The following is a 63,239-nucleotide window of genomic DNA, read 5'->3' as shown; positions in this document are numbered from 1 at the left end:
ATTTCATATAAATATGTTGAAGAAATAGTTAAAATGCTTAAATTTTCATTATGATGTATTAAAAAGTAGAAAAAAATACATTTTCATTGTAATGGGAGTGCTTCAAAAAAGCATTGAAAAATGTACAAGGGTTAAAAGATTGTGTTGGGTTGGTTAAAAAGGTGGTTGGGAAGTTTTAAACCACCAAAACTACTTTAAAATCATTTTATTGGTCATTCCAAAGAGAGAGGGGTGAATGAGAACAAAAAAAAGTCATTTTGAAGCAATTGGTTTTTAAGAATTTGCCATTTTGATTGGTTTTAACTATTTTAGTGCTGGTTCCAGGGCTTGTACGGCCATGTATATCCTGGAAACCTTCTATTTTATATATATTTGACTAGTAGTATGAATAATATTCTCTCTCCTTTTGGTTTGAAACAATTTTATTAAGTTTTGAAGAAGTTATGCTAGTTTTGGTAAAAGTGGTTATTTGCAGATTTGATGGTGCCCAGCTACAGTCGGATTTATATGTTTGGTACGGGCATATTTGGATGAAATAGAAGTTCTAGTTATATTCATTGGAAAGATATATGAATCATATTTTATTTTAAATTTGTTTGAGTCATTTTCATTCAGATATGTGTCAGTTATGGTCATTTTAATGAAGACTGGTTTTTAAAGATTTGTTTTAAAGTTACAGGCAATGATTGGTGCTTGTAGAACAATTTATGAATTGGAAAATTTAATAGCTTATATATTCAGAAGCCAAACTCATATAAGGTTTCTTTAAAATTGGTTTGGTTTTATTTGGAGTCGTTTAGAGAAAGTTATTAGGCTCCCAAGGAAGGGTTACTGGTTTTACATCTGATTTATGACAGAGAAAATGGGTCTACATGTAGAGACTATAACGTCTAATGGATTGAGTTATTTTGACTCATATTTTGATATTTTTTAGAATTTCTAATTTAGAACAAATAATCCAAAGGGTTTTTCAAGAAAATGTAAGGATTGAAAGTTATGATTAATGTACGCGGGTATAGCAGTCAGACCATGTGAATGAAAAAGTATTGTAAACCAATGTTGGAAAGAGTTTTGTTTTGCCTCATGAGATATCTAAAAATGGAATTTATTTCATGGATTTTCAATGAATATAACTAGAACTTTTTTTTCATCCAAATATGCCCGTACTAAACATATAAATTCGACTATAGCTGGGCATCCTCAAATCTGCAAATGACCACTTTTACCAAAACTAGCATAATTTCTTCAAAACTTAATAAAATTGTTTCAAACCAAAAGGAGAGAGAATATTATTCATCCTAATAGTAAAATATATAGAAAATAGAAGGGTTCCAAGCTGTACATGGCTGTACAAGACCTGGAACCAACACTAAAATAGTTAAAACCAATCAAAATGGCAAATTCTTGAAAACCAATTGCTTCAAAATGACTTTTTTTTGTTCTCATTCACCCCTCTCTCTTTGGAATGACCAATACAATTATTTTAAAGTAGTTTTGGTAGATTAAAACTTTTCAACCACCTTTTTAACCAACCCAACACAATCTTTTAACCCTTGTACATTTTTCAATGCTTTTTTGAAGCACTCCCATTACAATGAAAATGTATTTTTTTCTACTTTTTAATACATCACAATGCAAAGTTAAGAATTTTAACCATTTCTTCAACATGGTTATATGAAATCTAAATGACTTAAATATTACAATATTATGCAATTCATCATAATGTATGAAGGGTCAAGATGCTCCCCTCCCGCATCATATATGATGCGGGAGCATCTTGACCCTTCATACATTATGATGAATTGCATAATATTGTAATATTTAAGTCATTTAGATTTCATATAACCATGTTGAAGAAATGATTAAAATGCTTAACTTTGCATTGTGATGTATTAAAAAGTAGAAAAAAATACATTTTCATTGTAATGGGAGTGTGATGCGGGAGCATCTTGACCCTTCATACATTATGATGAATTGCATAATATTTTAATATTTAAGTCATTTAGATTTCATATAAGCATGTTGAAGAAATGGTTAAAATGCTTAACTTTGCATTGTGATGTATTAAAAAGTAGAAAAAAATACATTTTCATTGTAATGGGAGTGCTTCAAAAAAGTATTGAAAAATGTACAAGGGTTAAAAGATTGTGTTGGGTTGGTTAAAAAGGTGGTTGGGAAGTTTTAAACCACCAAAAATACTTTAAAATCATTGTATTGGTCGTCCCAAAGAGAGAGGGGTGAATGAGAACAAAAAAAAGTCATTTTGATGCAATTGGTTTTCAAGAAATTGCCATTTTGATTGGTTTTAACTATTTTAGTGCTGGTTCCAAGTCTTGTACGGCCATGTACAGCCTGAAACCCTTGTATTTTCTATATATTTGACTAGTAGGATGAATAATATTCTCTCTCCCTTTGGTTTGAAACAATTTTATTAAGTTTTGAATAAGTTATGCTAGTTTTGGTAAAAGTGGTCATTTGCAGATTTGAGGATGCCCAGCTACAGTCGGATTTATATGTTTGGTACGGGCATATTTGGATGAAATAGAAGTTCTAGTTATATTCATTGGAAATATATATGAATCAAATTTTATTTTCAATTTGTTTGAGTCGTTTTCATTCAGATATGTGTCAGTTATGGTCATTTTAATGAAGACTGGTTTTTAAAGATTTTTTTTGAAGTTACAGGCAATGATTGGTGCTTGTAGAACAATTTATGAATTGAAAAATTTAATAGCTTATATATTCAGAAGATAAACTCATATAAGGTTTCTTTAAAATTGGTTTGGTTTTATTTGGAGTCGTTTAGAGAAAGTTATTAGGCTCCCAAGGAAGGGTTACTAGTTTTACTTCTGATTTATGACAGAGAAAATGGGTCTACATGCAGAGACTATAACGTCTAATGGATTGAGTTATTTTGGCTCATCTTTTGATATGTTTTAGAATTTCTAATTTAGAAAAAATAATCCAAAGGGTTTTTCAAGAAAATGTAAGGATTGAAAGTTATGATTAATGTACTCGGGTATAGCAGTCAGACCATGTGAATGACAAAGTATTGTAAACCAATGTTGGAAAGAGTTTTGTTTTGCCTCATGAGATGTCTAAAAATGGAATTTATTTCATGGATTTTTAAAGTATACTCATGTATCCCAACATGTGGTTTACGACATTGCTTCTATTTACATCAGATTGGTATCAGAGCCAGCGAAAGGTCTGGTGTTTTTGTGGGTAGAGATAACTGGTGGTATGTGGATCCATCATAGTTGCAAGAAGGATGCATTTGCAATTGTGCATGTGAAGATCTCAAGTTGGGATCTTGGTATTGTCTCCATCAGAGATATGTCTGGAGTAGGATGTTGAGAGCAACCACTGAGCGAGAGTGGGAAGTGCATCACCGGACCGAGTCTCTTGTTGGGTAAGATGACAATAAGGTGGTATGAAGAAGCAACATGAAGCATGATGGCTAGCAACCAGTCTTTACTCCATTGATGGGAGTCATTTGAAAAAGATAGAGTATGTAGAAGAAGCATGGACCTAGTGATAAAGACAAGGAAGTGAAAGATTTGTTTGCAAAACTCTCCACTGCAAATTTCCATGGGACATGGAAATCTTTTAAGCCTGGGAGTATGATGCGGTAGCATCTTGACCCTTCATACATTATGATGAATTGCATAATATTGTAATATTTAAGTCATTTAGATTTCATATAACCATGTTGAAGAAATGGTTAAAATTCTTAACTTTGCATTGTGATGTATTAAAAAGTAGAAAAAAATACATTTTCATTGTAATGGGAGTGCTTCAAAAAAGCATTGAAAAATGTACAAGGGTTAAAAGATTGTGTTGGGTTGGCTAAAAAGGGTGGTTGGGAAGTTCTAAACCACCAAAAATACTTTAAAATAATTGTGTTGGTTGTTCCAAAGAGAGAGGGGTGAATGAGAACAAAAAAAAGTCATTTTGAAGCAATTGGTTTTCAAGAATTTGCCATTTTGATTGGTTTTAACTGTTTTAGTGCTGGTTCCAGGTCTTGTATGGCCATGTACAGCCTAGAACCCTTCTATTTTGTATATATTTGACTAGTAGGATGAATAATATTCTCTCTGCTTTTGGTTTGAAACAATTTTATTAAGTTTTGAAGAAGTTATGCTAGTTTTGGTAAAAGTGGTCATTTGCAGATTTGAGGATGCCCAGCTACAGTCGGATTTATATGTTTGGTACGGGCATATTTGGATGAAACAGAAGTTCTAGTTATATTCATTGGAAAGACATACTAGTTATATTCATTGGAAAGACATATGAATCAGCTTTTATTTCCAATTTTTTTGAGTTGTTTTCATTCAGATATGTGTCAGTTATGGTAATTTTAATGAAGACTGGTTTTTAAAGATTTGTTTTGAAGTTATAGGCAATGATTGGTGCTTGTAGAAAAATTTATGAATTGGAAAATTTAATAGCTTATATATTCAGAAGCCAAACTCATATAAGGTTTCTTTAAAATTGGTTTGGTTTTTATTTGGAGTCGTTTAGAGAAAGTTATTAGGCTCCCAAGGAAGGGTTACTGGTTTTACTTCTGATTTATGACAGAGAAAATGGGTCTACATGCAGAGACTATAACGTCTAATGGATTGAGTTATTTTGGCTCATCTTTTGATATGTTTTAGAATTTAGAATTTAGAAAAAATATTCCAAAGGGTTTTTCAAGAAAATGTAAGGATTGAAAGTTATGATTAATGTACTCGGGTATAGCAGTCAGACCATGTGAATGACAAAGTATTGTAAACCAATGTTGGAAAGAGTTTTGTTTTGCCTCATGAGATGTCTAAAAATGGAATTTATTTCATGGATTTTTAAAGGATACTCATGTATCCCAACATGTGGTTTACTACATTGCTTCTATTTACATCAAAAGCCCAGTGGCAACAACCAGGTCCAGTTGTATTGTAAAACCTTGTTGTCAGGTCGATAATTAACAAAGTGTATTCCATGTTGGACTATTTTGATTTGCTTCAAATATGTTCCCTGTATCACAACAAAACCTTCACCACAAATTTTAATATTTTAAAATTTGATCGATATAAAGTTACCTCTATATATATGTGTGTGTGTGTGTGTGTGTGTGTGTGTGTGTGTGTGTGTGCACATGCATGTGTAATACCTATGGGGAAAAAAATTTCATCACTTTCTTGAGGATCATATAGCTTTGTCCTCTTTGCAGTACATCACAATAAATAATAAGTGACACCTTCATGATATCCAGGCCCAACAATCATTGCAAATACATCTCCTGCAAAACAAGTATATACATGTACATTATATAAGACAGTTCATTGATAATTAAATAACAAGTTGAGATTAATTTTTATGATACTTACCCACTTTCATGAATCCAAAGATATGATTATAATCATCAAAAATTAATGCAATGTCATCAAAATTTTCATCTTCATCTTTATCAAATGTATTGGTAACATCAAGTGGTACCAAAATCCATGCACCTGTATATCCACGTGTTTGATTGGTGCATTGTTGATAGTCTTCATCAATGCAACTATAAAAAATATGAATATTCTCTTCTTCAATGTCCAATTGCAATTATCTATACTCATGACCGAATGTAAAGAACATGTCTTTTCTATCCTCTTGCAACCATGCATGTTTTTTTCTATTAACTCTTGAAAGTTCATTACAAAAATATGGACAAATTAAATTTAAACTTCAATGAATCAAAATAAAACTTAAAAATTAAATTTTAAAACTTAATTGCATAAAATTTAAACAAATGTACACATCCATACTCATATCTCCCAAAATACTCTATATGGTACATGTCGACTCATTCTTGATGATGTCTCAACCTCGTCTAATGTAAAATGTGTCTTACACCATTCAACAACATCATGTGCATTACTTATACGAACTCCCTTATAATTCATTTGATACTTTAGCACAATATGTTTGATGCAAGCTCCAACACCATCACGTTTACCTTTTCCATGTCCACTCTCAAAGAAACTCCATATGTGCTTTATATTTTCATTACAATGATACCTACATAATGCATAAAATGGTCTAGATGATTTGAATTGTGTGACACATCTATCAGACCGAACATAATGTTTATCAATATTTATGTCTCTTTCTTTCAAATAAGAAAAAATATATTGAAGCAATGTTCTACATAGTGAATGTCATGTTCTTTATCATCACTTACATAAAAGTTATATTTCTTTTTAATGACTCGTGCTTCAAGTGTACTCTGAACACCATCCAAATTTAACTGTGCATGTCTATAAAAAACATGTACCATAATAGTGACTTTCTTAGAAAAGAAACAATCTGATTGAATTTCTTTCTGATAAACAAAGGAATAGCTCTCTACAAAATCAACGACTGATAGAATCATTCTAAGAAGGGAAATTATCTCTGAAAGTTCAAAATTATTGTGCTTGCCACTTTGTAAAAAATGCTTGATGAATATAAGGTTAAATCAAATTCTTAAATCTGTCGTTAAATGTTACAATAGGTAACTTCTCTTCAACATATTCCAACCTTTTTTTCTCTTTCCCCAACTTTGTTTCATTCTTTACATGTTTGTAACTTTTGCAATTCACCTTTTTGTAACATCAATATTTTGATTTTTCAAAGGAAAAAGAGCCAATTCACCACATGTTTCACATATTCCTTTGATGCAATTTATTTGACCAACTGGGTCATCTGTTTTGTCACATAAAATGGATGATATAAACTCACTTTGCCTACTAGGAGGAGTAGCGTAAAAACCATATGTGTCTTCTACAAACTTTTGAAATACCCAATAGTGGAGATCAAATTCAATATGATAATGACAACAAGTTTTAAACACTTTGTTTGACCGCACGAAGTATGCCTTCAATCTTTCAAAAAAATGTTTGCCCAATTTTTATATTAGGATGTTCACTACAAAATGACACATATAACTCATGTTGTGTTGTGTCTAACCAATATTTTGTATGATGTTCATATTGACTAGATGCAATACTATGTTTGATAACATCTTTACTGTTTGATGAAGGACGAGTGTTATCAATCCAAAGTGATATAACTAAATTTTTGAATCCCTCATCAATCCTATCAGAATAAGTTGCTCTACACATGATTTCTCAATTGCCTTCCATAGTACTATCATCCAAAATTAATCTTCTCTTAACATATTCTCTCATTGTTTTCCTACTAAAACCCATTTAAGATGAAATTGAAGATATTTGTCTATTTTGGGTCATATTCTTATTTACAACAAACATCAATATCACTTTTCTTGCCATTGACCTATCTTTAGTTCGAGACCACTTTTCTATGTTTCTCAAACCTTGTTTAATATTTTCAATCACATTAGTTTGCATGTTAGAAAATCTTCTCTTCTTTTATGGTGAGTCTACACCTAAAAATTTCAATGCCTCTTACAACTTTTGTGTAAGCAAAAGTGAAAGCAATTGAGCTTGTTCAAGTATTTCAATGTTATCAAATTTAGTCATTATTTCTCTTATCATCTCATTCATTGAAAAATTCTTAGATAGACTTAAGGGTTGAATAGTAGTTGCAAGTGTTCTCAATTTATCCGCATCCATTTTAAGTAAATAATCTAAATTTTTATGAGAAATTCCATTCTTTACAGTTTGAGCAATATTTATGAGTTAGTCCATACCAGTAGGAGCACCTGATTCTAACCCTTCTCTGACTTCTATTACTTGAATTTCTATAGGGAGTGATCTTGAGCTTTCTCCAACATTCATTGTTTGAGATTATGTAGGGAACGATCTTGAGTCTTCTCCAACATTCATTGTTTGATATTCTACATGGAGCGATCTTGACCCTTCTCCCATATGTACTTCTTCTACATGTGTTGAGCCTCCTTCAACATTTTCTTCACCTTCACCTTGTTGATTGTCTACAACACGTTTATAAATAAATCAAATTAGACAAAAAATAATATTGATACATAATTAAATTCAAGACCATGGAAATAAATAAACGTAAGATATATGTATAATTACATACCTTATTTATTTTTATGATAACGTGCCAAAGTTTTGTGAAAATTTCTTTATTTTGCTTCATGAGATCTCTTCCTTACATGTTTGCTTTGTCTTCCTTTCTTGTCTCCCATCAAAAAATCAAAAAATTAAAAAATTGTCCCTGCCTTGAAAAATTTGCATTTACTTTATAAAATTTTCCTTTTATTTCAAAAAATTGTCCTCATTGTGAAAGTGACCTATTTATATTTTCGGGCAAACACAAGCTTTTTGTACATGTTCGGGCGAACACATAAAAAAAAAAATGACAACCAGATCTTTTTGGTAGGTATGTTCGTGCGAACACTTTAAATATGTTCATGCGAACACTATGTCCGTGCAAACATACGTTTCAAAAAACTCTGCTATTTTTTAGAAAAAAATAAAAAAATAAGTTTTTTGATTCTCGAAACTAGGATCAAATGATTTCCTACTGTAAATAAAAAAAGTCAAATTGTGCTGCTCGGAGCAAGTTTTCCAAGGATTATAATTTTAATATGTATTATATTCATTAAGACTTTCAAATATGAGTTTAACTCATTGTTGGTTGATTAACGATTGAACATCAACTAACTTCGACACTTCAGGATAAATTATAAATTAGGTCAATTTTTTTTTGAAAAATCTCTAGGAAATAGGTTATTGAGTTAGCTTTCTATTGAAAAAATAAAATTTTATTTATGATATATTGAGTTCAAGTTAACCTTGTTAAAATGAATGTATGTCTGAATTATGATTGATGTTACTTCAAAACTTTATAAACTACATAATATTCAACCAAATTGAATCAAACCAAATGGTTCCTCTAGATATTGATGTTACAAATCCAACATCAAAAGATTTACCTCATTATTATTTATAGAAAAAAAAGTTATGCTTGTCAACTAGACTATCACTCTTAAAATTTTTTGATTTTCATATGTACCAATTTTTGGGGGAGAAGAAAAATTTGACTTATATGGTTACAAAGTAGGAACAAAGTATTAAAAATCACTAGTTTATGTCATATTCAAATTATTCATAGTTTTAGAGATATAGTCACTCAAATGTGAGGTTTGTTTCAAAAATGTTGAGTTCAGTGTCAAAATTGGTCAAAAAGTGGTACTCACTATTGTGGGATCACCTGTTTTCATCAATTCCAAAGGGGGATATGTCTAGGAATTGAGGCATTTGTTAGCACTTGGATGAGTTGCATAGATGTTGTATCAATTGATGACAAGTTTTGTCATTGACGACAACATGTGTTCTTATGTTCATAACAAATACAAATTTTGTATATTGCAGGTTTTGTATTAGTGTTTTACAAACCACCATATTTTCTCTTTTGTGCACCAAATATTGAAGTATGATTTCTAGAAAAATACCTTGCGATGTGCCCATCTTAATGACCATATGCCCTTCTAAATTGCACCAATCCATCATTTTTGTGATTCATTTCATTATGCAAATGACTCTTCATAGACAAAAACTAGAAATTATATTGTTTTATGTTGAGCATGTACTTTGAATGTTTCATTTTAGAGGAAATTTAGTTTAGATGCATTTTTCTTAATTAGAAAAATTGTTTGTCAAAATTATTATAATAGCCAATACATCATATACCTTCATTTTTGAAGTCATCAATCTTTTCTATTAAAATTTCTGAAAGGGTAGTTTGTTCATCTCATATCCCATTTTTTTTTTGCAAAATGATTTTTTCATCTTTATCCTCATCAAAGATAGATTAGAATAGACGATTTTCAAAATTAACATCTTTATTTAATATATTTTAACCTTCACCTTTTAGAGTGCACTCTCATTGTTCTTCCTCATTGATCTTTCTAGTCTATTTTGGTCATAAAGTCATGATATTCATGTCATGAAACAACTATTCAAAAAAAAAGCTAATTGAAAAAACTAAAATAAAAAGCTAATCAAACTTTCATAGTAGTGCCCCACATTCAAATCACTAGACAATATTCACGTGCAAAATTCTAATAATATAACATGCTAATATTGATGAGGCCAGATCCAAGTACTAGTTTCTATATTTTATGATTTTAATACTAGCCTTTATAAAGGTAATGATAATATATATATTACTTTGTCTCATCTTTCATATAGTTGTTAAAATTTCAATTTTAAGGAAAAAAATTCAAATCTCTCACTGATTGTTTCAAAAAAGATCGGCACAACCATTGAAACAATCGCCATATCGGAATCTTTGACAATTGCTACAGACACATCGAGCAGGTAAGGAAAAACACTTGAGCCACAGAGAAAAAAAGCCTCTTCCATATATTATCCTAGTCTATTTCTTCCTGAATCTCGACAGATACGATTCTTATATTTCCTCAGTTTGGTTATCAATACACATCCTGGAAGGCTACAAAGTCTTTGCTGCTTCCATAGTCTCTCGGAGGTTATCATACTTATGTATCTCAGCAAATAACGTAACCAGTAAAGAAAGTAGCGTCTGATGATTACCACGATAGAGAAGAACTCCAACTACAATTTGTTCACGAACTGTCAATTTACCATCAGATGTCACTCTCAGCCGCCTACAAAACAGGACTTAAAAAAGAACTGAGTTCGTGGAGGTATGAAAGTCCCGGACGAAACTCTTTCATTCTCTGAATTAGCAATAATGCTTCTCTTCCACAGCCCAAGGCCGAGCCTGGTTCCCATATGTTCACTACTCTTTTTACTGCGTTTTGTGTGCGGAGCCCAAACGGATGAGGCTCTTCATCTGCCCACCACTTTCGTCTTCAACCGCTTCAACCGAACGGGCGTGCTCATCCTGTTGGGAGCTGCAGAAATGAAGTACAAATCGGTTCTGATGCTCACGAATGACACGCCATTCCAAATTGGCCGCGCGTTGTATTCGGAGCCCGTACAGATGAAATCGGTGGGAAGCAACGGCAGCGTTGTGCTCTCCTCGTTCAGCAGCACCTTCGTTTTCTCCATCGTTTCGCCGCCATCAAACGGAGGCGGCCACGGCCTCGCGTTTCTCATGACGCCCTCGCCCACACTCTCTGCTGCCCTCCCCTCGGAGTACATGGGCCTCTTCAACATGACCAGCAACGCCCACGACTACAACCATCTCTTCGCAGTCGAGTTCGACACCAGAATGGACGTCGAGTTCCACGACCCGGACGACAACCACGTCGGCATCGACATCAATAGTCTCGACTCGGTGGAAGCGAAATTCGCCGGTTATTGGGACGGGAATGATCTCAGAGAGGTCGGCCTGAAAAGCGGCCGGAATATCCAGGCCTGGATAGACTACGATCACCGGGAAAGAAAGCTTAATGTGAGCATCACATTCGCGGGTCTCCCCAAACCGCAGAGACCCCTCATCTCTATCGACATAGACCTGTCGACTGTCATCGAAGAGGCTATGTACGTTGGGTTTTCTGCAGGGACGGGGAACTATGTAGAAGACAATTATATTTTGGCCTGGAGCTTTACCACCAACGGAACCGCGCCGTCTCTGGACGTAACCGTTCTCCCTTCTTTAGCAAAGGATAATTCGAGCCGCCTCTCAAACGGATTCATTGCGGGCGTCACCGTCGCCTCTGCGGTTCTGGTTATTTTAACCGCGACTGGGATTGTGAAGTGGGCGAGAGCAATGAAAGAGAGAGAAGAAAAAGTGGAGGAATGGGAGCTGGAGTACTGGCCCCACAGATTCAGCTACCGTGATCTCAGCGTTGCTACGAATGGCTTCGATGAAGAACAACTGTTGGGCCACGGTGGATTCACTACTACATGATGATAAGTTTTACTACATTTGTTAAAGACGAAATTCATCTTTTGTCTTTAACTTTCCTTTTGCCTTTTTAACCTTTTTTAATTTTTAAAATAATATATTCACTTTGTCGATATACGACAAAACTTAAAAGTCAATAAAATAATTAGGCGGGAAAGAAAATTTGCTCGGTTAACAATAAATTAATAAACGAAAGGTATTTTGGAACATAGACGCTAGGGTTTTAACCGAGAGAAGAGCATGCAATTGGCAGAGTGCGATGAAGAGAACCAGGGAGGGAGATTATTGTAAATATATTCTACGAATTCAACCAGCATGGGCATGGCAGGGGAATTGATGCCAATAAGAAGCAACATCACCTGATAGAGGATGTGTTAATTGCCATTATGTATATAAGCCAAGTTCTCTACGATTTCCTCTACATGCTTCCACTTGACAGGACGGAAAAACAAAATTTGCAGGGAGGATGGGAATATGAAGAAATATGGAAGAAGCTTCGTCGAGTGGCGGCGGAAGAGGTAACACTAAAGCCCATCCTCGTAAGGTAACTCATCTCCCCAATTCTCACCCACAACACATTTGAGAGCGCGCTAGCGTTTCATCTGGTGAACGAGCTTCCAATCATCTCTGTGCTACCTATCACAGACCTCTGCAAACTATTAATCGATGCCTTTAAAAAAAACCCTCAAATACGCCACGCTCAGCTTCAAGGTTTTCTTCGCCTGCCAAGCACACCACGTGGCACATTCCTTCTAATCTCGGAGTCAATTCTCAGTCGCTCTGGTTATCCAGAATAGGGTTTCTGGAATGTTCGCTATGGGCATCCACCCTATCACTCGGATTAGGGAGGGTGTGCTTTTTGACCATGGAAGGGAATTGTCATCGGAGAGACTGACGTTATTGGTGACAACGTCACTATTCTGCTCAATGTTACACTCCCTTTCGATTGCAACACTTCATGAAGCCGCTGACACATTCAGCAACAGGGTAATGCTATTCTTTTCTTTCCTAACATTCAAATTCAAGAAGAGTTCCTTTTATCCTTTTTTCATTGTTCTTCCTTTATTCCCATTTGTATAGTTAAGTTTAAATTATATAACAAATATTTGAGATTTTTCCCTATTTGTGCCTTTATCGAAAAAATAAGCACGAGATCTGCTATTTAAACAATTGTAGGAAGCAGAACAAACCCCTACCACATTAGACTATGAATAAAAAGCAATGGCAAAAATGCAAAAAGAAAACCATGATTAGGCTACACTCTCTAAATGACCTAGATTCACTGAGCACAAACCTTGCTTCTACAATAGCATCCACTTGATGCCTGTTTTGTGATATTTTAACAAACAGTTCGTGTGCATTGTCCCCACCTTCAGCTCTTTTAGTATTATGCCAAATAACTCATGTCTGTCATAAATGACAATTGGGCTAATGTCAATTTCTATAGACAGTAATGTACTAATAGAACTGTAAGAAGATTAATGCCCTTTTTCGAAGTTCAAGAGTATATGGTGGTGATCTCTTAACTCTCTTCTATGTTGCTATGTTCACCTTCAAATTGCTCCTTTAATTTTCTAGTTCTTTTTTTCTGATAATGGACAACCAATTATCCAGATTCGTGATCTCTATGTTTAAGTAGATGATTATAACTTGCTGAGGAAGTGCACAACTATACTAGAGACAGCCTTCACTTGAGTTGTTGTGATTAGGAGGATTCATTCTCTCAGTCACTTGAAAATGAACCTGGCCCTCACTTTTCCTCAATGAATTTGCACCTTGAGAGATGAAACATCATCTTCACCGAATGGGTTACAACCTCTGGGATGAAACTTTCTTCCCTATCTCTTAATTTATCTCATGTTCTGATTACACCTCAATTCTCCCAATAGTATCTTCTGCTCTTTTATTGTTCAAACATATTTAAATTCCAGTTGGATAGGAGTCAATACTTAACATTGTGAACCAATGTGTAGTTTGAGTGGGGTAAATCTTTTCTTGGTTTTGTAAGGGATGGATACTATTGGCAGCACTGGTTACTTTCTCCAAGACTAGGTATAATCTCAAACTTGCTAAGACTGCCTAGGTTAACTGTTATGTGTATATGGAGATTTTTAACTAGTGAGCCCATATTTGGCATCTTAATAAGTGAGAGTCATCTAGTGAAAGTGTATATATTTTGAACCCTTGAATTACAGGTTGATTCAAAGAAATATGATAGAATAACCAACACCTCTCTACTTAGAAGTGATATCGATTTATGCTTTTCACATGTGAAAAAACTAACCCCCTAGTGTTATTTGGTGATTGGGACTTCATGGGTAGAACATGCAAATCCTAACATTGACACTGAAGATGATCAGGTCACGGTAAATCACGATGATGGAAGTGATACACTAGCAAGCTTTCTTATTTTATCATTTAACCAAAGTGAATGATTCACATTTTATCCATTTCACATACAAAGCTTGGGGTGTATGGTCTGCACGTTATACTCATGTGCCTGATGTGTAAGAGAACATTGAACTCCTGATATTGACACTGAAGATAATAACTTTATGATTAATCATAAAAATGGAAGTGATACACTACCAAGCTCTCTTATTTTGTCATTTCAACAAAATTTCACAATTCATGTTTTATGTCTTTCGCTAGAATCTTAAGTCTACTTACCATTCTCTACTCAAGAACTTGGTGTATGATGCATAGGTTCTAGCTACTGCAATTCATTATGAACTCAATTCTAATTCTAGACTAAACTGTAGTAGTGTATTTGAAGTTCCATTAATTGATATTTTTTGTGCACTAGCAGTTGTTGCATGTCCTTTCATTTATTTATTGAAAGGTTGGTCAGTTACATTAACGCTCACCAAATATACTAGTAGATATTCACAATTGTATAGGTTTTGTAAGTGCTTTGAAAAGTGAAATCTTTCTTTGTATTAGATTATTAATTCATGGAATTTTAGTTCCAGGTAATCTCAAACTCTTTAATAGTTTATTTACATCTGAAAAGTTGTAAATTATAAATTTGCTTGCATTTATACATGCATTATATACGTGAAAGAATTTTTATGAATTCATTTTTGACTATATGTCCAAGTTTCTAGCATGAGGCTTGGACTTATTCTTACAAACTACACAGAGTGTCTTTTAACCATAACAAAATCAACCAACCGTTTTTCTTTCTCATATGGGTTCCTCATAATGAAAATTGTAATAAAATCGAGCTGATATGCAAAAACGAGAACATAAGTGACATATGTAGATCCAATCTTTCTTTATTTGCTTCTTTCTTTCTTCATTTTCTCTTTTGATGTTTATATGACTACGAGCTGAGAAACTTTGTTGCTGTCTATGATTGGTCCAAAGCGTTTAGTGGAACTATGCTATATTAGGAGGGCCCAACTACAAGTAGGCGTTAAAAAAAAGTTTTGACAGAAGCCTATGTGAAGAAGCTTAAGTTATTGATTGTGGTATTGGATTGGTCTCGGGTTGAGGAGTTTGTTAAAACAAATTTGAGTTGGGTTCATGCATACAAAGTCATGTATGTACATATAGTAAAATTCTTTAGTATATGATAAATTGATATAACAAAATAAAGATATATCTAACATCCATCTATATAAATATAAATAAGAAATACAAAAATATAGCTAATATCCATATAAATTGATATAGCAACATAAAGATATATCTAATATCCATCTATATAAATATAAATAAGAAATACAAAAATATATCATTTGTAATTCGCTCTATTTGTAAATGGATTGATGAAATAGCCATTCATCTGTTACTCCGCAGAAGTGGGAAATATGTGGTCCATACACATGGGCGAGCAAATCAGGAAAGCATGCATTATGTAGCCAGGCCCTCCATATTTGTGTATAGCAAAAATGAATTAATGCATCACTGTGGAATCTATTAGTAGGGGAGGATAAGGAAGGAGTGAGTCTTAAATCTGTTTGCTCACTCCTAGTCAATCTCTGGATCTCACATTGGTCAATCTCAAGGCTTGACTGCCAACAAATAAGAACATACAATATTAAATTTGAAGTCAAATGTAGGGAACATTTGAAAATATAATAGAAATTTGTCTGATTTGCTAGATAATTTGAAAAATATGTGGAGATTCATCACAGGTTTGTATATGTTCATATAGGTTCAACACACAGAAATATGTTGATATGCGTTCATATATAAATGGAAGAAATTTTCTTGCAAAAATCAGTCTTTGCATGTGCGATAACATCTGGTTAAAAATGAACATTTTGAACAGAAAAAACAAAATTTCTCATTTTTGTGTCCAACTAAAAAGAACCCCCATCTTCTTTTAACATAAGGTTATATTTAATCTATTGAGTTTTATCTTACCATGTATTTTAATAGAAAATAAATTTCTCTAATCTTGATTTTTTGAAATGACAAATAGCTTCATTTTGACATTTATTTTGCCTCTAGTTTCACTCCTTTAATTTTAATTCTGTTTATTTCCATAACAGGATTATAGAAATATTGTAAAGGAAGTTGAAGTGAATCACTCAAAAAATACACTTGTAGCCAATTTTAGAATGAGTGCTTTACCTACCAGTTATTGAAAATTTGTGGAGCTAATAGAAGTCTTGGTAAGTGTTGTCCAGAAATACATCAACTTTATCTTTTTATAATTATAATGTTATATCTTGTATTGTTGTCAGTATAAGCATTATAAAAACAACTTTTCACTGCAGAAAAAGGATGAGGCATCAATTCTTGATAATGTAGCAACATTATTTCAAACTATGCTGGAAGTTGTTAGCTGTGATATGATGCTTAATTAGATCAAGTAAATGTTCTTCCTTGAATTGTTTCATTATAAAATCTGCTTCCTTTCATTTATGGGTATTTAGTCACATCTTTATGCACTCCTTCTTTGTTTTATATTATTTATTCAACTCCAACTTTGCAAATAGAGGAGCAACAATAGTAGGGAGATGCATTTCCATAGTGTTTTGCACTCCATTGTTCTGTGATTCCCGGTATCTCTCTTGTCCTTTGAATTATTGTTATCATCTCTTTTGTATGATTTAATTTTTGATTGATAAAGAGACCATTGGAAATAAATATTTATCTTTTTTGTGTTGACTCCTTTTCTTTTTTACCATGCCAAAGCAGGAGAGATCCAAGAGGGATAGCAGGCAAGGGAAGTGACGATGTAGGCGGTGATTGGGTTTAATAGAAGGGAAAAGACTTGCATTCCAAAATGGTAAAATGCATATTTTTTCAAATGTACTTTTGTAGGAGTCACAAAATCTAGATGACTAGAGGTTTTCCACCACTGCCAAGCTGTGGGTTTGTTAAAAAGGGCATTTTTTAATTTCTTAGTTTGCAGGAAAGGTTGTGTTTGCCTTGGACATTTTTTGCTACCACCACCACTGAGGCTCTCTCATCGTGAAATCCGATGATGTACTTGCCATCAGGTAGTTTATGAATGGGAAACACATTCTGGTACTATATGCTTGGGGAATTGTTTATTTTTATTTTTATTGCACAGAGGTATGATTTGAATTTTGTTGGATATCATATCATAGAAGTAATTTGTGCTTGAATTCGTAATGTAGTTCATTTATGATCTTCATTATATCAGTTGTGTTTTACGCATCATATTCGTTATCTATGCTTTCTTACAGTATCATTATCCTTGGTCATGATTTAATGCTTCTCAATTCATTGCCAGTGAAAATCATTGCTACTGTAAATCCCCTTTTGACTATCTTTTACATCTTCATCACTTATTTTGACATGTATATCAGTGTGTTTGCATTCATTTTATCCATCCTTGCAACAGGTAATAGTACCTTTAATTTAATGTATTACTGTCTCTTCATGATAGTTTTTAACTGCTAATTTTTTTTTACAGAAAATCTTTAAAAATGTTTTTTCACCCCTCTTCTTGAATACCCTACGGATACATTTGTTTAATTACATGGATATCAATTTCTGATGACATTGGTCTCATTGATTTTTTAACATTGCTTTCTATTTTTGACATATTCTAGATCAATTCTCTTTGCAGATGCATTTGATATCACTTCTATTACCGTATCCATGAATCACTATTCTTATACACTTTAGTTGTGATACTTGGGTAAGAATCATAGACTTCATAGGCCAGTCATCATTACTATACTTTGTACTTCCACATGGCAGTAACATTTCTCAAATTTGAGAGAATTTCGCTCATTACAAAGAAATTGCAAAGACTGAGAGGCTCTCACTAGTCTTAGGTACTTCATTTTCTTCTTGAAGATTGGTGCCAGTTTTAAGTCCTCCTGTGGAATTGAATGTGCCTTTTGAAATACGGTTCCAAGTGAATTCATTTGTTCACAATGGACTACTCAGTGGGCCAAGCCTAATGAATTCTTCTATTTGGTACACCCTGAATGGATACCTTATGCCCATATGAACATGGATCATGTGAAAATTGGTAGTTTGAGAAACACATGCTATTATCCTGTGAAGCTAGTTAAGGAGTATAAGAATTTAATTTTTTTTACAAAATTCAGAAGGCATACTGGTTTATTTGAGGCTTCTCTTGACAATGGCTTTATGGATGTTTACTGAGTACAAGTGACACCCTCAAAAGTCTACTTTTTTGGACCAGAAATCAATGTGTCCAACTGTGTGACACATGATTATGCTAAATACATTAATAACTTTCTCCCTGTAAGCTTTATTGATGAGAATGGGAATAGATTGTACTCAACTGATTTATCTCAGAAAGAAATTACAGAATTGTGTGGGAAAATCTACAAAACTATACAATTGTACTTAGTTTTGAAGGAAGGCATTGTGATAGGGAGTAAGAAGTTTGACTTTCTTGCTTTTTCAACTAGTCAACTACGAGAAAGTTCTGTGTGGTTCTTTGCTTCAACTGGAGAGGTTAATGTTGATAGTATCCAATAAGCAGGACAATCTAATTTCTCACTCAAGATGTATTTGAGCATTGTTGTTTTGGATCTTTTTAATATTTAATTGTCAAAGATGATTTTGGTTCCTCTTCTATGATTAATATGCTTTTGCATCCAAACATGAACACAAAATTTAGGTAAAACTACGGAACTGCGGATTCCATATTGGGGAGAATTGTGGATTGATACTAGAAATAGTGGTATCAAAATTGCTACCTGAGTATTGGCACTCGTTCAACAACCTCATAAATATGTGATCAACTAAATTCCTCTTTCTAGAAGGTCAATAGCCTCCTCCTCCAGATTGTCATCAAATAAATCGTTTCGGTCCTTCATTTGGTTGACAATCTACCCATGCAATAAAGCGATTACCTGGTCATGCCTATTCTCAAACCCCTGGGCACATTAAATCCCCCACAGATAGGAAACATTGGGAAAGTGTATGTCATCTTAGACCGGCTTAGATTGTGGTCAATGTGCTGCTCCACGTCTCTGCTGTTAGATGACTCTCCATAATCCCTTGTTTCACCTTTAAAACCAATAACATTATTTCTGCAAATAACAAAGTGCAAAGAATGGTTTTGTTGTGCATTGAGAGGACAATCTCTGTTACCCACCAGTATGGGAGTGTCGGGCCGACCATCCACAATCCTGGGTACCAAGTTGTGCCAAGGTTGAATGACTTTGTCTACCACAATTTGTAATTGTGTGGTAGGGATTCTATTAGGTAAATCGTTGTCATTAACCATCTTTGGTGTGAACCATACTCCATTGTGAGCAATTAAATCTCTTAACATATTGCATATCTCAAGTCTCCCCCTTGAGTGAGTTATCTCCTTCCTCTGCCCCTTCAACAATTGTCCCGTCATCCTCTTCTGCAGCAAATTTCACATCTGCTCTTTCACCATTTTTCATGGTGAACTTCTTATTTACTCCATGCCATTTCAAAATAAACAAACGACCTTTTATTTTATTATTAAAATAAGATATATGAATTTATATTACATAGTTATTTTTTGCTCCTTATTCCTCTTTACAAGTGAATGCATAAAATACTACTTCTTGTGGATATGAATGTTCGAATATGTCCTATTACTTCAACTGTCAACTTGTAGTTATATCTTTTTCTTCTAAGAATGCGACCTTTCAAATAGAAAAGCTACTCTCTTTCAATACATAATGGAATCCTTGTATTTGATTTTAATCGCACCCTTTCAAAGATAATCGCTACTGACTTTGTCTGGTTATCAGGCTTTTGTTCTTTGCCGGTAAATATTAATTTTATTAAAGTTCCATATTTATTGCCTGTAGAGAAAATTTTCATCACACAAAACTTTAATCAACTTTATATTACGCCTATATGTTGCACAAATCATCTGTTTCTTCAGAATTATCCTTCAAAAATCATCTCTACCTTCACTCCAAGCGTATCTAGGTGTACACAATTGACTCTGCATATTACATTTGTGAAGGTATACAGTTTTGTTCTGTTGTCTTCAAATTATTTTTGCTGGCACACAGATAGCGATTCAAACATATCCTCCTTTGTTCTCCATTCCATTAAAGTCCGAGTTTCACTTTTAATGATAGCAAGGTTTATGGTTCATTCGATTATCACTCACAAATATTACTCCAGACATCACCCTTATGTTGAAGTGTAGGGAGAGTTGATTTATTCTTGACAGAATATGTGAAATGCCTTCTTTCATACTGCATCTCTTTTCCAACGTCTTATCCTTCAGACTGCTAAGCCAACCATATTACTTTCTATGTGGTTATCAATAGGCCACTGATATACCTATACTGGGCCCCCCAAGTTCGGTGTACAAGGTTTGATACCTGATAGAACATATCATTCTAAGCAAGTTTCAAAGCATATTCAGAGTCCCACTCTGACTAAGAGATTCCTTTTTAAAGTTTAAATACTGGTTTTTCTCTCTGCCTTGGGATATATTGATTGGAATCATCTAAAGAGTATCCCATGGAAAATTTACTAATAGAAGCCAATTATTCAATGATGTGAGTTGGCATGATCCTTGACATAGTGACATGATGAAACATTGAAATTATGAAGTATGATGACACTTTCTAGAATTGGGCAATGCTCCTTTGCCACCCCATCCCTCACCACTAGTCTCAATGATAGGTCGAAATTGAAGCAAACCAGGTCCATGAAAATACAGGCAATAGTTTAATGCTAAAGGGAGAAATAATAGTGAGTCTTCTTACCAAGTTGAATCCCCCGTACTGGCATAACGTCTGTTCTCTTCCTGACTGCACAATGGTGTGGAATGAGCTAAGATGGGTTTCCTTCAAGTATAAAATAATCTATATTTCCAGTATGAATTTTATGTAAAGGATTACCAGTTCATTGAGCTGAACATATTTACAGGTATTCATCTTTCTATAATTTACGTTTTCTATTATGTTTTTACATTGTAATATATCCTTATGTGATCTGTATTATGGTTATTACAGTTATTTGACAACATACAGATAGAAATTTTCTTTTATAGATTGGGACTGTTTTGAAAACACATTTCGCTCTAAATTCTTGAAAACATTGCTTCATAGATAAGGGGATTTTAGAGACCTAGTGGAAGGAAGTTATCTGTGTTCATAATGTGGAAGGCACACTTTTATAACCAGAGAAATAGGACGATGTTCTGTGAAAGGATAAAACTACTACTTGATGTTCTGAGATACAAGATTGTTATGAGAATTCAGATATGGTTCTACCTTCCTCAAAAACCCTCTCAATGTACTATATAAATTTCCATTTCTAAGGCATTGGTACAGTCTCTCATTGCATGAGGAATCACATGATTCCAAGGAGAACGTAGAGAAAAAGATTTCATAGAGGAAACCAAGATCCCATTATAATAGAGGAAGGATTTTGAAATTCTTAAACAGTATTGATTGCTTGGACGATGTTGGGACCTTATCTATATAGGTAGTTCACTTCCAGTTGATGACCAGTGGCTTGTTAATGTCGCATTTCTCGATTTAGCTTCATAAAAAGATAATTGATTTGAGAAGATGCTTGAGAGCATAGTCTGTCTTAGCTCCAAGCTTAAATAAAACTTTATCTCATACTCTATGATTTGTTAGATGTTGCCTTTTTAATCCCCTCTTTTGGGCATGGTAATGTGTACATAGAGGCTTTACACCTTAGCACCTCTCATCAACTTGGTCCCCAATTTGAGATCCCCCAGATTTCCAAATGAGGCTAATTCGCATTAAATTCTCATGGAATATTTTGATTAACAGGGATGCAGTAGAATCAACAGCAGATCCAACCCTATATTTATATGGAGATGGAGCATATCCCAAAGATCTATTGCATACGGCAAGAGCAGAGGCAGTAATAGTAGACCTAACAATAGCAAGAGAAAAGCTAGCAAATCATCCGGTTGGGTAGTTTCATTTCCAGATCTAGATCCAGAAGCAGGAGAACCATATCCAGTAGTAGTTGATCCGGCAAAGGCAAGGTACAGGCAAAGGCAAAGGAGGGCCCTAACTATCCTATCTTAGTGTAGGCAGGTGCAGTTAAAGCATCTAGATCTGTTCATCAGAAATCTCAATATATATATATATGCCCTTTAGAATGGTAGGGGTAGTGCCAACAGATCCAGTGGAGAACCCTTCAAGATCCTTTTCGTACTGAGAGCTTGTTAGCTCCCTACCCTAAAGATGACCCCCAACTCATCAATCCCCTTCTCTTCTACCGAATTCTTTTTTTCCAAAAGTTATTGAATGCTCAGCTGAATGAATAAATCCCCAATTCATATGAAGGGTTTGAGGTTTGATCAGTGTAGGAGAAAATGGGGTGATGATCATTCTCGTACAAGTGTATGGAGAGCAAGGATCTGTCTTCGGCACTAGTAAGGTTCTTTCTAGCTGCTTCTAAAACCTATTATTAATAAAAAAAATGCTTATAGATTTACTTTGCATTTGATCCCTAGATTTAGGTTAGTAAGAAAGCTGTGACATGATTCTTTTAAATCTTAAGTACATCACTTCTTTATCTATTGTATCTATATTTCTTTTATCCGATTAATGTAGTGACTCATTTATGCTTAGGTAGGTGCATTCAATTTCTCCCTCTCTTCTCTCCCATTTGAAAGGCTATATGGTCTCATGGAACTCTAGCTTTCTATTACATTAAAACACATCAGATGGACAATTACCAAGTCCTCTGCTTTGAGTAGCCATGAAACCAATAAACCCTCCTACATATAACTATATAATACACTTTTATAGGGGAGAACATTAAAATTTATAGATAGATAAAAATGAATATTGGAGGTATAATAAGGTGTCTTCCAAATTTCATGATAGATAAAAATGAAAATTCAGGGGCATTATGCAAGATTCTTTTGAATGTAGGTGTTTCAAGACATTTTCAGTCCTCTGTAGCTACCATGTACGACACAAAGTTTGGATTAGGTTTGGTACTCTCAATACTAGTGTACTCTTCTATTATATCTGTTAGTTTTTTATCAGCAACTCTGTCCATAGAAGCCTATGCATTATGCCAAAAGTAAAAATTCTAGGCTTAGACATATTAGTAATGTCTTTTTCCCAGATCTGGTACACTAACAATTGCATTTAATACATGACATTCAACGCAATTTTGTAGAATCATATATATATATATATATATATATATGGGCTGGATGATTGGAATTTTTCTTTGAACCTTTACCATGCAAGTTTATGGTAAATATTTCAAAACTTCGGATAGAGACTCCACAAATAGAAGCTCTGCATATTCAATCTAAATTATAACACTTGAAGCCATTATCAACTTTGGTCTTCATTTGATGGTTCCTCATACACTAGGTAAAGTGTTCACTTCCTTGTCTCTCCCACAAGTAAGGGGGAAACTTGAGAGAAGTTAATTGCAAGAGTATAGTGTATTGATTGAAAATTAATAAATTATAGAAAGAAAGAGATGGTTTAAATTATCAGCCAATATACTAACTATGCCATTAAATTTATGTCATAAACACCACATAAAACATAGAAGCTCACATTAATAATGTGGTAAAATAAAAAACACCACATAATTTTTCCTTTCTCTACCATTCTAAAAACAGAGTATACTCTGTCAAAACAGAGAATTCAGTTTTCCTTTCATGGTGATCATTGAGTGGGTTATAGTGCTGTTCAATTTTGTTTTATAATATTCCTTTCTCTGTTATTAATTTTTCTCTGCTTTAATAAAATCTACAGTTTTGAGTGTAAACGAATAGGTTAGGTTTAACTGTATTATATATTAGATGATACATGGTCATCTCTAGATTCTTTCTCTTTAACAAGTAGCATGACCTAGAAAATTGTTGAATAATTAGCTCGTCTTTCCAGTCTTTTTGTGTTTACCTTTAAATTATCATCAAATTTACACTTATATAGTCTGAAACAACTTAAATCTACAGATGTTCTCATATGATATGACACATTTATTTTGTAGTTTCTTGTAAAGTTAGCATAATAACAAAGCCAATAGTTTTAATGGAGGAAATTCGTTAAACCATAATGAGATTTTTAATATGCATATACATACAAAAAATATGATAGTTAACAATAAACATTATGTTTCTACGGCATTGAGCTGTTCGAACACTATTAGAAAAAGGAAGAGTTTTTGCTTTATTGCAGAAATAATCTGAGCTCAACTTAGCTTATTGGTAGACTCAACATACTATGGATTTATACAACACCTATAGGAATAAGGATTTTTTCAAATAATTTGAGCTCAATATGCTTTGTCGAATAGCTTTTGATATTAGGAAAGATTCTTTTGAAATCCCCTCCTGATCACCGCCATCAACTACTGGTGTTGTTACCCAAAATAATGGTATGCTGCTTATTCTTCAAACAAAAATTTCTCTGTTTGCAGTTAGCGGCAAGGACTGAGGCATCATCAGTTGCATCAATGGCGGGAGGGATCGTCATGGTTGACCTTGATCTGGCTACGTAGGTGCATGGATTTTAATTTCCATGTTGAATCTCCGTTCTTGAATTTTGCATGTGTTTCACGACCAGGCCCTGGTTTCCACTGATCCAGCTCTTGGATATGGTATTCCTGAAAGTGGTATAGGGAGAAGTTGAGAGTGCTGAGGCCAACACTAATATGGTAGATACTGACAGTGTTGAGGCCAAGTTCAAAGTCAAGAGCTCTGTGTTGCTATTTTTGCTCAATTTTCCTAAGCTGGGGGTTATTGGTCATTTCCTTGCAGATACAAACTACTGGTGAGTTTTCAATTTTCTTACAGATTGATTGTCTTCTAAAGAAGGAAAAATAAAAGGGTATTTTTTTTTACTTCTTGATATGGCCAACTATGGATTGGAGGGATTTATATGGTATCCTTGAGGATCATAATGCAATTCTGAGAGCTTTACATTGCTTTAGTCTAGAGGTTTTTAAAAATCTCTTTCAAAAATTGGGATGTTTTTGTTTCAAAACAATGAGAAAAATTAGATTTTTATTCATAGAATTTCCCCATTTTATTCTTCACTCTCACCATCATATTGTCCCCATCAACAGGTTGCCTGTGACATTTTACCAAATGATCAAATTGTTTAAAAGGATTTTCAATTAGGTTTGGTCTTTTAGCTAACCTTCACATTTTCCATTTTCTTATCCAGATTATGTTTTGGATGTTTAGCAGAGGATGATCCCCTTTCAATCAACTTAACAACCAAATTATAGACATGAAAAAAATATAAATGGTCAAAAAAATAGTTAATAACTAGGTGTGCCATGTTAAAGAATCTTGAGATAGAGATCCTACTTAAATTTAGGTAAGCATGGTGAAGGTATAATTAGAAAAAACACTAGACTATGAGAGACAAATATGGTATGAAAGAAAGACAATGTATTAACGTTCAAAGACATCCAGAGCTTTAAAAAGTAGGCAAGACACTCTTCATAAGTCAATTTACCATGCATCTGCATACCAGAAATACAAAACCCACCAAGATTTTTGTAAATAGGCTATGAAACAAGTTATAAAGATTGAGTCAAGTAGATATTCTCTCAACATGATCCCTTTATGCTTGTTGAATCCCTTTAGCTTTCTGTACTCCAAGATGCCTCATCTGAGCCACTGAAGAGAGATCCAGTATCACTGTGTGTAATCTGTGTACCCCCTAGAAGTTGAGAATACATCCCAGTCAGTTGTGGTTGTAGGAAGGTTCTCTGGATTGAATCCATATGCATCCAAACCATACATGCCAGTAAACCATCCATCATCAGCATAATCATCCAAAGTTCCAAACTCTAAACAATATCAGAATCAATTTCATCAATTCTTGTAGCTCTTATGTTTAGTGGAGAAAATTGAAATTAATGTTAATTTGACAGTTTCCATTCTGTTCCATTTGTTGTTGGTGATTGCCAACAATTATTTGGATGATTTAAGGGTGCTAGCATGCGAGCTTGAGTAGTTCCCTTCTTTAGCACATATGGCAGTTGTGGAGAAGACCTGAACAAAAAACATGGCATAAGCACCAGAGCATATTTTCACTTCAATGTAGCCGATAATAAAGCAAAGATAATTAAGATCATTGTCCGTAGGCATTGGGCTATTTTCCCTCTTAGTTCACCCTTTTCAGCTATTTTCTTCCTCCTTAACATCTCCTTGTCTTTACCCACAACCTCACTTCTCTTTCTTGTTCGCAACAGCCTCCCTAATTTCTAATGCACTTCCGTCTTTTATTAAAATCGAATGCAGCTCCCTCTTTTTTTAAGAATTCTTCTATTCGACTTCCCTAAGGAGATCAAACTTTTACTTGATGCATATTGTCATGTTTAGAATTGGAGTTGAATGGTCTTCTTGGAATGCAGCGATTTACAATTGATCAAACTTTTACTTGATGCATATTGTCATGTTTAGAATTGGAGTTGAATGGTCTTCTTGGAATGCAGCGATTTACAATTGATTCAATAAATTAGTTACTTTTAATGTTTTCATTCTTGGCATAAGTGGTGATGGCAAATGGTTGACATGCCTGTCTTTGTTTCCACATTATATATACATGTGTACCAGATCAGCTGCAGCTAAAATCTCTCTGTTGTATGTGGATACCCATTTTCAAAGCCTTAGGTCAATACAAGTAGAGAACATACATGTAAAGGTTTTTAAATTAGAATTCATTTTTTTTAAAACTATAAAAAGCTTGTAATCAACATTTGAAATCATGCTTCATAGTCTACAATTAAAAAAGTTTTAAGTCCCATCTAATTGTTCAAACATTTGTGTGATGAGTGAGCAACCTTGAGTGCAAGATTTGAATGTGCCAAACTTAGCACTGTCTATCCACATGCAAGTCCAACTCACCACCAATGTTCCTACTCATTGAATTAATTTGTTTTGCTCCCTTCTTGTAGGTCATATTTGCAAAACTTTAGACTTCTAATTTTTCTTATTTTAAAAGTTGCTAGCTCAATGGACAAGCACCTGCATTAATAGCAGGGGATGGTGGTTCCCTTCTTGTAGGTCATATTTGCAAAACTTTAGACTTCTAATTTTCTTTATTTTAAAAGGTGCTAGCTCAATGGACGAGCACTTGCATTAAAAGCAAGGGATGATGGTTCGAATCCATCGCGCCTTAAACATGAATTAATAATTGTATTTTAGTTTATATTAAATAATATGATTTTTAAAATTTATTAGTTTATACCATCTTCTGTCTAATCATCTTAAGAAAGACAATATTTTCTATAAAGACAAAATTAAAATTGTCTCTAAGAGACAATAATAGTGTTGTTTATTGTCTTTATAAGACAATAATTTAAGACAATAGTTTAAGACACTCACTTAAAGACAATACGTAAGACAATACACAACTTTTTATTTGTCTCAAATTACGACAATTTGCTTAAAAATTGTCTCCAATATTGTCTTAAAACCCCCCTTCATGTTGTAGTGATTCGGTCGGGTCTACCATGGCGTTCTTCCCAATAGCGGTTTGCATATCGCCGTGAAATGCATCACGAGGGAATTCGGCGAAGGAATGAAGGGTTTCATTGCGGAGATTAGCAGCATGGGGCGGCTGCAGCACCGGAATCTGGTGCAGCTGCGGGGGTGGTGCAGGCGAGAGAAGCAGCTGTTTATAGTCTACGACTACATGCCCAACGGGAGCCTCGATAAATTGATCTTCGAAAGCCCCACAGTACTGCTGCGGTGGACTGATAGATACGACATTCTCAAGGGGGTCGCTGCGGGTTTACTGTATTTGCACGAACAGTGGGAGAAGAGGGTTGTGCACAGAGACGTTAAATCGAGCAACGTGTTGTTGGACTCGGAGCTCAACGGAAGACTGGGGGATTTCGGGTTGGCTAGATTGTACGACCACAGTGATAACCCAAGGACGACTCAGCTGGTGGGGACGCTTGGGTACATTGCGCCGGAGCTCATTCACACGGGAAAGGCCACGCCGAGCTCGGACGTTTTCAGCTTCGGTGCTCTGTTGTTGGAGGTTGCGTGCGGGAGACGGCCACTAGATTTTTCCAAGGACGAGGGAGAAGAGGTCTTGGCGGATTGGGTTTGGGAATTGTACAGCAGAGAGAGCCTGCTGGATGCCGCGGATCCCAAATTGCAAGGGGAGTATGGAGTGGAAGAGATGGAAAGAGTTTTGAAATTGGGGCTCTTGTGTTCGCATCCTGCGGCAGAAAGGAGGCCTGGCATGCGGCTTGCGTTGCAGATTCTGGAAGCGGAAGCTCCTCTGCCTCACCTGGACAAACCTTCATTTTCTTCGGCTATAATGACTCCCCGAGGATTCTTCACTACAAACAGTCTTTTCCTACGTTCACTTCATTGAGTGGCAGTTCCAGTGGCTTTAGATTACCACTATTGAGCGGCCAGCCTTAAACATCACACACTAAGGAAGAAATTAAGCCTGGAAAAGTAAGTCAAACTTTGACTATTTAACACTTTTGCACTAGGAATCAAGCTTTAGAGTGTGATGTTTAAGCCGTTCGCTTTTGAGCAGTTCTGTCTTTACTTGCCATCCAAAAACAGTTCGGTCATTAATTACTTTCAGCTTATAAGGGAAATCTTTAGAAAGATGAGTGGTTAGAGGAGTTCATAGGGTTAGAGCTGGTCTAGGAGGAAAGCATCATCAAAGTTTGAGTTCATATGAGAGCCAAAACACTACAAAGCCAATGTCAACAAATCAATATTTTTTAAAGTAACTTTTTCATGTTGTAGTTAAGTAATTTTATAGTTATTAATATAATATAAGAGTATTCTATTTCATTGGTTATTGAGTGAGTGTATATGTATTTTTATGATGTTGAAATTAATTTCATTTTTAAGAGTAAAGATAAAACGAAGTATATATTGAGATAATATACAAATTCTTGAAGTTTGAACTATTAAGTATCAATAACATGTGGTTGGGGATAGAGAGGAGGGATGCATACTACATGGAGACCTAATGTAATTGATAGTGTACTTAGAAGGTTGTGGGCTACATTATGGTAGGTTTCCTTATGATTTTGAAGAAATAATAGAAGTTCAAAGGGGAACTAGATATATCCTAGGATGGAAAGACTTACTGATGTTATAATCATATGGAAACTACAATTAGGGTTCTTGATTTAATGGCAAATTAAATCTAAAGATGCTCCTTGGATTGGCTGAAGTTTTTAAAGATAAAGTCTCATGCTACTATTCCATTATAGAGTCGTGTTCTTTGAATGTTAACAAATTTTGAAAAATTATTTAATATTTAATATTTGAAATAGTTGGAATGATTTTTATCATTAGCTATTACAATTTTAGTTTCTCTAAAGCTATTATAGTTTTAGCTTCTTTCAATAACATTTAATTCTTTACAAATTCTAATAAAACAATTTTGCAGACACTATGTAGACTATGAAAACAATCATTTTCTTATTTTATTTAGAATTAAGATATTTTAAAAAATTATATTAAATTAAGAAGACACTTTCTAAGAGTTAACACATTATCGAAGAAAGTCAAATGGGTGTTGATTTAAGTATTGTCAATCCTTTCTAAAAAATCTAATATTTTTATATGTTGAATGATTATAATAGTTTATTTAACTTATTAAAAAAAAAAAAAAAAACTTAATAGTTTATTATATAAATCATTCAACTCTTTTAAAATATTGGAGTAGCTTTATATAGATTCTATCAACTAATTTTATGCTCATTTCTTATTTGTGTATCAAAGGATGGCAAACACTTTGCAATGTGTCCTAGCTTCAAAGTATGAAGCTCTATGAGATGAAGCAAGTAATTTAGGTATTTAAAATTTCTACTAATGTAACACTAGACAAATAAAATGCTTCTATACATCAAATAATGAAAACATATTGTTTTGGTCCTTTAAAAGAAAGTTATTGGAATAATTTCATTAATTAAATGCAATAGATGTGATCACTCAAAATTTTCCTATAAAAATGATACCAAAAATTTCTTCTATCAATCTTAAAGCTCAACCTCCTTAGGCCTCGTGAGCTATTATTTTTCTATAATCTAAAAAATATATATTAAATTTTAAATTTTTTTGATAAGAATTTATAGTGTAAATATATAATATGATCATTTTTAGCTAAGACATTCATAGTAGTTTAGTGTCAACGAGTCTCTTGTATTGTTAATAACTATGATGGCTTTGAATGGACTAAACTTAGTTCAACATCATAATTGGACTTTGTTGTCTTCTCAACCTTCTAGGATTTAAAAATTGTTACAATTCTAAGGTTTCAATTTGAATGAAAATATATTTGAAATTAATAAAAATATTTCAAATAGAAAATATAAATCTATCAATTGATTTTAAAAATTAAGAGACATGAAAGATTTCATTTTACCTACAATTTTTTTTTTGTCTACATAATCTCCATCTTATAAAATAATTATTTATTCCACTTTAAATAATGTGTTATCAAATCTTAATATGATAGACAAGAAAGGTAAAAAGATCAAATCACTTGTCTCGACAATCTTGAATCTTTCACTAATTTCATTTTTAAAAAAAAAATCACTTTAATATGTACAAGATTTAGTGCATGTATTATTTTTCTTTTAGTGTATAATACCCATACAAAATCTCTTTAAGCTGCTTTATGCAAAATTTTATTATAAAAATTATAAGTTTAATTCTACTTTAAATACAAAATTTATAAACTTTCTTAAAAAATAGATAAAAAATATTTTTTTAATAAATTAAATATTCTAATTATTCCTTGACTTGGCTTTCTTTTGATTTTAATTTCTGATATTTTTATATTCATTGATTTCATTCGCAAAAGTGTGGTACATAAACATGAATTATTTAATCCTTTCTAGACTTTTTTATTATAACCCGAGCTTGATTCCACTTTGAATGCATATTTCATTGATTTTCTTATATTGAAAACTTATATTCCTTTTCTGCTTAATATTTTAAAGATTCTTAAATTTCACATATAATCCTTATCACGTTCCCTAAAACTTCCAATTAATGCGTCACATTCATATAATTGCTTGAGTACTTTTGAATAAACTTCAAATGCACCATGAAGTAGTAGTTTTGATTGGTACAGACTTCACCATAAAATGTCCCACCAACATGAAAATATTGAAATTAAGATAGAGAATTCACATGATATCCATTCTATATCTCTATTTCAAAATAGAGATCTAAAGTTTTCTATAGCTCGTTTGCATATATGCTATCCTATAAAAGAATTATTTGTTCCACTTCAAGATACTCGTTTAAGAAAAATGATATTAATTGTCATTTGAATATATATTTCTTTGATATTTTTTCCAATGTACACCATCCCAAATAAAAATTAGATTATTATATGTAACATGACCTTGATGTCATTTTAAATACGTATTTCTTTGACTTTGTTGAATTGAGATTACATGTTCCTTCCATTCCTCAATCTTTGTAGCATTCTTAAATCTCTCATAATCTTTATACAATTCCACGAAACTTCCTATTAACGCATCCTGCCATCCATAAAGTTGCCAAAGTACTAGTATAATTTTCCTCTCCAACGACTTATTTGTATGGAGTAGACTTAGCGGTCAAGTATTCTCATTAGAAGCCCGTCCGATGTTCGCATTCTGGGCCTTGATCGAGAAGAATTACGTCTACAGTTTGTCGACCGACGACCCGCTGTGCCTTAAAACGTCGGTCCTCGTAGCATGAAAATATTGAAATCGGGCAAAATATAAGATTGACATGGTAGGTAATCCATTCACATTCTCTGCATCGACCTAAAAATTAGCCATGAAGCTTCCCTTCCACACCCGGAGGCCGAGCCTGGTTTTCACATTCCTAATCTTTTTGTTAACTTGTGCCTGCCGAGCCCAGACGGATGAGGCTGTTGGGCGACTCACCAGTTTCATCTTCAACCGCTTCAACGGAACGGATCGGCTCATTCTTGTGGGAGTTGCTGCAGAAGTAAGATCGAAGTCGGCGCTGATGCTGACCAATCACTCGCACTTCGTCTTGGGCCGCGCATTGTATTCCGAGCCCGTGCAGATGAGAGCACGCGGAAACAACGTCAGCACCCTTTCGTCCTTCAGCACCACCTTCGTTTTCTCCATGCTTCCCCCGCCCTCCGACGCCGGTGGCCACGGCATCGCCTTTCTCATGACGCCCTCGCCGAATTCATCGGATGCCCTCTCCGCCCAGTTCATCGGCCTCCTCAACTTCACCAGCAACTCCCACGACTACAACCATCTCTTCGCAGTCGAGTTCGACACAAGCAAGAATGTCGAATTCAAGGACCCCGACGACAACCACGTCGGCGTCGACATCAACGATCTCGACTCGGTCGAAACAAAGTCGGCCGGGTATTGGGACAAAAAAGGTTTCAGACCGCTCAGCCTAAAGAGCGGCCGGAATATCCAGGCCTGGATAGAGTACGATCACCTGAGAGGGAAACTTAATGTGAGCATCACATTCGCGGGTCTGCCCAAACCGGAGAGACCACTTATCTCGCTCGACATAGACCTGACGACCGTCGTCGAAGACGAGATGTACGTTGGGTTTTCCGCTGCCACGGGAAACTTTGCAGAGGACCATTATATTCTGGCCTGGAGCTTCACCACCAACGGAACCGCGTCGCCTCTGGATGTAAGCCTTCTCCCTTCCTTCGCAAACCATGACTCGAGCCGGCTGTCAAAGGGATCAATAGCCGGTATTGCCGTCGCCTCTGCGGTTCTGGTGTTTCTAACCGTGAGTGGGATTGTGATGTGGGCGAGAAGGATGAAAGAACGAGAAGAAGCCATGGAAGAATGGGAGCTGAAATACTGGCCCCACAGATTCCTCTACGAAGACCTCAACGTTGCTACGAATGGGTTCTGCGAAAAACAATTATTGGGCCACGGGGGTTTTGGTCGGGTCTACCATGGGGTTCTTCCCAATAGCGGCTTGCATGTCGCCGTCAAGTGCATCACGCGGGAAGTCAGCGAAGGAATGAAGGGTTTCATTGCGGAGATCAGCAGCATGGGGCGGCTGCAACACCGGAATCTGGTGCAGCTGCGTGGCTGGTGCAGGCGGCAAAAGCAGCTCTTTATCGTCTATGATTACATGTCGAATAGAAGCCTCGATAAATTGATCTTCGGAAGCCCCAGAACGGCGCTGCGATGGTCTGCGAGATATAATATTCTCAAAGGAGTCGCTGCGGGATTGCTGTATTTGCACGAGCAATGGGAAAAGAGGGTTCTTCACAGGGACATCAAATCGAGCAACGTGTTGTTGGACTCGGACCTCAATGGAAGACTCGGGGATTTCGGGCTCGCCAAATTGTACGACCACAGTGAGAATCCGCAGACGACGCATGTGGTCGGGACGCTTGGGTACATTGCGCCGGAGCTCATTCGCACCGGGAAGGCCACGCCGAGCTCCGATGTGTTTAGCTTCGGTGCTCTGTTGTTGGAGGTCGCGTGTGGGAGACGGCCCGTGGATTTTTCCAGGGACGAGGGACAAGAAGTCTTGGTGGAATGGGTGTGGGAGTTGTTCAGCAGAGATAGGCTGCTGGACGCTGCGGATCCCAAATTGGAAGGGGAGTATGGAGTGGAGGAGATGGAGAAAGTGTTGAAACTGGGGCTGCTGTGCTCGCATCCGGAGCCGGAAAGGAGGCCTGCCATACGGCTTGCCTTGCAGATTCTTGAAGCGGAAGCGCCTCCGCCTTCTCTGTAACTTGCTTCCTTCGACTGTAATGAATCCCCGAGGTTTTATTCGGTGCAAAACCAAGGGCTCACATCGCCAGGGAAGTCTCAGCCGCAGCGGGTGGAAAACCATTCATGGCGGATCAATTTGGTTACATCATTGACAGAGAATCCAATTGCTCAATCAATCGCCCCTTTAATTTGAAGGCAGATCAGGGCATGAGATGAGGTTGTGGGAATGAATAGGTCGGCTGAATGCCATAATGGCACTGGAATCAGAGGATTTCGTCGCTGAGGTTTTACGGATAAGATTTATGTAATTTCAGAAGGAGCCTCTTGCAGGCGGGATTAATCATACATTTTTGATTTTTTTTTTCTATCGAAAATGGAACGGTTGTAAATACACATTTTCATTTTCTGGCATTGCGAAGGCAGTGAGGATCAAATTAGCAAAAATAGCACAAATTTTTCGTATTATGTGTAAATTTAAATTTTAGTACAGACCAATAAATAGTCCCATTTCATATAAAGAGTAACCGCATCCTTACACTCCCCTATTAAAATTGAATCAATTACCGCCTACCCTTCTCGGGAGTTGCATTGATGGTTTTGCGAGAACAATTTACATTTTCTCTTTTCAAATACAGTCCGTTGGTGCAAGGGTTTTCAAATTGGGAAGTGCTTCGGAATTAAGAATTCTTGAAAGACTAGGATTGTCTAGAAGTATGTTGAAATGTAGGATTATTGATTGCCTAGAAGTCTAGGTTTTCAACTGTTATAGATTTAATAGTAGCGATTCTTTCAAGATCAAAGTAATTAGTTAAAAGTTGTTAGCATGATATCAAGAATAGACATTACATATTTCTGTAGACTTAAATTATTTGCATATAGATTAGATCATTTCTACAAGTGAAATTAACCATATCTAACATACTATCATTAAAGTTCGTCAAACCTCCCTCCTTTTTAGAGGGGAAGAGGGGTATTAAAGTCACCCATACAAAGAGCATTAGCATTAGTGGACAAAACTTTACTGATATCCTCCCAAACTAGTACCCTCCCAACTTGAGAGGTTGGGGCATATATATATATATATATATATATATAGAGGAGGAGCTAGGAGATATCTTGATAATTAAACATTATCGCCAAATAGTTACGCAAGAAGGAATAAGCTTATCCAAGAAATTACTTGGATTCGATAAAGTAGCAACAACACCTGAAGCCCTGGTAGCTTCCACACAGTCAAAACCAGTGCTGGGCTAAAGGCCATTCACAATATTACCAAAGTTATCATACTTCATCTTAACCTCTTGAAGAAGTAGGATCTCAACTTTATTGCAGAGAATCAGTTGTTTAATTGCGAACTATTTTCGGGGGTTGTTTAAACCCCTTATATTCTAGGAAAGGACCTTCATTTATTCCTTCTCCTTTGAAAACCTTCCAAGGTTGAGTGATTTCCATTGGCATTCCATCTCCATAGCCTTGTTCTATCTGATCTACTATTAGGTCTCCCCACTTTAACCTCACTTTCCAATTTGCCTTTGAGTTTCCACGATTCTTTCTCTTTAGTTCTTCCCACCTGCCTTTATTTATCAACATTTTGCAATGCAAGCAATGTAGTTGCTTGGTCTTCCATCAAGCTCAACTTCCCATCCGAATGAAGAGCATCCCCCCAAAGCTATCTAACATACCCATTTAACCCCAAAGTGAGTAGTTTTGACAAGTCTTCCCCTACTTCATGTTGATGTCAAACACATCCTCCAAAAGGTTTACCCAGAAATATCCCCTCTTCTAGCACTAGCTCACTCGAATCAAGAATAGAAGTCTTCGGGGTTAGCAATATGTCATTGATCTCCTTGGCGAAGGGATAATCCTTTGAACCCTCTGGGGTAGTCACTGTCTCACCCAGTTCCACCAAGGTGAAGGGATAGTCCTCTGAACCCTTTGTGATAGTCACTATCTCACTGCATTCCACCAACGAGGGACCCACTTGCACATCAACAAAATACACCACCACAAGGGGGCCAACTAAGGTAGAACCCACCTCATTATCACCAACCTTGGAAACTCTAGGGGATGACACTTTCACCTTAATTTTCTAGAATAAACTTTACATTTTAGGTCTAGGTGAATGACATTTTGAGCACAGTTGACAAATGCAGGCTACATTCTCATAATCTAGAGCTTGGGTTCTCTTCCCCCTATTTGGCATTGAGTGACATGGTCATTGGAAGGGGTTGGTTAATGGAAACATTAACCAAGGTCCAAGAAAAGATAAACCTAGACTTAGATCTAGTAACCCCATCCAAAGTGATGAAATGTCCAAACGAGTTACCAATCTCCTTGAGGACTCTTTCATCCCATAATTCAAGGGGGGTCCTAGTAAATGAACCCATACATGAACCAAATGTTGAAGGTTTGTTTTAGGGTCAAACCCTAGTTTCTAGTGAGTCAACAAAAAACCATGGTTTCCTTAAGTTCTTGACAACACCATGTTCACATCGTTCTCTACAGTGAACTTGAAGAGAAAAATCTCTTCTGATAGCGTTGATACTGAGACACTACCCTTGAGTTTCTAATGGTTGCTCCATTTTTTGACCATCTCAATCGATGGTCTAAACATGATGTAGAAGCATCTTGTGTGTAAGAGCAATCTTGCATCACCCACAAATATTCCCTTTTTTGTTTCTTGAGTAAGGGTTGTCTCAGTGTAGAATTGTTGTCTGTGAACACTTGTTGCTTAGAAAGTTAGTCATACGAGCTCAAAATGTCCTAATTTTAGAGGTGGATGTTCATCTTGGATATATCAACTTACCAGTTGAGGCTCAATGCCATATCATGAGTATTCATAGACTTATTGTAGATTTTTGGTGTGCAATTCTGGTATAAAAGCTTTAGGCTCACTGTTGAAGACCTTATAGGCCCCAAATGGGCTTTGAAATGGGGTTGACTAGAGCTTGTGCAAGTCAGGCCCTATAGATCACAATCTAAGGATTTCGAAAAGTGGTTATAATAGCCAACTAGAGCAATTGTTTGAAAGTTATGGGAATTCTAAAGTTTGGTTGACCAAAATTTCTAAAATAAGTGTTAAAGGTGTATCAAACTGACTCTATATATAATTTTAGAGTTAGTTGGTCTCAAGGGTTAGGGTTTGATGTCTAGAAACTTCATGAGTGGTGTAAAATTACCTATTTAAGGAATACCCATACATTGTTTGGGATAACTCTGGGTTATAGTTCACAACTCTGTGTTTAAAATTATTGTAAGCAATGTGCCCATGTGGGTTTGCAATTGTATTTCAAAATTCTATAATTTTGCATTTGCGGAAATAATAAGAAGCCCATATTTTGTTCTCACAAATTGTTGTTATTTCTTTGCTTCTTTTATGTGTTTGTGCTATTTAGGGGAACACCCTTCATCAAGTGGTAGTAGAGTAGGAGTTCTTAAGTGTGTAAATAGATCACCAACTATGAGGCAGTTGCACCAAGATAATTGTTTGGGTTGAGTGTGTAGATATATTGTCAATTGTGAGGCAATTTGCACTAGGGTTTCAATAGAAGCACGAAAATGCCTCCACAAAGAGTGTGTGGTGGAAGAGTCGTAGTTGTTACACCTGAGAGTTTTAGAGTCCTCTAGAGATAGATGCAAGCATTGGAAGAACAAATGCGTAGAGGAGCAAATCTTTTCGTAAGAGATGAAAGCGATGATGAGGATGAAGAAGAAGAAAATACTAAAGTAAAGGCAGTTTTGAACTCAAAGAAGAAAGACTTTATGTTGGTGTAAATAAGCATTTACTTATTACACTTACTTAAGTTTACTTACGTTAATGCATTATTTAATTATTTTGCATTATTTTATTATTATTTTAGGTGAGACACTCAGGATTTTGTGTACTCTCATTGATGTACGCAACTCTAATTATGCACATGGTGTCTACAATACAGGAGTTTGAATCATTCACTGAGTTGTCTTGATGACAACATAGTTATCCACACTCCTAATTTAGCACATGTTGTCTACACCACTTATTTGCGTGCTACACCATTGTAGGCTTATCCTCACATCATTGCACTTAATTTCGTGCTTAATGGAGGATAATCCATATCTGGTGGACATGTTCCTAGTTGTATGAATTATCATGATGCTGACTTCTATGCATTCTAGAAGCTCTCCTGAGGCCTTTATATATAGGCACTCCTAGTGTACTCTCAAGCTGGCATATTGAATGAATATCGTCATTTTGATCATACTCTCTCTATTTTGGTCTACTATGTGCTTGTGTTGAGTTCTTTAGTTCTTGGGTGAATTCTGGCCTAAGCCAAATTCTTACATGGTATCAAAGTTGAGGGAGATTCTCTGCACATAGCCGTTTGAGACTATTCATGCTTCAACACCTCGACCTAAATCTAGAGGATCCGTAGAAATTGGGAGCATCTAGAGCCAAATTTGACCTCACCATTGCATTTGGAGAGTCGATTCGTTGAAGGTCGACTGTAAATTTCCCTATGCTGGGTGAAAGTTGATCATGAGGCATTTTTTTTTGCAAATTGGAATCCGGAGGCCCCGATTTGCAGTTCGGGTTTGATTGTTTTATTGATCTAATTATTTATTTTTGAATCTGATTTAATCTCTACAATTTTTTTTTCTGAATTTCTATTTTCTGAATTTTTTCTCTTTCAGTTGCCTCGTCAGAGAATTTTTTTTTGCAGATTTGGGTCGTCACACCCTAGCCTGCAGATTATTTTATTAATTTTGTAGGGTATTATTTAATTATTCGGAGGGCTATAACAATCTAGGTTATATAATATATCCAATGGGCATCAATTCCACCAGAACCCAATAAGGGCCTGCTCCCACTATCCAACGGTCATTCTTTGTTTATAACTCTGTGACCAAGCCTTTTAAACAACATACAATTCCCCATCGGGGGGAATGTGGGATTAATAATTCCCACTACATAGATTTTAAAATATTCTAGCTGTAGTGACAAAATCAATAACTGCATTTAAGTCTGGCCCTGCGCACGTAGTGAGAGTACTATTCACATGAATAAATAAGGCTCAACCACGTGGAAGACTGGCCCCAACAACCTGCGTCCCTCGGTCTCCTGTCCACGTAGCGATACTCAATTCGCCCACTGTCTATGCTTAGACAACTTTCCAACACATGGCTGCTTACATCAGGTCGCTGCCACCACCACATAATCTGTGACACATGGCTTGTTGAATCTACCACGGAGGAGTGACATCTCACCTACCAACCAGTAATACAGTCAGCTACTCCTCTACCCACGTCACGGTCTAATCAGCAATCTAGCTTAATGACATGTGGAAGCCACACATTTTTTCCACCTTCTCAGTATAGTATGGATGTATGAAACAGTACAATGATGTCATTACAATACATGCTGATGTCATCATAGGCCAAGGGGACGTTGACATCATCTTTTCGCTATCTTAAATTTGATGCCCGTCTAGACGTCATTTCAAGGCAATTTACAACTACTGTGATGGCCGTATGACTGTCAAATTTAACCTCATCATTCACTGATGCAACTCGTCTCTAGATTGATTTTGGTTTTTGTAGTCCGACTTCAGGAGGCCATAACTCGGACATTCGGACTCCAAATCAGGTGCAATTTTTTTTGAAATTGGGTAGAATTTCCTACATTTTTAGTGGTATAGCTATTTTCTAGTTTTGGTGCACAAATTATCAAAAATTGCATTTTTTGGCGACTATACTTGCATAATCCTACATTTTGCAACTTCAAACGCTCTGTACGAGCACATTTGGAGTCGAAAATAGGTTCTTTTTTTTGAAAGTGCATTATTTTTCATCTACTTTCTAGATCTACTATCAGATTGTAGGGTTGTGTGGACAAAAGTGTCACTTTCAACAATAGGGCCTTTCTTTGCTTTGTAATGCTTCAGAATTGTAGCACTTTGTAAAGTTCCAAATTTGTAATCTATTTAGAAGTTGTAACAAGAAAAATCAAAAGTACATAGAGGCCAAAATTGGCAAGTGGCCCATTATAATCACACTAATGATAAAGTGCCCAAAGCATCTATTTTGGGGGAGTTTCTTGATTTAGTGAAAAGGGGGGGTGTTCTTGGTGTCGTGTTCTCTTTTTTTTGCACTTTTCTTTCATTTTCTACATTATGGGCAACTTTAAGTTTCCTAAACTAACTCCTCATAACTATGCTACATGGTCCATAAAAATGTGGTATCACTTAATGCATAATAGAGTTCCACAATATGTAGATGGTACTCTTCCTAAACCAGTAGGTGATAATGTTTTAGCAAGTGATATTTTAGCTTGGGTAGCAATGGATAGGAAATCCCTAGGTGATATATGTTTGGGGGTAGATGATAAGATCATGTATCAAATCAAGAAGTGTTCTACATCCAAGGAAGCTTGGGATACCCTCAAAATCCTTTATGGTAAAGTGTCTCAAGGGGATGTTTTCAAAATTGAAGTTGAGCTTATTTCCTTAGATCTTAAGTCATATGACTCCATACAGGATTTCATCATTGAGGTGAATGAACTAAGGACAAAGCTTACTGATTGTGGAAATTCCATCAAAGATGACAGACTGATCTATCTCATACATAACAAGCTGCCATCAGAGTATTCCACATTTGTATCTTCTTTTAACACATCAAAGACTACCTTAGGGTATACCTACAAGAAAGTCACTTTTGATGAATATGCTAAGTTGTTGGATGATGAAGAAAAGAATTTGAAATCAATGGGGATTCTCAAATCACCTCAGTCTAAAGCATTGGTGGCCAAAAATGAGGGTTCTCAAAATTCAGTTGGACAGTCTTCAAATAAAGGAAAGGGTAAGAAGAAATGGAAGAACAAATCAGAGGATGCAGAAAAGACAATTCCACAATCCAATCAACAAGGCAAGTCTTCAAATTCTAACAAGAAAGGGGACAATAATAAGGAGAAGAAGAAGTGCGCTTATTGCAAGAAATCGGGTCATGAAGAGCATGAGTGTTATCTTAAGAAGATTGATGACTTGACCAACATCATGAAGAGACATAATGTTCCATTGCCTAATGCTTATAAGGATAAAGGGTCATCTTCAGATTCAAAGGGAAAAGGGCAAGCACTCATGGCTAATTTGAACTCTTCAAAGGAATGGATATTTGACTCAGGTGCCTCTTATCACATGGGTTCTTCAAAGGAGGACTTTTCTTCAATGAAGCAGTCCAAGGTACCGCATATCTTCATGGGAGATGATGGCAAAATGGAAGTTGAAGGGAAAGGAAATGTGGAAATGGACAATGGAGAGTTTCAAGATGTTCTCTATGTTCCAAACCTAAGTTCAAATCTCCTATCAATCTACCAAATCACTCACCTCGGAGATGGACATAGAGTTGAGTTCCTTCCGGACTTAGTAAAAGTGCACAGTCTTAAAGATGATTCCTTGGTTGTAGCGGGGAAGGTGAATCATAACAAAAGGTTGTACTCTTTCTCTCATTTTGTGCCTAAGTCTTCTTCAAAGGCCTTTTTATCTCAATCCAATTCAAACATGCAATTATGGAGTCTTCTTCAAAGGCCTTTTTATCTCAATCCAATTCAAACATGCAATTATGGCATGAGCAGTATGGTCATCTTGACTTCCACTACCTTCAGCAACTTTGCACAAACCAAATGGTCAAAGGTCTACCTCAAATCAAATTTTCTAAGGGTGAATGTTCAACAGATTCAGTGGATATGCATCCAGAGGGGAAGTTATAGAGAGGAAAGTCTTTTAGAGCAACATGTGTTCTACAGATGGTTCACATGGTATTAGCAGGTCCTTTTGCATTCAACCAGGGTCGCTACATACTTACCTTTTTTGATGACTTTTCAAGATTCACTTGGGTCTACTTTTTGCATAGTAAGAATGAAGTGTTGGACAAGTTTCTAGTCTTCAAGGCTCATGTAGAACAAAAATCAATAAAAGTCATCAAAGTTCTCCAAATGGATAATGGAAGCATGTATGTGAATAGAAGACTTATGGAATTTTGCAGACTTGAGGGAATTGATCTTTAGACTCCACCAACATTCAGTCCGCATAAGACAGATGTTGCAACTTTGAGGATCCAAACTCTTTAGTCTATGGCAAGTTGCATGATTCAAGAAAACTCTATAGATCCATCATTAGAAATTGAAGCAATCTCTAGTGCCACTCACATTCTTAATCATTCTCTTCATCCAGCCTTAGATGGAAAAACTCCTTTTGAGGCATGGTGCAACAGAAAACCTATTGTGACACACTTCATAGTCTTCGGTTGTCCTGCATGGGCAAAGACATCTTCTAGAGGATGCAAGGCATAGTCATCTCGGCCTTGTACCTTCATTGGTTATGAAGATGGTGTGAAGGCATATAGACTTCTAGATCCAGAGACACATCAAATTTTTGTGCAGAAGGATGTACATTTTAAGGAAAGTTCACCAAGCTTGTCCTCTACTCCTCTCCGCACATCATATAGGGTGGAAATTGATAGTGATTATAGCAATAGTGCTTCAATAGATTCAGACACATGGGGTTCTATTGACAGTTACAGTGAGAGGTCACTACATCAGTTCAGTCCGCATGCATACATAACCATAGTGATAGGACCAGAACAGTAGGGTACATCCAGTCTTCTAGATACAGGTTCAGTGATAGATTTGGGGGACATTATTGATTATTTGCCTCTTCTTCTTGATGCAAAAACACCTACTTTAGTTGTCATAAGGGTTCCATCCAACTCTCTTGTTCATTCTCTACATGATCGATCCTCACAGGTTGAAGTGATTATGGATACTTATGATCAACAGTTGTAGCAAGGTTCTTCATCGGTTGCAGAGATAGACAGTTCTTTGGGATAGGTTCTTTAGCCAGTTGAGTAGGTTTCAAAGACATCAATTATCCATGGGATTCTTTCCACACATAGCGGAAGCATCTCATTTGTACCTTTGGCATTGTTTCTTCCCAAGGGGAGGAACACCATTCTGTAGTCTTGGATCAGCTTCTTCATCGGAGCAATCACTGTTTGACATTCTTCTTTGGGAGGGGGGAGCCTATCCTGTCTCTCTTCCTCTTCTCATCATTCTCTTATATATATAATGGATGTGTGTCATAATGGGGGGGTCTTGATTACTCCATGCATCCTTACATCAATTTATCTCTCTTTTTGGGGGAGGGTTTTTCCCACGAGGTTTTCCCTCTTTCCCTGCTTTATGAGAGATTGCATATCATTATGTACATGGGTACCTAACATGGCCTAGTAGCCGGGACCCATATTGCATTTCATTCTGGATTTCATAAGCTTAAGGACATTCCCCTAAGTTGAACTTAAGAGGGGCTGTTGGTGTAAACAAGGATTTACTTATTACACTTACTTAAGTTTACTTAGGTTAATGCATTATTTAATTATTTTGCATTATTTTATTATTATTTTAGGTGAGACACTCAGGAGTTTGTGTACTCTCATTGATGTATGCAACTCTAATTATGCACATGGTGTCTACAACATAGGAGTTTGCATCATTCACTGAGTTGTCATGATGACAACACAGTTATCCGCACTCCTAATTTAGCACATGTTGTCTATACCACTGATTTGTGTACTACACCATTGTAGGCTTATATTCACATCATCACACTTAATTCTGTGCTTAATGGAGGATAATCCATATTTGGTGGACATGTGCCTCATTGTATGACTTATCATGATGCTGACTTCTATGCATTCTAGAAGCTCTCCTGAGGCCTTTATATACAGGCACTCCTAGTGTACTCTCAAGCTGGCATATTGAATGAATATCATCATTTTGATCATACTCTCTCTATTTTGGTCTACTGTGTGCTTGTGTTGAGTTCTTTAGTTCTTGGGTGAATTCTAGCCTAAGCCAAATTCTTACACTTTTCAAGGCTATCTCCAAGATTGGACAAAGACCTAAGTTTGAGGTTCCCAAATTTTTGGGAAATCGTAACCCAGTGGAGTTGATTGATTGGATCAATGAATTGGAGGAATGCTTTGAGTATGAAGATATTGAGGATACTGATAGGGTCAAGTTTGCTAAGGTGAAACTGAAGGGACATGTAAAGATCTGGTGGCAAGAGATTCAATTAGAGTGGAATAGAAGAGGGAAGGACAAAATCACTAGATGGGATTGAATGATAGCTAAATTGAAGTGACAATTCATTCCCATGGATTATGAGCTTGATCCGCTAAAGAAAATGCAAGGGTTGAAGCAAGTGGAAAGATCCGTTCAAGAGTATACCGAGGAGTTCTACCAAGTTCTCATTAGAACTGGCCATGCAGAAGCTGATAAGGAGAAAGTTGCCTATTATCTTAATGGGTTGAGGCCAAGCATTCAAGAGGAGTTGAGTCTCATTCGAATGAACAATATTGAAGAGGCATGCTAGTTTTCCCTAAGAGTTGAGGAAAAATTGAATGAGAAGTTTGATAACAAGAACAAGGGAAGAGGTCATGATGGAAGATCTAGTAGACAGTCTACTAGAGGCCAAAATGATGATCATAAGAACAAGGATGAGGCTAACAGTAGTAGTTAGAACCAGAGGGGAAACAATTACAATCATTTCCATGATCAAAAAAATATAGATAAGAGATTAAGAGGAGGTTTTCGTGGAATTTTTTTCACTACTTAGAAGAAGGGCATAGAGCATTTGATTATTCCTAGTGCCAAGGAAGCATATATCGAAGAACCAAAGGCTAGGCTAGAGTTGCACATATTGATGAAGATGCAAAATCATCCCATTCTAAAGATGCTAAAAGAGGAGAAGTCCTAGTTAATCAAAGAGTCTTGCTGAATGGTGAGAATGAACCTAATCAAAGGAGGAGTTCATTTCACACAAGGTGTAAATGTGAGGATAAGTGTTGTGATGTGATCATTGATGGATGAAGCACTGGCAATCTGGTGTGAGAAAAGATGGTCATGAAGTTAAATCTGAAGAGACAGAAACACGTGTCCATATCATATTGCCTAGGAATAGGATGACTACAACTTGTCATGGTCGATGAGCAGTGCCTAGTAAAGTTCAAGATTGGAAGCTACCAAGGTGACGTGCTTTGCGATATCATATCTATGGACATACATCATATGTTGTTGGGTGGGCCATGGCAGTTTGACAGACATGTTGTACATGATGGGTGAGAAAATACCTACACTCTAACAAAGGATGGAGTGAAACATAAGGTGAAGTCATTGAAGGAGAAAGAATAAAATGTATGTAGTGCTGCTAGAATATGTTTTGCTGATGGAAAATAGTTCTCAAAGGTATGAAGCATGAGCATATGTATTTTTCTATAATGCCAAAATATGGTAAAGAAGAAGTAGAGGAGGTACTTGCAGAAGTTACATATTTATTGGGAGAGTTTCTTGATACTGTGTCAAATAATGTACTTGATGGATTACCCCCAGTAAGGAAGACCAGTCACCAGATGAACTTGATTCTAGGAGCCAGTTTCCCAAACAAGGAAGCACATAGAATGACACCAACAAAAAGTGAGTAGTTGAAAAAACAAGTGCATGAGTTATTATAGAAGGGGTTGATTTAGGAGAGCTTGAGCCAATGTGTTGTACCAACAATATTAGCACCAAAGAAGAATGGAGAATGGAGGATGTGCACAGATTCATGGGCTATCAATAAGATGACAATCAAGTACCGATTTCCATTGCCAAGGATGGATGATATTATGGATTGTTTGAGTGGAGCTGTGTATGTCACAAAGATAGATCCAAAGAGTGGGTACCATTAGATTCACATCAGAGAAGGAGATGAGTGGAAGACTACCTCAAGGACAACAAAAGGATTGTACAAGTGGTTTGTCATGTCTTTTGGGCTAACCAATGCACTGAGCACTTTCATGAGGCTGATGAATAAGGTATTGAAAGAGTTTCTAGGTAAGTTTTTCATTGTTTACCTAGATGATATAATGATCTTTAGTAAGACACTAGAGGAGAATTTGATGCACATTCATAAGGTGTTTGATAAGTTGAGGGAGGAAAAATTGCTAATAAATTTGAAGAAGTGCAGTTTTGTGAAGGAGTTGATGTACTTTGGATTCATAGTATCAACAGAAGGTCTAAAAATGGACCATGAAAAAGTGAAAACTATCCTTGAATGATCTACTCCAAGGAGCTCGATTGAGGTAAGATCTTTCCATGGATTGGCTAGTTTTTACAGAAAGTTTATTAGAGGTTTTAGTAGTATTTGTGCACCCTTGAATGAAACAATGAGAGGGGATAGGAAAGAATTTAAGTGGACTATAGGAGTATATAAGAGTTTCAATCTGTTAAATTTTTTTTTATTGAGTAGCCCATTTTAGCACTTCCAGATTTTAATAAGGTGTTTCAAGTAAATTGTGATGCTAGTGGTTCTGCAATAGGAGTTATTTTGAGCCAAGAAGTTATGAGTTGAATGATGCCAAAAGAAAATATTTTGTTTATGATCATGAATTTTATGTTATAGTTCAAGAATTAAAGAAGTGGAGATACTATCTTCTTCCTAAGGAGTTTTTTTTTTATACTGATCATCAAACATTGCAATACTTGAATAGTCAATAAAAATTGAACTAAAGGCATTTGAACTGGGTTGATTTTTTCTAGAGTTATACATTTGTTTTGAAACATAGAAATGGGAAATCTAATAGAGTTGCATATTCTCTTAGTAAAAGACAAGTTTTGTTGTCAAAAATGAAGATTGAGGTGGTTAGGTTCAAGGAACTCAAGAATTTGTATCCATGTACCTGATCTTGCTTTTGTAAAGCTTGGAAGGCTTGTACAAAACCTATTACGCTTGACATGAAAAAGTGGTTGGATTTCATAATCCAAAATGGTAAGTTCTTCAAAGGAAGTTTGTTGTGCATTCCCAAAAGTTCTATGAGAGAGAATCTCATCAAGGAGAAGTATAGTGGAGGGTTGGCTGGAAGTTTGGTAGATATAAGACCATTGCTTTGGTTGTTGAAAATTATTACTAGCCATAGTTGTAGCAAGATGTAAAGAGGTTTTTGTAGAGTTTTAGAGTATGCCAAATGGAAAAAGGAGTGAAGCAGAATAATGGGTTATATCACTCATTATCTATACTAGAGAAACTATGGGAGGATGTTAGCATGGATTTTTTTCTTGGTTTACCAATGACACAATGAGGGCATGATTCAATATTTGTGGTGGTCGATAGATTTTTTTAAAATGAAATATTTCCTTTTGTGCAAGAAGATTAGTGATGTTGTTCATGTCATTAGTAGAATTTTGGTAAATAAATGACCATGTGACTAGAACTTTTAGTCACAAGACTAATTTTTTTAGTCATGTGACTTAAAGTGATCAAATTCTAGTAATGTTTTATAATTTATAAATGACTAAATAAATGACTAATTTTATCATTAGATAGAATCACAAGGTTAGACAAGATAAGTGAGTAAATAATTGATCAAATAAATGACTAAAAAATTCGTCATTTTTATATTTTGTGAAAATGATATTAAGAAAAGTATAGTCATATGGTGTTGTTTTGAGGGAAACTTTTGAATGTTTTAACATAAGGGAATTAATTGGAGTTGAAAATAAGGGAAAGGAAACATGTAGAAAATTAAAGTAAAAGATGAAATTTGATGTGTCTTTCTAATATTTTGGATGATTGGACTATTTTGGATGTTTTTCATATTGCAAAGGCTCAAAATGGGCACTTTTTCATTCTCACCTAAAATTTTCATATATTGAAGATTCCAATAAATTTATGTTGAAGATGAAAATTAAAGATGTTAAGACTTGAACATTTGAAATTTTATTTTTTTAAAAGAAAGATTAGAGATGTTTTCCAAATTTTTAAAGGAAAGACAAATTTGATATGAATCCATAATAGTTTTGTATAACTATACATCTTAATAAGTTATGTCCAATATTTCTTTTTAAATACCAAAAAATAATTTATATCTCTTTTAAATTTTTTAATGATGACATAGATCTAAATTGGTACATCTAAATCCCAATGGCTAGTATTTGATAACCATGTCACCATCGTAATTGTTTGTGAGGGAGATCAAGAGGAGGAGAAGCATGAAAATAATGACAATGAGAATGAGGAGGAGGAGGAGGGCAAGGAAAGTAAGAAGGGCTCTGAATGTTGGGTGGATGATTGCTTGCTGATTAAATATTTGATGATCAATTAGGAATGGATTGTCTCAAAGGGTTTTGGGAAGTCAAATAGAGAAGATTACAGGAACTTCGTCATGGATTTATAGAATTGCATTGTTTAAAATAGGTATGTTATGGTCACCACAAAGGATGAGGTATTGGGGGCAGTCAAAGTTTTTCCATGGGAACTGGGAGTCATAGATCTTTGGTTGTGGAATAAGGGGACGAGGAAGTGAAGAATTTGTGTAATGGTATCTAGAGAAAGAGCTCGATGGTTAAGTTTCAATTGGGAGAATTGAGGTTTGGAGGCTATGGAAGTACATCTTTATCGATACTCAAAAGGTATTGCTCATGAGGGTTGGGACCAATATATTTCTAATGATCCCTATAGTAGAGGCTCATTCTACTAGGGTTCATCAATTAGACATTGAGAGTGGAAATGTTGTCATGGAGTGGAAATTTGAGAGGAATGGAACTCCCATACAATGAGAGATATGGCCAATAGTAACAAGGGTGCATAATTGGATGCTTCAGAATTGATCTTCTTGAGGTTGGATGACAACATGTTGTGCAGGTAGGATATAAGGGCCAAGTATGGTAATCTAAACTATATTAATAGCCCTATGTTGAATTGGATAGAGGGCCATCAATTTTCAATAGGCCTCGATTTCCAGTGCTTTCATACTACAGGTGATGGGTGTGTTGTGGTTGGTTATGCTAATACAATGATTAGGCTTTATGTGACATGGTAAATGAGGATGGCTACAAAAAATTTTCCTAACACTAGTTCACTAGTGCCCCATGTGGATGTTATGTATGATGGAAAGTGGATTTTGGGGACCACTAATACTTACTCAATTCTTGTCAATAGTATTTTCATCAACAAAGATGGGAAGACCAAGATTGGATTTACTAGTAGAATGGGGAACACAATTATAGCTCCAATGAATCTTAAACTAAGTCATTTGGATTCACATAATGCAAGAAATAACAAGTTTCACGGTGCACAATTCTCTTTAGTTACTAATAGTTGCAAGTAGGAGGGCCATTTTGTTGCCAATCATGGTAATTTTATTATCACTTGGAATTTCAAACAAGTCAAAAAGAAAATTCATGATTGCTATAAGAGCCAAGAGGGGTTGAAAAGTTGTTACTGTTACAACATTTTTCCAAAAGATGGATCTGATATTGATAGTAGATTCGTGCATTAGAAATATATTATTACAGATAACCTTGAGGCTCCTTTCGTTGTTGCAACACCTAAGAAGTTTATCTCTTTCAGTGTAGCATATGTGAGGTAATTTTTGTTTACAATATTTTGATCTCTCATTTATTTTTAACTCCTAAATAAATTCTTTGAAACAAACCACTTAAATATTTAGTGTTTCTTTTTAAATTTTTGCAGTTCAATACTGTGTATTTTTTTCCTTATGTAATACAATATACTTGGAAGGTCATATACGTGTAATTAAATATATCTATAGGGGGTAGTTTACTTCTTACAGTCCATGCAAAGATGTGTCTTATTTTTTCCCTTCTTCATATATAGTTATATTCTTCTCTATCAACTAGAGAAGATGCAACCGTGCTTGTCAAAGGGTTTCAAAGAGCATCATCTTCATAACTATTTCATCAACTTGACCTCTTAATTATATATTGCTTTCAAGTTGTCTACCATGTCATTTTATGGTGACTCATTTGACAAAAAGTATGCTTTGATAATTTTAACTAGAAAAAATAATGAAATGATGCATATAGTCTATCATGTTTTTTATGTACATCTTGTTGGAAATACAATAGGGAAAGTAAACTCTAAGAGGGGGTGGGGGAGGAATCAATACTTAAACCTTAAAATCATTCACCACACATCCATCTCGCAATCAATGCATGTAAATTGAAAAACCAAATTAAGCATATATATCCATAACTTGAAAGTAAGTAAAAATTCAACACATGTATGACACAAGATATTTGGTTACCCAAAAACCCTCCAATGAGAAGGTAAAACTAGGGTGGGGATGACACCCAAAAATCTCCACTATTGCAATAATAAAGTGTATCCAATAAAGGTTACAATGTTTGATCATGAAACATGATCTACCCTGTAAAAGGTTTTCCCTATTAAAGGCTTACAAGATTGTTAGATCTTACCTTGTTAAAGGATTTCAACACCCTCTTAAAAGTGTGCTTGGTAAAAGGACTTTGACTTATAATGAAGTAAGCACCTTTTTAAAGGATTTACAACAGCCTATTAAGACTACTCTATTAAGAGATTTAACTGATTCACCTATTAGAATGTATCAGCAATGATCCTACGGTTAGCATTCTGCTGCTAGATAACAAATCACCTCTTTGCATGTATCCTTGATCCTTTTGATCAGATGTATCTCTTCTGTCCTCTAATTCCTTTCCTCTATTCTCCTCTAACTGATTCTACACTATATTTCAAGTCACGACTCCTTTATTCACCATGAATTCTCTATTTGTGCATGCAAACTTCTCTCTTTTTCTCCTTCCACATTCATACAAAGTTTAGGGTTTGTCCTCCTTAAGAAGATCTAAGTGAATTAGGGTTAGGTATGAATCAACGATTGATTCATCCATCGAGCCACTCAATTCATCCCTTTAACTAATTGGTTGCATTTACTGCACAGAGATTCTCAATTAAGATTCATTATTATCATATAGGATCACAAAATAATCCTCAAGTTGGCTCCAAAATGGTTTACATAGTAGTTTGTGCCATTACAAACAACTATGTCAAAACTGTATTACTCGACACTTGAAGTCCTAGATGCTTGACATCAACTGTAACTTCAATGCTATAGCTCAACCTCTAGATGACTTAGTATTCATTGATCAATCGACATCTAAATGACTTGACACTTACTATCTGCTCAACACTTGAATGACTTAGCACTTACTAGTTACTCAACACATACTATATATCTCTCGCTCGTCATATACTATCTGACAACTTATGCTTGACATGTATTACTTGTTTGGCATGAACTAAGTAAAAGACTTAAGTGTATTGTCACTCATATGTCAAAACCAATCTAAGATTAACAATCTCCCCCTTTGACATGAGTGGCAAAAACACTTGGTCATACATGAATGATCTCAACTTATGAGTATAACTCAGATTCTCACAATCTCTATTATGCATGTGTACAAAATTTCAAAATTTCAAAATTTTGCAAAACTTGACTTAACAGTCATACCTCAAAATCTTTGATTGTACTATCCTGAATGTGAACCAATACTCCTATTGAGTAAATATGCATATGCTGAATTGTGCTGTACTCTATACTGTCTTTGACTCCCCCTGTAGTTGGACTCCGCTAAAACTATACCTGTGCTTTCCTTGAAGTTATTGACACTCTCAAAACTTAATCCTCCCCAAAAATTATTTATCCCCCTTTTTGACACTTATGTCAAAGGCTTATACACGTATAGTGTGTTTATCCAAGAAATATTTATATATCTCAAATGCTAACTTCAGAGCTGCATCCCAATTATCACAAGCTACCTCCAATGATTTAATCTAGATGGCTAATTTGGCAACAAGATGAACTAAGACTTCAAGTGTAGAAAGATGGGGATCTTTTTACATTAATTTTTTTGCAAAGGCTAGCTCCTTGTGAAGTATTTCCATGTCTGGGGTGAACATGGATTAGATGCTGATTAGTGTAGCTCAAATATTTGCATCTTGAGCATGCAGAGCTGCCAACTAACCTTGAGAATTCATTAAATTCTTGAAGTGCTTTTGACTCTGAGCTAGAGAATGTGGTAGAGTAGTACCAGATAGCTTCATATCTCCCTCTAGATTTGCAATATGGTACTGCACTTCTTGTGTGAATAGAGTTGTATCACACAACTTGGTGTAAAGTGAGAAAATATTCTCTAAGACTTTCTTTAAACTATCAATCTTGGTTGCTAACTAAACTTGGCTAAGTGCAATAGCACTTGATATCTTTTCATTAACATTTTCTTGAAATTTTTGTTTAGACTAATCAAGTAATTTTACATTTGAATCTAGGTCTACATCACTGATATGTTCTACAATGGTTAGCAACTGCTCCATGATCGACTTGTCTTCTTCAGGTACTAACAAGCTAAATGCATCAAGAAATATATCCTTGATGTCTTGCAATGCTTGCTTCTGTGTAAGCTCCCTTCTGAGCAATTCTTGATGCTTTTTCCTTGCTAGTGCATCCTGTAGTATGCCCATTTGTTCAATAGTTATTGTGGCAAGGTCAAACTTTGGTAGAAAAATCACTTCATCCAAGTTTACATCACCAAATGATGTAGCTTCTACACTTAGCCTATGGAGTGCTTGACTTGGAGGAGTAGCATTTGCTGGCAAAGCAACCAATGTTTGTATTACTAATTGCTCCTCAAACTATGTAGTCAAGTCTAACTTTTCAGTCCTCTTCTCTTCTTTCCTTTTGACTACAATTACACCTTGAACTTGTGATGTAGGTACATGAGTATGTACTTGACTTATTTGAACTTGTGTTCCATCTTGTGCTTCTATAGAAAATTTTGGTACTGACATAGTGTGCACCAATTTGCTGATGTTTGTCATGGATGTCTCTTTTATTTGATACACTACAATGGGTAATGTAGATTATATCATAGTAAATTGAGGGATTTGTGATATGTCTTCTATTTCCACCTCTACAGATGTCTTCATTACCTTCATAAGTTCATCTACACTCACCAATATTGGATGACTACATAATTGTGCTTTGGTGGTGGTGTCTTGCAATATTTTCTGCATGTCCTCCTCTATTAGGGGATTGATGTTCTGAGTCACATTTTTAGAAACATCCTCGATCTTTATAGTTTTAGTATCTACTTTTATCACAAGTTGTGGACTGGCATTCGACATCTGTATATCTGGTATACTCTCTTCTATTTGTTGTCATCTTCAACTATTTCCTGTGTATATGCATTTGTCTTAGTGCCTTCCACATGTGCATCTTTCTCAATATCAACTGTAGTAAACTCAGTTACTTCTTGTCCATCTTTTTCATCACCTACCCCAACAGGTGTCTTCTCAATTGCCTTGGGTGTTGTCAACCCATAAATTGCCTTCCAAATTTGGGTACTCTGCTGAACAACATCTTTAATTTTATTTTTCAAAATAAGAAATGCTCAATACTTTGGAGAAAATATCCCTTCATACTTCTTAATGGCCTTTGTCATCTCAGATTTATCTAAATCTGGCATCACTCTTGCAAGTGTAGTCTCTCTTATATTTCGCTCTGTTGTGAGACTATATTTCCATCTTTTCTCAACTCTATCATATAGGTTCCTTGGTAGAGAGTTGGAAACCTCAATTGGAGTCATCTTAAATGTTGCGATAATGGCATATACTAACTCTTCTACCTTATCCATTTCCATCTTTCTAAGCTTATCAAATTCAATATGTGAAAATCCACTTAAATTTTCATTAATCTTTATATTTTCACATATATTATCCAAATTAGAAGAAAGAAAATCCACTTAAATTTTCATTAATCTTTATATTTTCACATATATTATCCAAATCAGAAGAAGGACAATGACTTACCATTTTGAATTGGCTATTATCATCAGATTCTATCCTCTCCTTATCTGATTTGGCTGGAGCAATGTACTTTATCCTTTGTCTCTTCTCAGACTCATCAATTTGTATAGCTTTCTCGGTCTTCATTTCTTTTGGCTTTGCCTCATCTTGAGATTTCTTAGTAATAGCCCTTGTGTTGGTTCTAGTAGCTAGAACTACAGGCTTAGGTTTTACAACCTTCTTTGGTTTGCTGACTGGTGGAGCTTTAGCTTTTCTCTTCTTCTTATTTGTGGCCATAGGTGCTTCACTGGTTTCTTCTCCCTCGACACCTTGTTCAAGCTCGACTTCCTCTTCACCTTGATCCTCTCCTTGACCTTGTGTTAGGGCCAATGGTGCTTGAGTAGGAACATCTTCTTCTTCATCATCTTCAATGTCTTCCTCTTCTTCATCGTCCTCTACTCCACCAAATTTTTCTTTGAGTTTCTTTATAATTTTGTTCTTCTTTCTTATTACTAATGTTATCTTCAAGTCCATAGTTATCTTTGATTTTAGAACATCATAATTTCAAAAGGTATTAGCCTAACTATCTACTTCTTCTACAAGTAAAGCTATAATTGCTACAGATGTCTCATCCACATTAATCTCATATCCTAGAGGTCTTAACCATCTTACCCTTAGAATTGCAACCTGTACATATGTGGAATTAGTATCAACTAGAAAGAAATCATCATTAAAATGTTTTTCAACTAGTGACACTAGAATCCTATGCCTTTGTTTCATTGACATGTTGAAGTCCTCAAAGCAACTAGTCATTATAGACTCAAAACTCTCTCCCATTTGCTCAATGAATTCACCTATTTGTACTACACTAGAATTTTTTTTCTTCCATGCAATTTTACCAAAGGAAGGAAATGTGTTCTACATGTAGAAAAATATACATACAAGTACTGATCCAAACTTACATTGTGCACTCTTGGTTTTCCTTATAGCTCCCAAGTTTTTTGATAATTGTTGCAATTGTAGCTCGACAAGGTCATAAGAATGATCTTTCTTCACTATCTTGTATCCTACGTCAACAACAATACAAGGTACATTGTTCAACTTGCTTGATTGAAATAATTTGTGTGAGATAATCCTTACTGCAAAAGCAATTAGGAGATCTGTGATGGTGTCAATTGTCGTTCCTCTCTTGTTCCATACTATCCCTGTGTTTTTCTCAATCACCTCTTTTCCATCACTTCTCATGGTTTTGGGCTTGTCTATGGTTGGATACCCTATTACCCTCTGCACAATATTATTAGTAATCTTGATAGGTCCACCTTCTAACCATATTGAATTATCACAAATTCTGCTCAAAACAATCTTAATCCACTCTATCTTAAAGATGTTTGGGAAATCTAGGGCACAAATTAACCCTTTTCTTTCTACAATTTTGTATCCCTCCTTCAGTATTCCATTTTCACATAATTTTCCATATCGGTCTTTGATTTCCATGTCACCTATGCTACCCACCTTGCATGTGTAACAACATCTCATATCTTGAATCATTAAGACATGTGGTGGTATCATGGATAATGCACCAAATAGATCTTGTTTGTAAGCAATCTTAGGAATAGATTTGAAATTCAGTTATTTAATCTCATTACTGATTAGTTGGACATTTAGAACTTCTTTTCCATCTTTAACCTTAGTAGAAAAATAACTAGATGCCATATTTAATACCTAGGGTTTGCACAAATTCAAACAACATAGCTCAGCACACAATAAATACCTTCACAAATTTAATCAGTGGTGTCAAATGGTGGTTGAATTCACTCTGCAAATGCTTGGAATGATCTCTTCAATTTTCCTTAGCTCTTTGTGCTCTCTCTAGATTCAAATGATGTCAAATGAGTCAAAAATTGATCATATAGACCTTAAAACTTCATAATTAATGCTAAGTACTTATACAACTGTAAGATTGGCTTGACTAGAAAACTTAAACTCATTAAGTTTCCATGTAGTTTCCTTTATGCTCGGCAACCACTATGAGCTAGGTCATCACTATCACTTGCGATAGCTCGACATCAACTAGATTTCACTCGACAACTTAAGTGAAACATTTCATACTCGGTAGTAGCATGAAAAATGACAAAACTAAAATATTTCTTCTAGATTCCGAACAAAAATTTGCATATTTCTTCATGCAAATATAATATTTTTAGAACTAAATACTTGGAACTGATATATAGTATATCTTTTAAATATTAGTCCCACACATATGTCTTGATTTCTCAATTGGAGGTAGTGTGATCACCTGACCCATTGGGTGAAGTGATCCCATCTGAACTTGATGTACTATAATCTTCCTTTCTCTTCCATGTCTTGTTCATCCCATCTCTGACATTCTCAACATCTTCCTTTCCTTTTCCTTTATTGAATTCACTACTGGGTGCTTTTGACCTTGTTGGAAAATTTTTGCTTATGTGACCAGTCTTTAAGCAACTAAAACATGTAGTTTGACTCAACCATCTTTTGTAGTCACTTTTGAAATGTGTTCTTATGAAATTTTCAGCAACATGTCCATACTCTTGACAATAGTGATAACTATACCTAGTACTATAATCCCAATTATAAGAGTTTCCATTTTGCTTTACATTTGTTTGCTTGTTTGATGACCATTTGGGCATGGATCTGCATTCATATGCTCTATGTCCATACTTCTAATAGTTATAGTAGTATCCTTCAAATCTTTGTTTTCTCAAGATCTTGGTTCTACATTCATGTGCCTGATGTCCTTAAACTTGTTGCATTTATGGTAGTGACCCATGAACTTCTGCTTAGGATTTTGATCATAGACAGGTGCAAACTTGACCATAGTGTTTGTATACCATAGAGATGCAATTAGAAAGCTTCTTATGTTGAATATCTTGGCAATGAATAGTAGGTGTTCTTATTGAATTTTTTTTTATGAAAATGGTGACAATAAAGAGTTGTCATGTTCAAAAAATATGAATGAATTTATATTGTTGTTCACTAATGGTGCTTGATTAAACTTGTGAGCTGTGAACTTGATCAATAGGTGTTCTAATTGTAATAAGGTACAAATAGAAAGTTTCCTACGTTGAATTCTTTGGGAGGGTGTAAAATTGACCAATAAATTTTGTTGAAGTTAATGAAAGATCAACTCCACAGCTCCCAAGAATCACTTGCATGCAAACAACTATCATAGAAAGAGAGAAGCAAAAACTATGGAGGCTAGAATTGTCAGATCCACAGATGAGACATTCTTGATGAGCAAAAAGAGAGATTGCTATAATGAAAAGTGAATGAATAAAATACAAAAAGAGATTGTCCTTATAAAGGAGATCAAAACCCTAATAGGTAAAACCTAGGTTGCACGATAATAATTAATAAATAAATAAATTATTATAGGCCTAAAGTTTGGCTTAAGTAAACTAGAGATAATAAGTGACTTAAGAATGAAATCAATATGATTTAATTAATAAGAAAAAAACTTTTACTCTAACACCCTTCCTTAAGATAAACTTAGGGAGTAGCTAAAAACCTAGAAACTACTATTGAAAATAAATTTGGGTCCTGGCAACAAGAATTCATGAGGTACCCAAGTACAACCAAATCTTTGTAAAGAGAAGAAATAGAGAAAACCACATGGGGAAAAACCTACTCCAAAAAGAGGTGGAAATAATGATGAAAAGAACTAGTGAAGGATTGAAGAAGCCTCCAAACTAGGGAATGCCCTAGAAGATAAGAAAAATGATGATCATGAAGAACACCATTGAAGCATGAAGCTGCAAACACTATCAAACTAATGATCTAAAGAACCTCCATTATATAGAACATGTCCAAGTAGAGAAGACTAAGTCTAAAGAGATGATCAATTGAAGATAGAAGGTATCTTCATGGCCTCCAAAAAATAGGAATGAAAGAATGTTTATAGGGAAAATGGTCCATCTCACTAAAATGCATAGGTATCCAGCTACTACAATCACCCAATACATAGGATCAAATACTAAATACACAACTCACACCATCGAACCAAGAAAATAATAGAACCAACATAAACTGTCTATATTCTTGATAGGTAAGACATGAACATTGAAATTGAATGCAATATCTCTTGCAAAAAGAAGAACCAGGAACATCAAGAGTGCAAAAGAAGTGCAAACACCTATAATGGCACATGTCATCGACACATCATGAGGCTAATGTCATGGAAGGAACACTCACTTAACAAAGAAAGATGGAAAATATGGCCAACATGAAACCGCCCAAGGAACTTTATAATGTAGTGTGAGTACAACAAAGCACAAAGATGTGCAAGATCCCAAAATGTAATAGCATGGCACTTTATCTCAGTGCATTTGCAAAAATACTACAAAAGGATGTCAACAAAGATCAAAAGAGACATAAGGCTGATACAAGAGATAGTACCCCATGAAAAATCATATGAATCAACAAAATTGATTTTTGGACTTGAAACAACCAAGATATGCACTAGAAAATAGAATGTCTCAAGATATGTCTCTCGTAGTACAAAATAGAAATCTTGAATTTGACAGCCAAACTAGCCACCAAAAAAACCAAAATTGAAAATAACTTTCACCACTGGAACGGGCTCAGAACCAACTTTCTAATGATATCAAGTTTGCAAAAAGGGGAGTTTGGATGAGCAAGTTATAGCCAAAAAACCACATGTAGGTCAAAACAGAGCTGGAAGGGCAAAATAAAAATATTTACCACCTCAGGATCCATGCCAAAATTTCGTGGGAAGCACATCCACCAATACCGAAATTACCTTGAGAATCATGATAATTTCGTACAAATTGTCTCGATTCTCGTACAAAAAATCTCAATTTTTGTGTCAAAAATCTTGATTTGTGTACAAAAAAATCTCAATTTTCATGCCAAAAAACTCAATTTCTTCTTGAAAAAATCACCAAATTGTCGCTTTGAGAAACATGCCCAATCTCAAAGTAATATATTTTTACCTCAGATTCCCACCATGTCCAAATTGGACAAATTTTAAATGGAAATAAGGGTTTTTGGGTGCTCCAAGCTCAACGATGATGTCCATTTGGGCTCAAAGTGCACCAAAAATTAGTGAACCCCCTGGATCCAATAAAAGAATCCTCTAAAAAAATGAAACCCTTTGGAAAAAAAAAAACACAAATCTGAAAGCCAAGCCAAATGTCTCATAAATAGAACAGGGGCATGAAGATCTGGAGTTCTGATACCATGTTGAAGTTGATTAAAGATCAACCCCACAACTCCTAAGAATCACCTACATGTAAACACCTGTCACAGAAAGAGAGAAGCAAAAACTATGGAGGTTGGAATTGCCAGATCCGTAGATGAGACATTCTTGATTAGCCAAAAAAGAGATTGCTATAATCAAAAGTGAATGAATAAAATACAAAGAGAGAACATACTTATAAAGGAGATCAAAACCTAATAGGTAAAACCTAGGTTGCATGATAATTTAATTAATAAAATAATTAATTATTAGATGCCTAAATTTTATCTTAAGTAAACTAGAGATAATAAGTGACTTAATAATTAAATCAATATGATTTAATTAATAAGAAAAAAAATATTACTCTAACGAATTTTTTATTACACATGGTATTGTGGAAATGGTGTCATTGAATAGTTATTTTTATGCTGAAAGATTTGAATTTGTAGTGTGTTTGCTATTAGTGCATGATTAAACTTGTGAGATGCAAACTTGATCAATAGGTGCTATTGTGTAGGGCTGCAAACTTGACTAGTAGGTGTTCTTATCGCACATGCTATTTTGGCAGGAGTGTCAACAAAATGTTATCATATTGCAAGACTTGAACCTGTACCGTTACTCCTTAAGGTGCATGATTAATTGATTGTAAACTCACAAATATGTTGTGAGGGGGGTGAACTTTACTTGGTGAAAAAGGACAACATATTTGTGATGAAATCATTTATTTCTCCTTGAAAAGAGGACCCTTCAACATCCTTGTGAGTGTTTTCATTTGATTGAAATTGAGTATTTGTGGATTACAAAGGTCAATGACTTATTGAGGTTGAAAAATACAATTTTTGATAAGTAATGTAGTATGTATGTCATCCTTCAAAATAGGTGTATACCTTTACTTATTTGAGCTTTACAATTGTATATTAAATTGTCTTTCATGTTGTGGTAAGATAAGATTTTTCATTCTTTAGTTGTGAGAGTTAGGTATGGAGTTACTCAAGAATGAGCTATTGCCCATTATATTTTGGTGTAGAGTCTTTTTTAGATGCATAAGCTAACATTAGAATTTGATGTTGGTGAGGAGAATTATGTTGGGTTGCCTTTGAAAATATCCATTTAGTTTTATATGTTGTAAAGCTATAGGTGTTTGGTTGAAAATTTAAAATATTCAGTTGCAAGATATGGTTGTGTCCATGTTTCATCTTGACTATTGGAGAATTATGGTCTATATGAATCTTTGGGCATGCCAGATAAGTTTTTACATTATGTAAGTGTTCTATCCTTCTTAATGACATGGTACATAATCTCATATGAGTGCCTATATAGGTCTTTGTAAGAATTTGCATATAACATTGACAACATAGGATTAGAAAATAATGAACAAAAAAAAAGAAAGAGATACTATGAACAAGAATAAGATGTACTCTTATCAATGATGCAATAATGAATTAATTTAATACAATACCATAATTGATGGATTCATTTATAACATAGATGTGCTTTCTTATATAGTTGAGATAATAAGAGACCATGATAAAGAAAAGTTATCACTCACACAAGGTGGAACCACACCCACCAAAGGTGGATCATCCTTATCCAGATTGAGATACCACTTAGAGGAGCTTTATCTAGAATAATTTAGCATTTGCGATTCAATGTTTTTGGACTACAAGCTCAAGGGTTCAACTCAAAGCTCCATCTTACGAGGATTATGAGGCAATTCAGGGTAGTTTAACTTGAACACACATAACCAAATAGGTTTTGAGTGGTTGAAAATTAACTTTAATAAAAAATACACCTTAACCTTCAATAAGCAAATATAATATGTTTTATGAAAAGAATGCCTTTCTACATTCTAAAAGAAACAAGAAACACTATTTGAAAGAGAAAACCATGTTTCCTAACATCGGTTTTCTAACAGTACATGTATTTATCTTTTCACTCCACTAGATTCATATCTTTTATCATTTATCTTAATCTATATATATGATCAATGTGCATTTGTTGAAATTAATACATGATAGAATTCATCATCAAATAAAAGCCCTAGACCTTTAATATATGTAAGCCACACACCTGTACTGACCTAGCCTCCTGGTACTCCCACGGGCCCTAAGTGTGGTTGTGTGTAAGGTACTTGTACTACATTATGTATAAAAATCCCTTACTTTTCCTTGTCCTTTTCTTTCTTTTTTATTGAAAAAGACCCCAATTGAGACATGACCAATAAGAAGGAGAAGATCAATATGTTATAACACAATCAATCAAAATTTAATGACTTTTAGTTTCCCTAGCATTCTCCCAACTCAACAAAACCATAAAGTTACTTTGAACAACATTGAGAAGATCGTCAGAACAAGGGATGATGGAGAACAGGGGCATATGTCAGATTTGGGTGATAAAGCCAAAGGCGGGCTTGGGTCTTCCAAGGGTTTATTTGGCAACCTACGTTCAATTCTAAAGGAGATTGGTATCCTTAAGCATCAAATGTAGTTGTTGGGAAAAGAAATGGAGCAACTCAGCAAAACTTCCAGAGGGGAGCAAACATTGGGCCAACATATTGAAAAAATTTCAGAGGTTATTGGGAATGTAGAAGAAGTGAAAAATATCATGCATAAGATACCACTGCTTGAAGTAAAACAAAGGGTCATGGATAAAGAGATAAGAAGTATTCAGGGGAAGGTGTTGAAACTAGAAACAAAGTTGGGAAATTTGGATAAATTGTTAAAACAATTGGCAGACAATGTGAGTAACTTCTTGAAGAGGAATGAGTTTGACAAGGGCCAGGACTCTCCACCAGGGGCAGAGACTCAAGGACCAAGCAAATGTACCTGTGCTCACTCTAAGAATAATGAGGAAGTTAGTAAGAAGGACGAGGTAAAGGTTGCTAATGAAAATATGCAAACTCTGGTGGATCAGGCTATTGACCTGATAAAGACTTCTTAGCTGGTCGGTTGTTGTTCTTTTGCTATTTTTTCTAGCTCTGTCTGGTATGACCTCATGACTATTTTTGTTGGCGGTCTATTTCATGTTGTTCTGAGCTTCTTTTCTCTGATGTTCTTTTCTCTTGTTTATTTCTAGACTTTTTTTGTAATAAAGGTTTTGGGTCCTTTAAAACTTATTTTTACTTAATCAAAACATTGAGAAGATCGTTGTCACACTTAGGAACAACACTAAATTCCTGCACTTTTCCACATAAAAATAAAATGAAGTTTCACATTTTTTTTTCTTTATATCCTGACAATGTCAACATTTTGATAAAAGAACTTAAGTGTCATCAAAATTTTGACAAGAAACGTAAATTATCGTCAAAATTTCAATGTTGCCATGATCATAAAAAAAATAAATTTGACAAGCTAGACTGGCTTGTCATAACAAATTTAGATAAAAAATTGAACCAAATGTACTAGTGAGCTGTAAAAAATGTTCATTCTTTGTATAAAAATATTTGTGATGTAGAATTCTTTACAAAGGACAACCAATAACTTACTGAGAAGCTTCAGTCAGATTTAAAGTCAACAAGACATTCTTTATGCATGGATGCTAGTTCAAGCTCCATTCATTTTAATGGGTTGGCTTATGCCCAAGAGATTAGCTAAATTGATGGCTAAAGATGAAAACTTAAGGGATAAATTGATCTCCATTCATACAATGTTAATACCTCATTTGGAGGTCATGCAAAGGGAACTGAGAACTACAAAGGATTTAGTATAGAGAGATCCTCATCTCTCCATTGTAGACGACTTGGTTGATCTAGCTACTCAAGTAGAAATAAAAATTCAAGTTTTTGAATCTGTTAGATCTACTTGGGATAATACATTAGCCATGATTCTCCAAATTCAAAAACCAATTTTGGACAAATACAATTTGACCCCAGCACCCTAACAACCATGAGTTCCAAAAACAAAGGGGAATAAGACAAAAAAAAAGGGGAAATAAGATAAAAATTAAAGAGGACATCAATAATTAGGAAGGTATGACATAATGTTTGATCAATTTTAAATGTACACTTTGAATGTAATATAATGTATAGTCAGAGTATGTTAGAAGTCATATATATATATATATATTGTGAAGTCTTTATGAAAACCGAGTCACAGTCTAAGGGGGAGTATTATTTTGTAATTTTGGATGTAATATTAAATCATAACAAAGTGTTTTTGCCAAAAATGTCAAAGGGGGAGATTGGTGATCTCCAAGTCATGTTGCCAATTAGTGTCAAACACTTAGTCATTTCTAAGGTAGAGTTGGTCAGTCATCATTATGATCAAGCCATTCTACTAAGGATGAAAAATGTATTTGACTTGTGTAAATATCATGTATGGACTGAGCAGTAGTTACTTCCAAGAAATTCATTAGTCATAGAGTACTCCAGTATATGTCGAGTGATAGTTTATACCGAGCAGTGT

General features: G+C 35.2%; 4 pseudogenes across 1 annotated transcript; all 4 read left to right on the top strand.

Moving 5' to 3' along the window:
* The first annotated feature begins 10,488 nt into the window (after positions 1-10,488).
* On the top strand, positions 10,489-28,967 carry LOC149550318 (L-type lectin-domain containing receptor kinase SIT2-like; annotated as a pseudogene). The gene is made up of 2 exons (XR_016354192.1): positions 10,489-11,802; positions 27,681-28,967. The product of XR_016354192.1 is annotated as an L-type lectin-domain containing receptor kinase SIT2-like (transcript).
* Positions 12,095-12,755, top strand: LOC149550319 (serine acetyltransferase 1, chloroplastic-like; annotated as a pseudogene).
* A 2,908-nt stretch (positions 28,968-31,875) lies between the features above and the next one.
* On the top strand, positions 31,876-34,274 carry LOC149550317 (L-type lectin-domain containing receptor kinase SIT2 pseudogene; annotated as a pseudogene).
* A 14,040-nt stretch (positions 34,275-48,314) lies between these two features.
* Positions 48,315-49,344, top strand: LOC149550316 (protein CYPRO4 pseudogene; annotated as a pseudogene).
* The last annotated feature ends 13,895 nt before the right edge of the window (positions 49,345-63,239 follow it).

This window comes from Cupressus sempervirens, chromosome 7 (assembly GCF_028749045.1).
Source record: "Cupressus sempervirens isolate cs-2001-9-10 chromosome 7, ASM2874904v1, whole genome shotgun sequence".
NCBI classification, from domain to species: domain Eukaryota; kingdom Viridiplantae; phylum Streptophyta; class Pinopsida; order Cupressales; family Cupressaceae; genus Cupressus; species Cupressus sempervirens.
This window is presented reverse-complemented; position numbering and strand designations above follow the sequence as displayed.